Here is a 72,089-nt window from a genome sequence, read left to right as displayed (position 1 = left end):
TTGATATAAGACTTCAGCTGCTCAACAGTCTGTGGTCTCCGTTGTCTGATTCTCCTCTTCATGATGCTTAATACATTTTCAATAGGAGATAGATCTGGATTAACAGCAGGCCAGTCAAGCACACGCACTCTATGTCTACAAAGCCATGCTGTTGTAGCCCGTGCAGAATGTGGTCTGGCATTGTCCTGCTGAAATAAGCATGGACGTCCCGGGAAGAGACATCGCCTTGATGGCAACATATGTCTCTCTAAAATCCTACTATATGCCTCAGAGTCAATGGTACCTTCACATACATGCAACTCACCCATGCCATGGGCACTGATGCACCCACATACCATCACAGATGCTGGCTTTTGCACCTTTCGCTGATAACAATCAGGATGGTCATTTTCATCTTTGGCACGGAGAAATCAATGCCCATTTTTTCCAAAAACTAGCTGAAATGTGGACTCATCTGACCACAGCATATGGTTCCACAGTCTTTCGGTCCATCTGAGATGAGCTCAGGCCCAGAGAACTCGCCGGCATTTCTGCATAGTGTTGATGTATGGCTTCCTCCTTGCGTAATACAGTTTCAAGTTGCATTTCTGGATGCAGCGATGGACTGTGTTAAGTGACAATGGTTTTCCGAAGTACTCCTGAGCCCAGGTGGCTATAATTGTCACAGTAGCATGACGGTTTATCAGGCAGTGCCGTCTGAGGGCTCGAAGATCACAAGCATTCAACAGTGGTTTCCGACCTTGCCCTTTACACACTGAGATGTCCCTGAATTCTCTGAATCTTTTCACAATATTATGTACTGTAGATGTTGAAAGACCTAAATTCTCTGCAATCTTGCGTTGGGAAATGTTCCTTTTGAACTGAATTCTCTCACGAATTTTGGCACAAAGGGGTGAGCCACGACCCATCCTTGCTTGCAAAGACTGAGCCTTTGATGGACGCTACTTTTGTACCCAGTCATGATACCTCACCTGCTACCAATTAGCCTGCTTAATGAGGAGTCTTCCAAACCGGTGTTATTTGAATATTCTGTGCACTTTTCAATCTTACTTTAACTCTGTCCCAACTTTTGTTGAGTGTGTTGCAGCCATCAAATTCTAAATTTGTGTATATTTACAAAATACAATTAAGTTGATCAGTAAAACTATTGAAAATCTTTTCTTTGTACTTTTGTCAGTTAAATAAAGGTTCACGTGAATTAACGTATCACAGATTTTTATTTTTATTGCATTTTAGAAAATATCCCAACTTTTCTGGAAATGGGGTTTGTACAATGATTCAACAGTGGCTGGCCTCACCAGCGACAATGATGCGTCAGCATACAGAGAGGTTCATCAAATGGTGAGTGAACAACAGCCTGTGTCTCAACATGGACAAAAGAGATGATTGTGGACTTCAGGATGGCACAGGTTGACCACTCTCTGTTGCACATCCGTTGAGAGAGTGAGGAGCACAAAGTTCCTTGGTGTGCACATAATGAACCATCTAACTTGGATCCACAACACTTCCTCATTAATCAAGAAGGCACAGCAACATCTACACTTTCTGGAGATTGAGGCATGCATGTCTCCCTGTCCCCATTCTAACAACTTTCTGCAGGACCATCACAGACAGTATCCTGTCTGGCAGCATCATTCTGTGGCAGGGAAGCTGCAAGACCCTACAAAGGGCAGTAAAATTCACCGAGCAGATCCCTGGGGTCTCCCTCCCCATCGTCTGACACTTACCAGGACTGTGTTAGATGAAGGGCCCAAGCATTGTTGACGATTCCCACCACCTATCCTACAATCTCTTTGACCCACTACCATCAGAAAGGAGGTACAGGAGCATCTGCCAACACAGATGCCTTGTGCAGGAAGGCACAGAGTCGACTGTACTTCCTAAGAAGGTTGGCGTCATTCAATGTCTGTAGTGAGATGCTGAAGATGTTCTATAGGTCAGTTGTGGAGAGCGCCCTCTTCTTTGTGGTGGCGTGTTGGGGAGCAAGCATTAAGAAGAGGGACGCCTCACGTCTTAATAAGCTGGTAAGGAAGGCGGGCTCTGTCGTGGGCAAAGTACTGGAGAGTTTAACATCGGTAGCTGAGCGAAGGGCGCTGAGTAGGCTACGGTCAATTATGGAAAACTCTGAACATCCTCTACATAGCACCATCCAGAGACAGAGAAGCAGTTTCAGCGACAGGTTACTATCGATGCAATGCTCCTCAGATAGGATGAAGAGGTCAATACTCCCCAATGCCATTAGGCTTTACAATTCTACCGCCAGGACTTAAGAACTTTTTAAAAGCTATTATTAATGCTTTTTGAGATAGTGATTTAGATGCATATCATATTTTTTTACTGAGTTAAGTATTGTATGTAATTAGTTTTGCTACAACAAGTGTATGGGACATTGGAAAAAAGTTGAATTTCCCCATGGGGATGAATAAAGCATCTATCTATCTATCTATCTATCTATCAAGATAAGGACTGACAGACTAGGTAACAGTTTCTTCCCTCAGGCTGAGACTAATGTATAGGCAGCATTATTTTCCACCGAAGAGTGATAAAAGAGGACAATGGAAGATAAACATCAGGTATCATTTATCTCCTACTGAACATGCAAGGAAATTGGATACAAACTACGATGCAACCTTATAAAAATGAACTCTCAACCACTCTCAACCTGCAGCAGCAGGAGAGAAAGTGAAAAAGGCTGGAGTTAGAAGGATATGCTGGGCTGTGACTCACTCTGCTGGGGAAATGGGCCAAGTTGGTACTTGTCCTCATTGCCAAGATCCAGAGTTCACTACCATCTCCTCTCATGGAACATTGCTTTTCAGCGGGAAGCACCTTCGAGTAAATGTTTCTACACTCGTCTTCTGTGTTTTTTCCACAGAAGTAGCACCATTACTTCTTCAGCCTTGGTGAGAATCAGAACCAGAGTTAAGTTTAATATCACCAGCAGACTGTGTGTTGTGAAGTTGATTAACTTTGCAGCAGCAGTATAATGCTATACATGATAAATACAGAAAAAACTGAAGTACATTAAGTATATATGTGTACATATCCATGGGTTCAATGTCCACTTAGGAATCAGATGGCAGAGGAGAAGAAGCTGTTCCTGAATCGCTGAATATGTGCCTTTGGGGTACTGTGGGGCATGTCTAGGGTAGTGGGGACCCTTGAGGATGGAATCCACTTTTCTGAGGCACTGCTCCTTGAAGATGTCTTGGATACTACGGAGCCTAGTACCCATGATGGAGCTGACTAATTTTATAACCCTCTGCAGCTTCCTTCGATCCTGTTCAGTAGCCCCTCTCCCCCCCCCCCCCCCACTATACCAGATAGTGATGCAGCCAGTCAGAATGCTCTCCATAATATATCTGTAGAAGTTTTCCAGTTTTTTGGGTCCTCTACAATCACTATGCCTCAGGGTTTCTTTCAAGTGGGATCTCTGTTGTTTCATTGGCATTGGCTTCACATGAACAGAGATTCAAATCCAAAGGGATGTTGTTCTCGATACTTTTCACTCATTACCCACACTACCTTATTTCCATAAATTACAGGAGTACATGAATGATTTCATCAGGAGGTAATAGTATCATCAAAGATTCTGCCACCCTGGCCATTTGCTTTTCTCTCTTCTACCTCTAGAGGAAGATACAAGCATTTGAATGCCTGCATATTCAGACTCAAGAACAGCTTCTTTCCCGCTGCCATCAGACTTCCAAACCATCCACTCATTTGCTGTCCTGTTCCTAGTGGTACTGCAATCTCAAACCTTTAATTCTACCTCTTCCATCATTGTCACTTAAGCAATCTTGCGATCTCATTTTGAACTATTATAATTATTTATTTATTGAATAGGCCTTTCTGTCCCTTTGAACTGCACTGCCCAACAATCCCCTATTTAACCCTAGCTCAATCGCGGGAGAATTTACCATGACCAATTACCTACCAACCAGTACGTCTTTGGACTGTGGGAGGAAACCTGAGCACCCGGAGAAAACTCATGCAGTCAAGCTCCTTCCAGACAGTGGCGGAAATCGAACCTGGGTCTCTGGTACTGTAAAACGTTGTGCCAACCGCTACACTACACTGCAGCCCCAATCTGTTATTCTTTGCACCATTCTGTTGATGAGGTGAGGGTTTAGCGTTGGGGGAAAATAAAAGGACCCAGACCATAAACCCTCATTTAAGTTACAGACTGACATCATAAAGTGATCTTGAACAGTTGGTGGAACAAGGTACAGGTAGCAGCACCTTTGCTTGATAGAAGAAGCAATGAATCACTGTGCCCAATAATGGCATATTCATTCCTTAAGTAATTTATTACAAGTGTAATGGCTTTACCAGGAGAGTGGAGTTGGAAGCATGGGCATTGGTGAGCAGGGTGAACAAAAAGTGGAAGTGTTATTGCACCAAACTGGAGACACTGATGAGAGACTGTGGCCATACAAGAGTGGGGAACAAAAACCTAAAAACATCCGAGTAGATGGAGACAGATATGTTATTGAATTAAAATTAAATTATCATGTCTAAATTATTAACTAATTATATTAATACACAATAAAATTTGAAGGGGGCAGAAAATACAATATGTCAAAAATATATTTATCTTTCTCCAAATGTAACAAAATGACACAAGAAATCAACATCTTTCAGATACATAATTACACCTCAAATTAAACATCAAGAGAGAGGGAAGGCGGTAGGGTCATGAGATTTAAGTACTTGTTGCATATTCCATTGGATTTTTCAGTTCTAGAGCATTCACCATATTGTCCTGAATGGTAGCATTGTACCGCAGCCATTATCAAAGTCTATTATCTTTTAGGACTGTCGGCATCTTCCTATTCCTTGTTGAGTGCACTCAACACCTACATGACAACTCCTGCACACAAGAGTGTACAAATGAATGAGAGAAAAAACACAGAAAGAATGATCTGGGAGAGCTCCAAGCTTCTATTTATAGTCAGAGCATGGAAACACATTCTTCCATCCTGTATGTCCACACCAATTATCAAGCTCCTATTCTACACTAATGCTACCTCAACCCATTTTTATTTTCCGTACATCCACATCAATTCCAGCCAAATTCACCCACACACCAACATCTAGAGAACAAATATAGATGCCAAATAACTTTTCCTCCTTTCTCTGTTTCTTTAAGTCCTCATTTTTAATTTTTTTATTGTCACATACTTTTTAAAGATTGGAAGTGCTCATGCTTTCAGACACTTTGCTCTCATGTTCTCACTCTGTATTTTACCATCAGCTGTGCCACGTGTTGAACAAGGTTCTCCACAAATTCATTCGAGACATACTCAAACGGTGGAAGAGTACAAATGTGGCTAACAAGGGAAGTCAAAGCTAATGTAAAAGCAAGGGAGAGGGCATACAACAAAACAAACATTTGTGGGAATTCAGAAGATTAGAAAGCTTTTAAAAACCAACAGAGAGTAACTAAAAGAGTCATTAGAAAGGACAAGATGAAATATGAAAGCAAGCTAGCAAACAATATCAAAATGGATCGTAAAAACTTTTACAAGTACGTAAAAAAATAAAAGAGAGATGAGAGTGGATATAGGACTGCTAGAAAATGAGGACAGAGAAATAATAACAAGGGACTGAGGAGATGGCAGATGAACTAAATGAGTACTTTCCATCAGTCTTCACTGTGGAAGACACTAGCAGTGTGTCAGATATTGAAGGGTGTGAGGGAACAGAAGTGAGTGCAGTTACTATTACAAGGGAGAAAGTACTCTAAAAGCTGAAAAGACCTAAGGGTACATCAGTCAAATGGATCAGATGAACTACACCCTAGGGTTCTGAAAGAGATAGCGGTAGAAATTGTGGAGGCATTAGTAATGATCTTTCAAAAATCAATGGACTCAGACATGGTGCCAGAGGACTGGAAAATTGCAAATATCATTCTGCTCTTTAAGAAAGGAGGAAGGCAGCAGAAAGGAAATTATAGACCTGTAGGCTTGACCTCAGTGGCTGGGAAGATGTTGGAGTCAATTGTTAAGGGTAAGGTTTTGGAGTACTTGGTGACACATACAAGACACGTACAAGATTCTTGCCTGACGAAACTGTTGGAATTCTTTGAGGAGATTGCAAGTAGTAAAGATAAAGTGGATGTTGTACATTTGGAATTTCAGGTGGCCTTTGACAAGTTAAGAACCCATGTTAGTACAGGAAAGTTACTGGCATGGTTAGAGAATTAGCTGATTGGTAGGAGGCAATGAGTGGGAATTAATGGCGTTCCTCAGGAGATGGTGTTGGGACCACTACTTTTTAAGCTATATATCAATGATTTAGATGATGAAATAGCTGGCTGTTTTGCCAAGGTGCAGATGATATGAAGTTTGGTGGAGGGGCAGGTAGTGTTGAGGAAACAGAATGACTGCAGAAGGACTTAGACCAATTAGAAGAATGGGAAATAAAGTGGCAAACGAAATACATTGTTGGAAAATACATGGTCATGCACTTTGGTAGTAGACATAAATGTGCAGACTATTTTATAAATGGGTTGAAAATCTAAAAATCTGAGATACAAAGGGACTTGGGAGTCCTTGTGCAGAACACCCTAAAGTTTAGCTTGCTGGTATTTTCAGTAGTGAGGAAGGCAAATGCAATGTTAGCATTCATTTCAAGATGTCTAGAATACAAGAGCAAGGATGTGATCTGAGGCTTTATAAGGCACTGGTGAGGCCTCACCTTGAGCATTGTGAACAGATTTTGACCCTTCATCCAAGAAAAGATGTGCTGGCATTGGAGAAGGTCCAGAGGAGGTTCACAAGGATGATTCTGGGAATGAAAAGGTTATCATCCAAGGAATGTTTGATGGCTCTGGGTCTGTACTCACTGGAATTTAGAAGAATGAAGGGGAATCTCTTTGAAACCTTTCGAATGTAGAAAAGTGTAGACATGGTAGATGTGGAAAGGATGTTTTCCATGGTGTGGGAGTCTAGGACAAGAGAGCACAGCTTCAGGATAGAGGGGTGTCCATTTAAAACAAAGATGTGGAGAAATTTCTTTAGCCAGAGGGTGGTGAACTTGTGGAATTTAGTACCACAGGCCTGGTTGTTGGGTGTATTTAAGGCAGAGCTTGAAAGGCTCTTGATTGAACACGGCATTAAAAGGTAATGCAGAGAAGGCCAAGGAGTGCGGCTGAGGAGGGGAAGAGAAAGATCAGCCATGGTTGAATGGTGGAGCAGACTCGATGAGCCAAATGGCCTAATTCTGCTCCTATGTCTTATGGTCTTACCAGTGCCTTAAAAAGCCTCAGCATTACATATTTGTTTTTATATTGTAGTCCTTTCAAAATGAATGCTAACACTGTATTTGCTTTCCTTACCACTGACTCACAAGTCCTATTGCACCTCATATTTTAGAATTTCTCCCCTTTAGAAAATCGTCTATGTTTTTATTCCTTCTACCAAAGTGCATTAGTGCAGTACCATACACTTTCTGGCACTGTATTCCGTCTGCCACTTCTTTGCCCATTCTCTATTCTGGCTAAATCCTTCTGCAGCCTCTCTGCTTCCTCAACACTACCTGCCCCTCCACCTATCTTTGTATCATCTGCAAACTTGGCCACAAAGCCATCAATTCCATCTTTCAAATCATGGACATACAACTTAAAAAGAACCGGTCCCCATACTGACCACTGCGGAACACCATTAGTCACCAGCCCCCAATCAGGAAAGGCTCCCTGTATTCTCACTCTTTGCCTCCTGCCAATCAGCCAATTAACCATCATAATAAGGCAAACAAAGGTGATTGGGATATGTTAATATAAAAGGGGACATGGCCGCTCTGGAGAAAAGCATCCACTGAAAGCAAACAGGCAGGAGTCAAGAGAGCAAAAGGGGCATTTACTTTCATTGCAAATGGTTTTGAGTGACGAATATACATTCAATCCATTTTAAATTTTGTTCTTTTTTTGCTCCAATTATACAGAACCTTAGTGAGACCACACCTCAAGTATTGTATGCAATTTTGCTCTCCTTCCACAAGGGACGATTTACTGGTCATGGAGGAATGCAATAAAAGTTCACCAGACAGAGGTATTTCATAGAAGTATAGAAGGATGCATGAGGATCTCAATGAAACATACAAGATTCTGACAGAACTAGGTAGACTGGATGCAGAGAGGAAACTTTTCCTGATCCAGGGTTACAGGAGAATGGTTTAGAAGCAGGGGGTCACATTCAAAAGATTATAGGAAAGTATAAGAAAACGGCTGAGGCAAAGAAACAGCTATGATTGCTTTGAATGGTTTAGGAGGTTCAATTTTCTAATGTTTAATCTTGACAAATTAAGTTGCTCACACTGGTTGTACAACATCCCATAACAGAAACATCCATCAATGTAAACATTCTTTCTCTTATTTTGTAACTCCAAAACACAAAACTAAACAAATCAAAACAAAAACACAGAGCCAGGGGATAACGTGAGTTTTTACTTGAGTGAGGTGCTCACTTATGACGTGATGACATAATCATGTACTTTTATATATAATACACAATGAATTATTTAAATGAACAAAGAATGCTTAATCTAACAATATATTTACAATATTACTCAAATATTACTGAAATTTTAAACACACAGCACTCCGCCCTGCTTAGCTATAACGTCCAACTCAGCATGGAATGCATTTCAACTCAAATATGTAACATATTGCTTTCTAGTCATCGATAAATCTGTTTAGTATATAATGTATAGTCAATAATACCACTACTATATAGACATCTAGAGCATAGTAAATTTTAAATTTGTCCCATTCAGGCCTTAAGAATTAATCACTGTAGGAGGATTCCTTCCTCTTGTGGGATAACATTTTTCCCGATACGTGGGGTGAACCCGCTTGACAGGTGAGACTTGTGGCTTTGGAGCAATCTCAGGTTCTGGGGCCTTTTCCATGGTGGTTGTAGGAGTTGATTCTAGGACTGCAGGAAGTGGTTCTGACAGCTCTGAATACCTTTCCTCTGGATGTTTTGGCATCTTGAAGAGTGCATAGCAAGATGTTCGATCTGCTGATTTGTAGCGGGCCACCAGACAAAGCTTCAAGCCGGCTCTTCCATTATGACCATGCCTAGGTGATTGGCATGTAGCTCCTCAAACACTTTTGCTCTCAGCTTGGATAGTACACAACTCCAAATCCCCACATAAGGCAACCCCCATTAAGAGCAAGTTCATCCTGATGCTAGTAGAAGTGGCAGAGCTGGGATTTCTGTTCTGTATTCCAGACATTTTGGGTTATCAAGTAGACTTGAGACAGTGTGGAGTCTTTTTTTTGGTTTCCCTTTGGATCATCTCTGCCATAACAGGGAGAGTTTCGATTTGCATTAGAGAGATCACATCAAGAGGCTGTTGTAAATTTGTCAGGTACTTCCTTTTCCAAGGGTATCCTCCAAGAAACTCAGCTCATTTCTGTTTTCAATCTGCTGCTGTTAGTGGTACACCATTCTGTGGATTGAAGATGGACACCGATGGTTGATTATCGGTAATGAGGGTAAACTCTCTCCTAGAAAAGTACTGATTGAAACATTTTACACCCCAAAGCGGAATCAAGTCCTCCCTGTCAAGCTCTGCATAACTTTTCCTTGCAGCAGTAAGGGAACGTGATTCAAAGGCTATGGGATGTTCACCTCCGTCACTTATAACATGTGGCATGACTGGACCTATACAATAAGGCGAGACGTCACAGATGAGCTTCACTGGATCATGATGAGTGCCTGGTAACACCATTTCCTTTGCCTTTTGGAAAGCCACCTCACACTGCTCTGCCCATTCCCGATCTGGAGTAATGGGTCAAAGGGGTACAGTACAGTTGCCAGGTTTTGCAGGAACCTGCTGTAGAAATTGACAGATCCTAAAAAGGACAACAACTGTGATACCCACCACAGCTGGAATTTTCTCAGCATGCTCATGTAATGCTTGTACTGCAATAGTTTGCCCACAGTAAGTGATGCTTGGCTGAAAGAATTCACACTTGTTGCATAATCCTCTGAGGCCATAATCTTCTGATATTTTTAACACTGTCTTGAGATTTTCGACATGTTCCTTGTCATCGTTACCAGTAACAATGACATCATCCAGGTAATACTGAGAGCCTGGTCCACTGCTTTCTGCCAGAGTGTAGGTGCAGCTGCTTCTCCAGAAATAAGTCTATGATAGGGATAATAGTTTATGGTGAGACATACTTTGTGGAGTCTTCTTCCATCTTCATCTGTAAGTAGGTCCACTTTGCTGATGTGTTTTCCTCTAGAAAGGATTGCAAAGACATCCTCTATCCTAGGCAGAAGTGTTACGTACCCGTGGGTATCTTGTACCTGTCACATGTCCATGATGTAATTGAGGCTATGCTGGGCATGATGTAATGGTCTTGTGATGTTGGAGTGATGTCATTTTCCTGCCAGTGAGAGGTCATGTGATAGTTTTTTTCAACACGGTATAAAAGGAGAACCCCGCCCTGTGAGGTGGGGCAGTCATGGTTGAATTTGATAGTGACTCCATGTTGCTGCGTATTTGATGTTATGACGCAGTTTTATTTTAAAGTGGAGTTTTACTTTCTACCTTAAGTCAAAGGTTATTGCTGGCAGTTTTGCTACAATACTGCCAGTTAAAATCCAGTCGGAGAGTGAAGATTCGTTGAAGTTCGGGAAGCTGAAAGATAGAGGAAAGTTGATGTCGGCTGTGAAGCCCGTTCAACCTTTATGTAATGTTCGCATGAGGAATTAGTAACTTGTGTCTGTGTTAACTCCTGCTTTGCCAAAAGAGCAGAAAGAGTTGGATGCAGAGTTTCGCCAAGGAAAGGTCAGTGCCTTTAAGCCGTTTTATTTCCTTTATCGTAAATCCCTCAGCAAAGCATACTTCAGCCGGGATCAGCAGTAATGCCACAAAAGAGAATTTATTATCCCAAGGAAAGCCTCTCCTAAGTGACCGTGTAAACATTTGGACTTTCTCATTACTACTTCTAAGAACTGTTTTTGCATTATCGCTTTAAGAACTGTTTTCGCATTATCGCTTTAAGAACTGTTCAAGCTGCCGCATAGCAGCCAACTTCCAGTTGAGTTAATCGTTTGTTTACTTTTGAGTTTTTTTTAGCAGTGTTTAGTAAATGTTTTATTTGTTATTAAAAAACCTGTCTCAATTATATATTCATTCTTGCTGGATCATAACAGAAGATAGTGATCTACTTTCAGTACTGATTGATGGTGACATGAAAATCACTACAGATCTAGAGGAAAATATATTCTTGGCCATTTCCCTCTCCTTGTGAAGAAATGTGCTGCACATTTTTTTGTACTCTGATGTCTTGATGTGCTTCAGGTGGATAGTCATCTCAAGTTCTTTTTAAAACTTACTCATCACTACTATTATGTATTGCAACTCCAAAACAGAAAACTAATTCAAAGAAATACACAGAGCTGGAGGATAACATGTGTACTTTGTTTTTACTTTAGTAAGATGCTCACTTATGACGTGGTTGTGTAATGAACTATGCCATTCACATACTTTTTACATATAACCAGGAATGAATTTTTTAAACGAAGAATGCTTAATCAAACAATATATTTACAATATTACTCAAATATTAAATACACAAGACTTCCAACTGATGCCCCTTCTCTCTATCCAGATTTTCATGATCACTTTCTTGTATTCTTCATCAGAACCGGGAATAATTTCTACCTACAGTCCATAGTACAATGAAAACAACTGTTTAAGCAAGAAAAATTTGTTCCAGATACATTTGTGAGTGGTGGAATCTGTGGGAGTGAATGGAAAGATGGGGAGAATAAAATGGAACGAGTGTAGATGGTAGCTTGATGGTTAAGATGTACCAGGCTCCACAATCGTAAGAGCATTAAGACGCAGGAGCAGACTTAGACCATTTGGCCCGTTGAGTCTGCTCTGATTTATATTCCCTCTCAACCCCATTCTCCTCCCTTCTCCCCACAACATTTGACACTTTTGCTAATTAAGTATGCTTTCAACTTCTGCTTTAAATATACCCAAAAGCTCAGCCTCCACAGCTGTCTATAGCAATGAATTCCACAGATTCATCACCCTCTGGCTTAAGTAAGTCCTCTTCATTTCTGTTCTAAAGGAACATCCTTCTATTCTGAGACTGTGCTGTCTGGTCCTAGACTCTCCCACTATTGAAAACATCCTCTGCACATCTACTCTTTCGAGGCCTTTCAATATTTGGTAAGCTTCAATAAGATCCCCACTCATTCTTCTAAACTCCAGTGAGTACAGACCCAGAGCCATCAAACACTCTTCACATTAACCCCTTCATTTCAGGGATCATTAGATATGGATGACTCATTGCCAACATTTTGATGAACAATTTGAAGCAGTGTATTCACTCTTTCTTCACTGGTATTACTGTGCATTTTAAACATGGCCATTCTTCATGCATATTCTTAGCCATTTCTGAATTCCAGGTGCAGCATTCACAAGATCACAAGACAAAGGAGCAGAAGTAGGCCATTCGGCCCATCAAGTCTGCTTCACCACTCCACCATGAGTTAAACTATTCTCCCATCTACAAACCCCATTTCCAGAAAAGTTGGGATATTTTCCAAAATGCAATAAAAACAAAAATCTGTGATATGTTAATTCACGTGAACCTTTATTTAGCTGACAAAAGTACAAAGAAAAGATCTTCAATATTTTTACTGATCAACTTAATTGTATTTTGTAAATATACACAAATTTAAAATTTGATGGCTGCAACACACTCAACAAAAGTTGGGACAGAGTTAAAATAAGATTGAAAAGTGCACAGAATATTCAAGTAACACCGGTTTGGAAGACTCCTCATTAAGCAGGCTAATTGGTAGCAGGTGAGGTATCATGACTGGGTATAAAAGTAGTGTCCATCAAAGGCTCAGTCTTTGCAAGCAAGGGTCGTGGCTCACCCTTTTGTGCCAAAATTCGTGAGAGAATTGTTAGTCAGTTCAAAAGGAACATTTCCCAACGCAAGATTGCAGAGAATTTAGGTCTTTCAACATCTACAGTACATAATATTGTGAAAAGATTCAGAGAATTCAGAGACCTCTCAGTGCGTAAAGGGCAAGGTCGGAAACCACTGTTGAATGCGTGTGATCTTCGAGCCCTCAGGCGGCACTGCCTAAGAAACCGTCATGCTACTGTGACAATTATAGCCACCTGGGCTCAGGAGTACTTCGGAAAACCATCGTCACTTAACACAGTCCATCGCTGCATCCAGAAATGCAACTTGGAACTGTATTACGCAAGAAGGAAGCCATACATCAACACTATGCAGAAACACCGGCGAGTTCTCTGGACCCGAGCTCATCTCAGGTGGACCGAAAGACTGTGGAACCATGTGCTGTGGTCAGATGAGTCCATATTTCAGCTAGTTTTCCGAAAACACGGGCATCGAGTTCTCCGTGCCAAGGATGAAAACGACCATCCTGATTGTTATCAGCGAAAGGTGCAAAAGCCAGCATTTGTGATGGTATGGGGGTGCATCAGTGCCCACGGCATGGGTGAGTTGCATGTATGTGAAGGTACCATTGACTCTGAGGCATATAGTAGGATTTTAGAGAGACATATGTTGCCATCAAGGCGATGTCTCTTCCCGGGACGTCCATGCTTATTTCAGCAGGACCATACCAGACCACATTCTGCACGGGCTACAACAGCGTGGCTTTGTAGACTCAGAGAGTGTGTGCTTGACTGGCCTGCTGCTAGTCCAGATCTATCTCCTAATGAAAATGTATGGCGCATCATGAAGAGGAGAATCAGACAACGGAGACCACAGACTGCTGAGCAGCTGAAGTCTTATATCAAGCAAGAATGGACAAAATTTCCAGTTGCAAATCTACTACAATTAGTATCCTCAGTTCCAAAACGATTGAAAAGTGTTATTAAAAGGAAAGATGATGTAACACAATGGTAAACATGCCTCTGTCCCAACTTTTGTTGAGTGTGTTGCAGCCATCAAATTCTAAATTTGTGTATATTTACAAAATACAATTAAGTTGGTCAGTAAAACTATTGAAAATCTTTTGTCAGTTAAATAAAGGTTCACGTGAATTAACATATCACAGATTTTTGTTTTTATTGCATTTTGGAAAATATCCCAACTTTCCTGGAAATGGGGTTTGTAGTTCCAATTTCCGGCTTTTTCCCCATATCCCTTCATACCCTGACTAATTAGATACCTATCAATTTCTTCCTTAAACACCCTCAATAATTGGGCCTCCACAGCTATATGTGGCAATGAATTCCATAAAACCACAACCATCTGGCTAAAAAAATTTCTCCTCATCTCTGTTTTAAATGGGTACTGTCTAATTCTAAGACTGTGGCCTCTTGTCGTGGACTCACCCACCAAGGAAAACAGCCTTTCCACATCTACTCTGTCCAACCCTTTCAACATTCCAAATGTTTCTATTAGATCCCCTCTCATTCTTCTATACTCTAATGAATACAATCCAAGAGCTGACAAACGCTCCTCATATGTTAGCCCCTGCATTCCAGGAATCATCCTCGTAAATCTTCTCTGAACTCTCTCCAAACTCTCTCCAACATCAGTACATCCCTTCTCAGATAGGGGGCCCAAAACTGCACACAATTTTCCAAATGAGGTCTCACCAGCACCCCATAGAGCCTCATCAACACCTCCTTACTCTTATACACTATTCAATAGACAATAGGTGCAGGAGTAGGCCATTTGGCCCTTCGAGCCAGCACCACCATTAACTGTAATCATGGCTGATCATCAACAATCAGTACCCCGTTCCTGCCTTCTCCCCATATCCCTTGACTCTGCTATCTTTAAGAGCTCTATCTAACATTCCTCTCAAAATGAATGCCAACATAGCATTCGCTTTCCTTACTGCCGATCCAACCTGGTGGTTAACCTTTAGGGTATCCTGCACGAGGACCCCCAAGTCCCTTTGCACTTCTGATTTTTTAATTTCCCCCATCTAAATAATAATATGCCCAATTATTTCTTCTTCCAAAATGTACAACTGTACATTTCTCAACATTGTATCTCATCTGCCATTTCTTTGCCCACTCTCCTATACTGACCAAGTCTCTCTGCAACCTTCCCGTTTCTTCAACGCTTCCAGATCCTCCACCTATCTTGCTGTCATCCACAAACTATTTAATCAATAATCTAAATCATCGATATACAGTATAAAAAGAAGCAGCCCCAACACTGACCCCTGCGGAACACCACTAGTAACCGGCAACCAACCAGAATAGGATCCCTTTATTCCCACCCTTTGCTTTCTGCCTATCAGGCAATGCTTCACCCATTCCAATATCTTTCCTATAATTCCATGGGCTCTCATTTATTAAGCAGCCTCTTATGTGGCACCTTATCGAAGGCCTTTTGAAAATCCAAATACACAGCATCCACACCTTCTCCCTTGTCAATCTTATTAGTGATTACCTCAAAAGATTCCAATAGGTTGGTGAGGCAGGATTTTCCCTCCATGAAACCATCCTGGCTTGGACCCATCTTGTCATGCACCTCAAGGTATTTCATAACCTCGTCCTTGAGGATCGACTCCAATAACTTCCCAACTACCGATGTCAGACTGATAGGTTTATAATTTTCTTTTTGCTGCCTCCCTCCTTTCTTAAACAGCGGAACTACATTTGCAACCTTCCAGTCCTCCGGAACCATGCCAGAGTCTATTGATTCCTGGAAGATTATTTCCAATGCCTCCACAATCTCCAAAGTCACCTTCTTTAGAACCTGTGGGTGCACCTCATCCGGTCCAGGAGACTTATCTATCCTTAGTCCATTTAGACCAAGCACTTTCTCTCTAGTAATCTTGACTGTACCTAATTCTATTTCCTGAGACCTCTGGCTATCAGCTATGTTGCTGATGTCTTCCACTATGAAGACTGATGCAAAATACTCATTTAGTTCCTCTGCCAGCTTTTTGTTACCCATTATAATTTCTCCAGCATCACTTTCAATCGGTCCTATATCTACCTGTGTCACTCTTTTACTCTTCATATATTTTTTTAAAAACTCTTAGTATCCTCTTTTATGTTAACTGCCAACTTCCTTTCATAATTCATCTTTTCTTTCCTAATGACTTTCTTAGTTTAAAACTGATTGTTTCTCAAATGACACCCTGAATCTGCGGAGGATAACAAGCTGCAAAACATTGGCTGTAAAGTCCTGTAGAAAAAACAGTTAGCGCATGGGATAAAGCTATTATCAGTAACGATAGCTTCTTTTTTTATTTGAAGGTCAATCATATTACAGTACCCTTTTTATTCTGTTTCTTCATTCCCTCTGATCAATGTGGAAGATGCACCTGCCATTAACATTTCAGAGTTTCATACTATATGGAAAATATAACCCCTCACAGTAAAACTCCCTATCGCCTTTTAATCTTTATTTATCGCTCTTCATTCTTAATTCAGTATTTGGTAACAATAGCTGTATCCACAGAACCTTCTTATCACAATGTCACGATGAAGCAACTAACGGTGTTTGGGCCTTGGGACACTGTGCAGAGTATCTTCAGTGGGCCAGATATGAATAAGCACATCCACCTTCCTTTGTGCAATACCAACCACAAGTGTTTTTCCTTTAATTTCCACCAGCTTGGGTCTTAATATCGCCTTCAGTCAAATGGTTCTTTGATATGACTCTCACATCATCCCTGGTCTTGAGACAGGTCACCACGTTCCCCTTGGGCACCAGTGCACAGATGCCTATTCGAAGCAGGAGGAACCTCAGATCACAGAAGCAAGAAGATGAATATGTCTGTAAATACTCCAGCCTGCTGAACAACATAGATCTTTAATAATTAGCCAGGTATGCTGTCTAGACCAGATACCTTTCTTGGGTTCACGCTCTGAGGAATGTGCAGATGTCAGCTTCAGAAATGGATTACAGTGTCACCGAGAGATGTGAGGGTTCATGAGGGTCATAAGTATATCTGCTCATTGAGTTTGGGGTACCATCAACAGCTGTTCCTGGAGTTGATCAGAGGTCTGGAGGTTGATGACTGAGGACTGGAGACCCAGAGACCTGTCCATGTGTGAATGTGGGTGGGTGGGAGGGAGGATAGGGGCTTGCTTTGCCATTGTAATTTCGTTACTTCTTGTGGTTTGTGTTGTTCTGCTAAGCATTGTGGGCATGCTATGCTGGTGCCAGCATGTGAGATGACACTTCTGGGTTATTCCCAGTACATCCTTGGGTGTGTTGGACACATTTCATTGTATGTTTCAATGTGCATGTAATAAATAAATCTGAATCTTTTGAGGTCATAAAATCATCACCAACTTTATAATGCAGAGCCAACTCCTGCTATTTATTTTTGAGCTATTGGGAGGGAAACGATGAATTGGGAGGGAATGTGAGGACTTTTGGAGAAACCTGAAAAGAAAGTTACAAAAATTTTCAGTCCATCAAAATTGTAAAAGTTATATTTTTTAAAAATACTGGTGGTTTGTGGGTGGGGATTTGAATAAAGAATGTCCAATGTATCCAATATCTGGTACAAGGACATTGGTAAGTACTTGTATTTGTTTTGTTTTTCTCCAGCTGGGAGTCACAGGAGAAAGTGCTTCAGATTGCCAACTTGTACTTCGATAGGTATGACCTGGATGGCAAGGATCTGTCATTGATGGATGCCACCTTCTTGAGGCACCACCTCTTAGAGTTGTGGGGAGGTTGTGCCCATGGTGGAGTTGGTAAAGTCTAGAGTCTTCTGCAGCCCCTTGCAAAGTTGTGCATTGGAACCTCCATACGAGGCTGAGATGCAGCCAGTCAGAATGCTCTCTACTGAATATGTATAGAAATTTGCAAGCCTTTGGTAACATTGGGCTGAAAGGGAGACTCCTCTTTTACCCTTATTAGGGACAGAGAGAGCCTGTGGTATGTCAAGTTACCGGGTGAATGAGTAGTCTTTGAGATACTGCAAGTCTGTGCCTTTATTGATGCTTTGCTGCATGCTTCAGAGCTTGGTGCAGTGCGCCGATGATTTTCTCGCTGGTGGGGGGGGGGGGGGATTCATTGCTTTGCCGCTGCTTACGCGTGGGAGGGGTGAGCTGGGGGGGGGGGGCTTTGGGGTTTGAACATTTGACTGCCATTCATTCTTTGGGGCACTCCTCTGTTTTCATGGATGGTTGCGAAGAAAAAGAATTTCAGTATGTGTACTGTATACATTTCTCTGACATTAAATCGTACCGTTGAAAGGGTCTGTTACCATGCTGTAGAGCTGTTAGTGCGCCAATGCATTAAATGAATCTTAACAGAGAGGGCTTGCTGTTATTCTCTTTCATGACAACTGTCTTCTACTGGGCATGGGGTGGAGGATAATAGAGCAAGACTTAAGTTATTTATTCTTTGCCCAGAGGTTTGAGGCATTCCTATTTGTGACACAGCTGGCTATGAACCTGAAAAAGTTGCAGTTTCAGTGGCTTCATTGTGAGAAGCTGGAACAGGATTTTCTGGATGGGCTTCCCCTTTGCCTTGAAATTGGTCAAAATGATGTCAAAAAACTCAGGTTATCTGTGTTATGACTTTGAATGAGACATCAGAGACCAGAGCTGTGGTTATAAAAAAAATGTTATTCACTTTTTTTAATGTCTTTTACATTTACTTTTGGTCTTGAATGTGATTCTGGAAGGGTTGGAGCTTGTGATTTGCAATTTGGACATCAGTTGGGTGTTTCGGGCACTCTGCAGTCTCCGAGAGGATTCCGGGAGGCAGAGGCTGTGCACGCGAGCCTTGAGGTGGGAAGGTTGTGTCCCGCAAGCGGATGTTTGACTCCATTTCGATGATTAAAGCTTCCATTGTTCACCAATTGAAGCGATGACGAAGACGGAAGCATCGAGTTAGATGTGTACGGTGAGCGTTGGCTGCGTGCCTTTTGATTGCTGGTGGGATCGCTCTGCTACAGAGTGGGAAAGACCTGCCCCCGGCCTGGAGAATGTTACCCAGGTTTTCTGTATTATGGACATGGACTTGCTGCTATAGATTTTTTCCCAGTCTTATAGCTTTATATATTTTCTGTTTTGCCCAATCTTTCTTATTATTTTTTGTGTGCAGGGGAACCTTTGAACTGGCATGAGCAGATATGCTGAACTCAACTTGCATCATGATTTCATGTTCTTTATGCAAAAAGTAACAGCAGGTGATTAAGTATTTCCAGTAGTCACCATTACGTGGAGCCAGTGATCATTAATGGAGAATGTGTGGAGCAGGTTAAGACCTACAAGTATCTGGGAGTACAGTTAGACGAGAAGCTAGACTGGACTGCCAACACAGATGCCTTGTGCAGGAAGGCACAGAGTCGACTGTACTTCCTTAGAAGGTTGGCGTCATTCAATGTCTGTAGTGAGATGCTGAAGATGTTCTATAGGTCAGTTGTGGAGAGCGTCCTCTTCTTTGTGGTGGCGTGTTGGGGAGGAAGCATTAAGAAGAGGGACGCCTCACGTCTTAATAAGCTGGTAAGGAAGGCGGGCTCTGTCGTGGGCAAAGTACTGGAGAGTTTAACATCGGTAGCTGAGCGAAGGGCGCTGAGTAGGCTACGGTCAATTATGGAAAACTCTGAACATCCTCTACATAGCACCATCCAGAGACAGAGAAGCAGTTTCAGCGACAGGTTACTATCGATGCAATGCTCCTCAGACATGATGAAGAGGTCAATACTCCCCAATGCCATTAGGCTTTACAATTCAACCGCCAGGACTTAAGAACTTTTTAAAAGCTATTATTAATGCTTTTTGAGATAGTGATTTAGATGCATATCATATTTTTTACTGAGTTAAGTATTGTATGTAATTAGTTTTGCTACAACAAGTGTATGGGACATTGGAAAAAAAGTTGAATTTCCCCATGGGGATGAATAAAGTATCTATCTATCTATCTATCTATCTATTTACTTCAAGCACAGATCCTCCACTAACTTCCTGTGGTTTAATCAGTTGCACTGGTACTTTACATTTGAAGACAGCTTGAAACTGGTTCTTATCTGTATTACAGACTGTTACCCCCATAGCTTGTGAATTCAAATTACTTTCTAACAACTTGCCCATTCTCACATTGCTGCTCATGGAATAAAACACTCCAGTGTTTTTACTTTTCAAAGGTGATTGCTTTTCAAGTACATTATTAACAATGCCGAGCAGGAACTGGCAGGGTCTGGAGGGGTGTGTACAGGTGAGAGTAAGGCTGCTGAAACCGATATAAAGCAAAATCGTGGCAATTACAGAGGACTGCTTATGGCTGTTTGCTCTACTGTGTCTGAAATTGTTGGTTGCTATTGTGTTGCAGTTACGGTATGGTCCTGCATTTAGTGCTTGGCACCGAACCACAATCAATCCTGGCAATAAAGTGATTCTAATTCTGAACACAAATTGGTGCCGGAGAGAGGTGACACTTTCCTGGCAGCTAACAGCAACATAGTTGCATACTCAATGTGAGCTTTAAAACCTAAAAACTACATTGGAACCTACTGCAGTAAATAACTTGCTCTTAAACCACTAAAATGAATTGATGATTGTTTAAATCATGACAGGACCTGACAGGCTCAGCAGAACAAGCCACTCTGAAAATGAGTACAGCACCTGGAAACATCAGGAAGACCTTCTTGAGCCAGAAAATATGGTCATTGGGGATGACTTCTGGTGAAACTGAAGCATAGGGGATTAAAAACCTACTCCCTCCCTGCATCCTTTTGGCCAATGGGCAATCACTGGAGAACAAGATAGAAGATCTGAGAGCAAGATGGCTCCATTAGAGGGACATAAGGGACTGTTGTGTACATTGTTACACTTCCAACTGCCCTGATGACACTGCAGCCTGAGGATTTCTGATCCACTGCATGGACTGGGCAGCAGCTACAGTTCAGACAAAATGTGGCAGCATCTGCTTTATGATATACTCACTGTGGTTCATGGATAGCGAGTTCCCATCCCATTCATGTTTCCCCAACCTGGAACATCTGGCAGTGAAGTGCTGACCATCCTTTGTTCAACAGGCGATCACCACTGTATCCTGACTGTAGTAAACATCTCAATTTCGGTAGATATCAAGCTAGCACCTGAGGTACTAGGTGCCAAGATCATTAAGAACAGCAACTCTCACATTGTCACTGGAGTGTTTAATCAAGCTAGCTTGAAGAAGTTTCTGCCTAACCACTAATGACACATCAACTACAATACTAGAGGACCTAGCACATTTGTCCATAGCTCTACATCCATCAGGAATGCCTACTACTTCACCCCTCTCCTGCACTTTTGGTAAATCCAACCAGTTGGCTGTTCTTCACGCATACAGATAGAGATTAAAGAGCATAGCACTACAAGGAGCTGGATGAGAGAGGTAGAGGAATCAATTTGAGATTGCTTCAAACTGGTGGACAGTACCATGTTCACAGATTTGTCAGTGGACCTAAATGAATAGTAGACCAAAGTCATTTCAAGCTTCATAAAAGCATGCATGTGTAAGTGCGTACTCATAAAAACTTTCCGAGTCTTCTCCAACCAGTAGCCGTGGGTGAATCAGAAGATCTGTAATCTACTGAAGGCTAAAACTCTTGGTGTTTAGGACTGGTGACTCAGAGTTATGTAAGAAAGCAGGGTGTGACCTCTGGAAGTCTATTTTGAGCACAAAGTGGCAATTTCAGATGAAACTGGAATTAAGGATGGGTGCCTGACAACTATGGCTGGACTTCCTACAAGGTGATATTGGGTAACATACGTGTCAACGACTCTGGATGAGCTCAATGTCTTCACCCGCAGAGCTTCAGTCACCACCCCAATACTACTCTCCCGGCCTTGCTCACCCGTTGATCTGCCCAGAGCCAGTGGCAGCCTTCAGCAACCAGGCCAGGAGTGGCTGGCCTTCCAGTATCCCTTTGTTCTTCAGTCAGATGCCAAAGCTACCCTCCCTCCAGGGCCAGCAGCAGAACAGCATAGTGTCACTTCCCATCTGACGCCAGTGGGTTGACCACTGAGGCAGCAGCCTGGCCCACAAGCACAGACCTATCACTGGCCGCAGACCTACTGCCCACCTCTTGAGGGGCTGCAAACGTCTTGGTTGTTTCTCCCAGCCCTGGTGCAGTCGCCATTGCTGCGCTGCCTCCTGCAGACACTCTGAGCTCACTCCCGAGCCGAGAATTCCTCCTCCCGCCCGCACAGGCGGAGCAGAGCCCGTACAAGCCAGCAAAGGGCAGAGCTCCATCAATATTCCCTCTCGCCGCCTCCCTCAATGGGGCGGGGTGGGTAGAAACACCCGATGGAAACGGCAAGAAGGGCCGAGTGTCCAGAGAAACACTGCTCGCTCCTCAGACCAAACGAACAGAAGTAAGCGACCTCCGCCCGCCATACAAACCAAACTGTAGAAAGGGCAATCCTAGCCTTCCTCCAGCACTCATTGATTGCGACTCTAGAAGCTGCAGTACACCACAACCTGTGAGTAATGGTACAAACAGTGAGGCCTTGGTAGATACTATCAGCAGGTGGAATATGAAGCTTTAAGATAAAACCTATTGTCAAGGGGGCAACCTTTGGACAGGAACAAGATTCTGCAAATATTGTAAATCCAGAGCAACACACACACACAAAATGCTGGAGGAACTCAGCAGGCCCGGCAGTGTTTCTGGCGGGGAATAAACTGTTGACATTTTAAACTGAGACTCATCATTGGGGCTGGAGAGGAAGGGGAAAGAAGCCAAAGTAAGGGGGTGAGGGGAGGGCAAGAATTCTATAGATGCTGAAAATCTTGAGCAACAAGTAAAATACTGGAGGAAATCAACAAGTCAGAAAGCATCTATGGAGAAGAATAAACATACAACATTTTGGGCTGGAAACATCGACTGTTTATTCTCCTCCATAGATTGTGCCTAAATTGCTCAGTTCCTCCAGCTTTGAAATTAAGAGTTAGGACAGTGAGGTGTACTAAAGGTGATGAGGCTGTGCTGAATATACTTGTGACAGGCAAGAGTAAACAGATTGGTGTAGGTACAGGGAGATCAAATGCTGCAAAATAGATTCGCATTACAGGAAAACCAAGATGAATCACTTATGAATGAGCCAACAATAATGTGCCAGAGCAGTAGAAGGCGGAGGAAATTTGACTGGGGTGTTGCAGAAAAACAAATCTACAGTTGAAAAACCACAGTACAATGAAGGACAGACAAGGACGGGCAACGAGTGGAAGTATGGAGCTTTTCGTAGAGAAACCAATTTCAATGTCGGCAGCACATGAAGGAGACAGCCAAATGTTAAGGAACTTGGCGACAGAAAGCGTTATAAAGGATGGTACAGAATGATGAAAAGCTTAGTGTGGTGGAAACTGTGGGCCAAGGGCCTAATTCCTTACATTTCAAGTTACAGACTTGCATATAAAGTGATCTTGAACACATAGGTATAGGTTTGCAGTATGGACGGTAACACTATTTAAAAGAGAAGATCAGATGTGTCCCAGATCTCTGTTCTTCAGGTATTTGATGTCATGGACAGCGACTGTTTCAGGAGATGTTTACAAACTTGGCAGAGGATGGGCTCTGGAGATATTGTGGGTCAGCAGCAGTGGGAATATGATGACGGAGACTAGGACCATGGGAGATACATTTGTAGTGAAATTAAATATATGATCATTCCCTAAGTATGAAATGATGACATCACCAAATTGAAACAAGTCAGACATTTATCCAACTTCAGATGATACAAAAAATCTACATACTTCTGGCAATTCTCATATGAAATTAATTTTGTTTGATCAATGATGTATTCCATATTAATAGTGAGGGGAAGAGGGTGGCAAGATCTGAGTATGTTTAGTCAAGTTATTTTCTTCACATTCTCAGTTTTAAGGAATCTTCATAAATTGTAGCATTGGACGGCAGTCAGAATTCTGGAAAACCTTGTGGAAGCATCAGCTATTTCCACATTTTACTCTGCATGTCAAGCTCACTGAAGCCACACATCAAAGGAGACCTGCTTTGGGAGTACCAGGCATTTGCTTTTATTATAGGTAGACAATGGAAACAGGTCTTTCAGGCACCCAGTCCATACCAACTCTCAAGCACCAATTTTTAACCTCACCTCAACCCATTTTATCCTCTCCACATGCCCAATAATTCCACCACACACCCATGCACCAGGAACGATTTATATAACCAACCTTTTGGCAAAATACATTCAAATGCATTTAGTATAAAAATACTCATCCACACCTTTTAACAGTTATTGTAAATGGAAAACATTTTTTCAGAAAGATTAAAAAACATCGTTGAGATAAAAGCCTCAGCGAATTCAGGGAGCATAACTAGTCATCAGAAAAAGGCCTATGCCAGCTCCCAAGACTTACCACATCCTCTCACTTATATTCCTGTACATAAAAACATTTTATAAGATTCAGTTAAGGCAAATTTAGTGGTCAATAACTGACCAGCACATTTTTGTGATGTGGGAGGGAATCAAAAGACACAATAGAGAAGCAGAAAGCACCAGAAACCAGGTCCTGGATGGCAAGGCAGCAGTACTGACTATGGCATCACCTTGCTATGTCCAGTCCTGCATTCATGAACAGTTTTGCATGCTTCTACACATGCACATAAAAGATCCTGGTCACAACTTGAATCCATCTTGAATGCCAACAGCATCTGCTAAATGGTTGAGCCTAGGTCATTAAAAACATTATGTGGAACTACATAGATTCTACAGATGCTAGAAATTCAAAGCAGCACACACTAAATGCTGTAGGAACTCTGGCATCGATAGAGAGGAACAAACTGCTGGTCTTTGGCTGAGGCCCTTCATCGGGACTGGCATGGAAGGGAGGAAGAAGCCAGAGTAAAAAGGTGTGGGGAGGGGAAGGAGACAAGCTGATAGGTGATAGGTGAAACCAGATGAGGGGAAGGTGAGGGAGTGGGGGAGGTGGGGATGAAATATGAAGCTGGCAGGTGATAGGTGAAACCAGATGAGGGGAAGGTGAGGGAGTGGGGGAGGTGGGGATGAAATATGAAGCTGGGAGGTGATAGGTGAAACCAGATGAGGGGAGAGTGGGGGAGGTGGGGATGAAATATGAAACTGGCAGGTGATAGGTTGCAATGGTAAAGGGCAGAAAAACTAATCTGGTGAGAGAAAAGTGGATGTGGGAGAAAAAGGAAGGAGGGCACCAGAGGGAGGCGATGGGCAGGTGAGTAGGAGGAGGAAAGGGGGAGCAGAATGAGAATTGAAGAAGAGAAGTGGAAGGGGAGAAATTTCTAAGGGACCTGGATTTCCACTATTCTAAATGCCTAATCTCTTGACCTGTCTTGATGAAAATGATTGAAGTCTGGGAGGGGGGAAGTAAACTAGGGATAAGAGAAGAAACCCAACATATGCAAGGGTGAGAGAAGAGGTAACAAATTTAAATGGACACGAAATGCTGTCACAGAGGTATGTATAATAAAAAGATGGGATTAATTGGACAAGTACATCATGGCCAGTATGGACACTGAGTTAATTTGCTAGATAATGCATCTAGAATGATGGCCATAGATCTATCCCACCCTGCCTCTGCTATTGTCTCAGCATCTCCCCTTCTACACCCTTCTCCTCTTCCTCTGATTCTTATTGTTCACATTTTTAAATTTTTTGGCTTTCAGATGTTCTTCAGTACGTTGAATGTCAGTGTTTTTAGATGCTGTGCTCTCTTCCTGGATCTCGGCTCTGTATTTTTCCATCAACACTGTCACGTAGTCAACAAATTCCTCCACATCACGGATTCCATCCGAGCTGCTGCAGATGTAGTCTGCCACTTCCCGAACTTGCGATGCTGCATTATTTGAAACACCTCCAGCGAAGGCTTTCTTCAGGCACACGTGATCAGAGACATCATTTCCTTTTGTGGGAAACCAAAGATTTGTCAGTGTTTGTAACTGTATCGAGTTGTCCTGTGAATTGAACATTTTAATCATGGCATAGTCTTCTTTGAGAGGAAACATTCTCAGCATGGATCATCTTTCTCATTACATGTTTCTAGCCTCTGGATACATTTCTCTGGGAGCTGAGGAACATACTATATGTCTATGCAACACACACAAAATGCTGGAGGAACTCAGAAAGCCAGGCAGCATCTATAGAAAAAAGTACAGTCGATGTTTCGGGCCAAAACCCTTCTCCAGTCCTGCAAAGTTCCTCCAGCATTTTGTGTCTGTTGCTCGGATTTCCAGCATCTGCAGATGTTCTTGTTACCATATGTCTATTTTTGGTTGAGATTCCACCAACATGAGCTTTCTTTCCTCCTCCCATATCCTCTGCACCCCATGCCCCAACTTCAAGGTCACTGGGTATATTGGCAATGCCTTCTAATGGGGTATGTGATGCAGACACCGGTAATTTATTTTACATAGGCCCATCCAGCCACAACGCCCCAGCAACCCCTGACAAACCCAACTAAACCCAACAAATCTAATCGTGGAACGATTTACAATGACCAATTAACTTACCAGGTACGTCTTTAGACTGTGGGAGGAAACTGGAAGACCCAAAGAAAACTCACGCATTCCACAGGGAGGATGTACAGAGATTCCTTATTCCAGAATTGAAATCCAAACTCCAGAATGCCCCAAGCTGTCATAGTGTCATGCTAACTGCTACTCTACCATGGCACCCAGCTCGTCAATGCTAATGCTCTACTCAATCCCTCTCCTACCCTTCCTCAATTTCCATCAACATTCCTCCTGCACCTTCTTGCCCAGCCTCCCATGAAATATATTGCACTCTTTGATAAACCAATACCTGTGGCAGAGCGTTCCGCTTTACCCACGCTTCACTTTGGGTAAAGGAATTTCTACATGCTCAGTATAAATATGCTATCAAAATTCTTTGTGATTTCCAAAGCTTCAGTCTGGTCACCAACACCCTCTCCCCACACCATCTCCTGTAGTTAAAGTCAGTTTGGAAATTGTGCAAGGTTCTCTCCCCACTTCCAAACTTATTAACTATTGGGGCTTCATTGCTGTCTCCCCAGGAAGGATCAAGCTTCTGACTAATACAAATACAACATGGCTTTGCAGTACTTCAAGTGTGAACGTGGTTCATCCAAATTCCCAATAGGTATTACTCAAGCACAATTTCCAGTGACAATCTAGCACACTTACACAACTGTTACTAAAGACAGTGAGCTCAGTCATGTGGTAAAATCTGCTCTGTTCAAACATGCCCCAAATAACCTCAGTAGACTTTTAATACATCAATAGCTTGGAAAATGTTAGAGCCTGTAATATAACCTGTGATACTAGGACATTGATAAACCAATTGGTATTTATACGAAGACAAAAACCTTTCAACAAACCCATTAGCTTTTCTTTTGAGGATAAAACTTCATAAGATAAATAAGAGAACAAGTGAAGGTGGTATATTTGTAGAAAAAAACTAGTGTGACATTTTATTGACTGCTAAGAGACTACAAAATGTTAATTAAGCGGCCTTTATGGACAACATCTACTAAAAGCAGACACACAGGAGCGACATAGTACATTTGGTTGAGCAGGGCCATAGTAAACTGCCACTCAACATTAGTAAAACTAAAGAATGGATTGTTGGTTGCAGGAAGGAAGAGGAAGGTCTGCCTGCACCAGTTTTCATTGGTAGATCAGTAGCTTTAAATTCCTGGGCACTAACAAAGTTGGATGACCTGTCCTGGGTCCAGCACATTGATACAATCACAGGGAAGGACTGCTGATCTTTTCTTTCTAGGATTAAGTAAGTTAGGCACATCACCAAAAAGCCCAAATTTCATTAGATATAGAGTTGAAAGTATTCTGACTGGCTCCATCATGGCCTTTTACGGCAATATGAATATGCAGTGATGCAGAAAGCTGCAGAGGGCAGTGGACTCAGCCCCAATCACAGGCATATCACTACTCACCAATCTAAGCAGCACTGCCTCAAACAGACAGCATCTATCAGAGAATCCCATGATCTGGGCAAATCCATCTTTTAGCAGCTCCCCTCGAGCCAGAGGTTCAGCAACCTGAAATTCCACACCACCAAGTTCAAGAATTCCCTTCAATCATTTGGCTCTTGAACCAACTGGCACATCCTTATCACAACACGACCTCTGTATATTAACACCATTGCACCATTATGGATTTTTGTTCTGAATGTGATTGCTTTGCATAATTTATAGAATAACTTATGTTCAACTTGAGGTCTTTCTTCTGAATGTTGTGTATCTCGTGCTACGTGCCCATGGTGCTGTTGCAAGCAAGTTCCTCTATGCATCTGTGCATTCATGTACTTGGGCATATGATAATAAACTCAATTTGACTTAATCAAGCACTTAGGAAAGCAAATGGTTTTGAGCAGACTAACAGGGATGTTTTACCCCAATTATAAAGTGGCTTTGTGAGTCTTGATCTCTTTACCCAAGAAAGGATTAACCTGCCAGGGAAGAAATGCACTAAAGATTCACTGCACTGATTCCAGGAAAGGCAGTAGAATTTTATGAGAGAGATCATGTCTATTTGACTTGTAATCCCTGGAGTTCAGAAGAAAGAGAGAGGAACTCAATGAAAGATGCTCTAACTGGCTGGGGGTTACAGTAGGGTGGTCTGAAAAACTGGGGGCCACAGTCCTAAGAAACAGAGAAAGAAGTTTAGAACCAAGATGGAACAGAAATTTCTTCATTCTGATGCTGAATCGAATGAATTCACGTTACAGAAGACAGTGAAGACTAAGGTACTAAACATATTTACAAAAGTAGGTGGAACAGTTTCTGAACAGAAAAAGGAAAGGACTGAATATGTATCATCGAGACTGTGAAACAGCTCTAATCACACTGAATGGCAGAGCAGGCTCTAGGTGCTAAATGACAATCTCCTGCTATTTTGTAACATTTAATCAAGATATACAAACCATTTACACTGGCTTTACAATAGTTTAGGAAAGAAACACTTACCGAAGTAAGCCACATTCTCCCAACCAATGCCCATTTTCTTTATCCATTCTGCCACTGTCTTTTCCTTCAATTGTTTAGAATCAGCGATCAATTCTACCTGTCGTCCACAGAACAAAGAACTACATCACATCTCATGAAACAAGGTAAATTGCTCCTAATGTGTAGGGAAGTGGTGAATATGTGGGGGCATTAAAGGAAATGTGGGGAAAATAAAACAAAACTAGTATAAATGGTTGTCACCCTGGACCAAAGAATCTGTTTTCAATGAGGAAAACTAACCAACAGTTCGATGAGCACTGCAACTTGAAGCAGTGCGTCCATTTGTTAGTGTAGCCAAACATTTTGAACATGGCCAGTTTTCTTGCATTATCTCACCTAATTCCAGGCGAACATTAAAACTGATCGTGTTTTGAATTGACACCCTGAATTTGCATAGGTTTACAAATTGGGGAAAGTGAACTTTAAAGACCTGTAGAACACACAAATACAAAGTTGTCATTGTCATTGGGAGACCACAGTCAGTGCAGGTAGGAATTAACATCGCCTCACTGACAATCAACACAGGTACACCGTGAGGACGTGTACTTAGCCCACTGCACTACCCTCTCTACACTCATGGCTGTGTGGCTAGACACAGCTCAAATGCCATTATAAATTTCCTAATGACACAACTGTTGTTGGCAGAATCACAGATGATGAGGAGACATACAGGAGAGAGATAGATCAGCTGGTTGAGTTGTGTCACAACAACAACCTTGTACTCAATATCAGTAAGACCAAGGAATTGATTATGGATTTGAGAAAGGGGAAATTGGGAGAACACATAGCAGTCTTCACTGAGGGATCAGCAATGGAAAGGGTGAGCAGATTCAAGCTCCTGTCAACATCTATCCTGGACCCAACATATTGATGTAATTACAAAGGCATGCCAGCTGCTATGCTCCTTCAGAAGTTTGGGGATTTTGGAGATGTCACCAAGGACTCCAGCAGATTTATACAGATGTATTGTGGAGAGCATTGTGACTGGCTGCATCACCACCTCGTATGGAGGCACCAGTGCACAGGGTCAGAAAAAGATGCAAAGGATTGGAAACTCTGCCAGCTCCAACATGAGCACTAGCCTCACCACCACGGAGGACATCTTGGAAAGGCAATGCCTTATGGCAGCATCCATCATGAAGCACACTTACAATTTGGGACATATCCTCCTTCTCATTACTACCATCAGAAAGGAGGGAGAGGAGCCAGAGGACCTTACACTATCAAAATTCTGGACACTATATTGCTCTCATTTTGCACTGTTCAGTTTTTTATATATTATTGCAACTTATAGTAATTTTTTAATAGATTGCACTGTACTGTTTCCACAAAACAACAAATTTCACTACATGCAGTGAAAATAAACCCAATTTTGATTCAGCATTACTGCTTTTTGTTCATGTGGGAACCAATCTTTACCAAACCCCTTTATCCTTTTTCTTTCATTCTACTGGATTACATCTTTAGTCCATACTCAAAATTTTAATTTATCAAATGTACAAAGTAAAAAGATCCCCCAAGTATTCTTAACTCTTCCACTCAATTGGTTACAACTGCTTTATCCACAGATTCCTCTTATCACAAAATAAATACTTCAGATTGTGTACATGTTTCTATTTGTGGTCAAATGTCGTCTGGAATCTTATCCATTAAGCATCTGAGTTTTTCATAGAACAGTCCAATAAAAAAAAACTTACACATATGCCGCTTTGCTTTATTTTTTTGATTTGTGGCATATTTTTCAACTCATATCCACGACCTTGGCATTCACGCTTGAGCTGTGAGTCCAGAGAACAAACTACAAGTTTTATTTCATTCACTTTGCCAAAGTAACCATACCTATCCAGAAAAGAAAAATAACATTCAGTTTACTAATGAAAACTTGGGTAGACAACCAGCAGAAATATTAAATATTATTAAGAGAACACCATTCCTAATTCATAAGACATAGGAGCAGAATTAGGGCATCTGGTCCATCAAGTCTGCTCTGCCATTCAGTCATGGTTGATGCTTTTTCCCCTCTTTAGCCCCACTCCCCTGCCTTCTCCCCACAACCTTTCATACTGTGTCCCATCAAGAACCTATCAAGCTCTGCTTTATATGCATCAAATGACCTGACTTCCACAGGTGCCTGTGGAAACAAATTCCACAAACACACCACCCTCCAGCTAAAGAAATTTCTCCACACCTCTGTTTTAAATAGACACCCCTCTATCTTAAGGCTGTGCCCTCTTGTACTAGATTCCCCCACCATGGGAAACATCCTTTCCACATCTACTCCGTCCAGGCCTTTCAACAGTCAAAAGGTTTCAATGAGATCCCCCCTTGTCCTTCTAAATTTGAGTGTGTGCAGACCCAGAGCCATCAAACATTCCTCAAATGACAACCCTTTCATTCCGGAATCATCCTTGTGAACCTCATCTGAACCCTCTCCAATGCCAGCACATCTTTTCTTAGATGAGGATCCCAAAATTGTTCACAATACTTAAGATGACACCTCACCAGTGCCTTTCAAAGCCTCAGCATCACATCGCTGCTCTAGACCTCTTGAACTGAATGCTAACATTGCATTTGCCTTCCTCACCACCAGCTCCACTGGCAAGTTAACCTTTAGTGTGTCTGCATAAGGACTCCCAAGTCCCTTTGCATCTCAGATTGCTGGACTTTCTTTCCATTCAGAAAATAGTCTGCACACTTATTTCTATTAACAAAGTGCATGACCAGCATTTCCCAACATTGTATTTCATTTACCACTTTCTTGCCCATTTTCCTAATCTGTCTAAGTCCTTCTGTATCCTACCTGTTTCCTCAACACTACCTGCCCCTCCACCAAGCTTCACATCATCTGCACCTTGGGAACAAAGCCACCTATTTCATCAGCTAAGTCAGTGATATACAGCACAAGTAAAAATAAGTGGTCCCAACACTGACCCCTGAGGAACACCACTAGTCACTGGCAGCTAATCAGAAAAGGATCTTTTTATTCCCACTTGCTGCCTCCTACCAATCAGTCAATTATCTTACCATGCCAGTATTTTCCTGTAATACCATGGGCTCTTAACTTGGTAAGCAGCCTCGTGTGTGGCACCTTGTCAAAGGCCTTCTTAAGTCCAAATATACAACACCTACCACATCCCTTTTATCTATCCTATATGTAATCTCTTCAAAGAATTCCAACAGGTTCATCAGGCAAGATTTTCCCTTGAGGAAACCCTGCTGACTTTGTCCCATCTTGTCCTGTGTCACCAAGTACTCCATCACCTCATCCTTAATAATTGACTCCAATATTTTCCCAATCACTGAGGCCAGGCTAACTGGTCTATAATTTCCTTTCTATTATCTTCCTCCTTTCTTAAAGAGTGCAATGATGTTTGCAATTTTCCAGTCCTCTGGCACCATGCCCGAGTCCAATGCTTTTTGAAATATCATTACTAATGCCTAAACAATCTCTAATGCTACCTCTTTCAGAATCCTAGGGTGCAGTTCATCTGATCCGGGTGACTTACGTACGCATAGGTTTTCCAGTTTTTTGAGCAGCTTCTCCCTTGTAATAGTAACTGCACTCACTTTTCTTCCCTCACACCCTTCAACATATGGCACACTGCTAGTGTCTTCTATAGTGAAAACTGATGTAAGATATTCATTCAGTTCATCTGCCATCTCCTTGTCCCCCGCTATTACTTCTCCGGCCTCATTTTCTAGCGGTCCTACATCCACTCTCAGCTCTCTTTCATTTACATACTTGTAAAAGCTTTTACTTTCCACTTCAATATTGTTTGCTAGCTTGCTTTAATATTTCATATATTCCCTCCTACTGATTCTTTTAGTTGCTCTCTATAGGTTTTTAAAAAGCTTCCCAATCCTCTATCTTCCTACTATTTTTTTCTTTGTTGTATGCCATCTCTTTTGCTTTTCCATTAGCTTTGAATTTATTTGCCAGTCATGGTTGTACTATTTCACCATTTGAGTATTTCTTCATTTTTGGAATACATCTGTCCTGCATCTCCCTCATTTTTCCAGAAAATCACACCATTGCTGCTCTGCTGTCATCCCTGCCAACATCTTCTTCCAATTTACTTTAGCCAACTCCTCTCTCATACCACTGTAATCTCCTTTACTCCACTGAAATACTGCTACATCAGACTTTACTTTATCCCTATCAAATTTCAAGTTGAGCTCTAATATTATGATCACTGCCTCCTAAGGGTTCTTTTACCTTAAGCTCCCTAATTACCCTGGTTCATTTCATAACACCCAGTCCAGTATACAGTAGCTGATCCCCTAGTAGGCTCAATGACAAACTGCTCGAGAAAGCTATCACGTAAGTATTCAACACACTCTCTTGAAATCTGATACCAACCTGCATGTTTAAATCTCCCACAATAATCATAATTTTGCCCTTTTGACATGCTTTTTCTATTTTCTGTTGTAATCTGTGGTCCACATCTCAGCTACTGTTGGGAGACCTGTATATAACTGCCATCAGGGTCCTTTTACCCCTACACTTTCTTAATTCAACCCACAAGGATTCAACACCTTCCAATCCTATGTCACATCTTTCTACTGATTTATCAACAGAGCCACGCCACGCCCCGCCTAACTTCTTATCAATCCGATACAATGTTGAACTTCTCTATCTATAATCAGAATTTTGCTCCTTTCCCGAATGCATCTCAAAGCAGTTCAGTAACATCAATGACAGGAATTACGTACTTCACTTAGCTACTTTAAATATTCACACAGATGCAGTTTACTGCTGCTGTATGTGTTAAATTTACCTTCTCATTCTTTGCTCAGCAACGGGCCAGTCAATGTCTACATCAATATCCACACAGTGCTCTGGCTTCATCACATAGTAAGTCATTTTACCACCCTGGGTGGAAAAAAGAGAGAAACGTTCAAAAACTTAATCACAAAATCAATGTTGTAAAGCCTTTTCCTAAAGTAACAATCTTTTACTTGTTACACTTAGCCAGCCAGCGGTCTAGTGGCATCAGCACTGGACCTTAAGCAAATCGTCCAGAGTTTGAATCCAGCCGGCTCCTTGCACGCTTTCTATCTGTGCTGGGTTGAGCATCAAGCGGTCTAGTAAAAAAGACAATTGCTACGGGAACGGCAAAAATGCCGCCTGGTAAGCCACAACGCACAAAAAGGAACAACAACTTGTTGCACTAAAACAACATTCACAGCAAACACGAGGAAATCTGCAGATGCTGAAATTCAAGCAACACACACAAAAAATGCTGGTGAACGCAGCAGGCCAGGCAGCATCTATAGCAAGAAGTACAGTCGATGTGTCAGGCCGAGACCATCCTGACAAAGAGTCTCGGCCCGAAGCGTCAACTGTACTTCTTCCTATAGATGCTGCCTGGCCTGCTACGTTCACCAGCATTTTTTGTGTGTGTTTCTTCACAGCAAATTCCCTTAAAAAGAAAATCCCTTCAAAATCCATCTTGGGAAGTAAATATCCTTTGATTAGTGAAAGGGACTTTTAGTGATCTTGTGCCCTTCATTCAGCTTTCTGCACTTTCTGCAACCTAGTTTTATGCTGCTTTCCAATGGTCTTTGTCTCAGCTATCCACATCCCTCCAGACCGAGGGTTCCCAACCTGGCGTTCACAGATCCCTTGCTTAACGGCATTGGTCCATGGCATAAGAAAGGCTGGGAACCACTGCTCCAGACCCTGCACGACTCAGAACTTTGAACAATTAATCCTGTAGCGGGGATGAAATTTTCCTTTGCAAAGGAAAAATGTAGCAGCTCATTTCTACACATCAAGCTTCCACAAGTTGAAATGTGAAAGTGACCAATCTGTTGGAGGGAAAGCAACTTTAAGATCAGAGATTACAGAAGTAGCAGCCAGTAATATTAAGAATCACTTTCAAATAATCTTTAGCAGTAAGGAACACACAATACTCCACTTTGAAATTACAAGAAAAGTTGAGTAAACCACACAATTCTCTCCAAATAGCAGGCTGGAGCTGGAGCCTGATCTGCAATCTGTAATTTTTGAGACTTTTGTTGGCATTTCGATAAAGGTACTGGGTTAAATAATATGAAACCAACAATACTGTAATCAGCCAATAGCCCTAGAACATCCCTGACTTTTGCGTCATTATAAACCACACCGAGAAACAGACAAATATCTTTTAACTAGGCTACATTGAAAGCCCCAGCACATGTTCAGGAGAGGGTCATCACCCTCCATCTTGCCATTTAACAGACTGTTGTAGGCATACTTGTTTTGTCAATCAATGCCTGTCACCTACAGAGCCATCCATCTACAATATAGTAAAGGAAAGCTCTATTCGGTATCTGAATTCTCAACTGAAATATTTCAGAGACAGTCAATTGAGATATGCTCCTCATGTAAATACACAGTACAAGAGAAACACCTCCAAAAATATTGAAATAAAGTATGTTATTGGTGTGTTTAATGAGCATAAAACATTATGCCCATTGAGTTTAAAGCTTTACCATATCTCAGCGTATCTGCAGGTTGTGCCGAATAACACTCTTTTATATTTACATAGCTCACTCGAAGTCTTGTACACAAGCTGTTTTTTCCCTTAACATCTTCACTTCCAGTTTTAAGGAAAAGAAGAGGAGAGTCCAGACTGCACCTTACACCGGAGCTGCACTTTTTCAAGTGCACATCCAACTATATCACAAACAGGAAGCACTCAAACCTTTGAGCAATGGAGGATAACAAAGCTATACTTCAAAATCCTTTGTCTTGTGCCAAATGAAAAGCAGTTACCATGAAATAGTTCAAAGGTCAAAATGTTCCTGTTAAGGTTCATTCATGGATATTTTATACATGCCACAAACCTGGTGCAATCCTTTCCCAAGTAATTCTGTAGTAGTAAAATAAAACGATCCATTTTCAAGGAGCTCTCCAAGCCAGTCTCTTCTTTGTGGTTTCTTATTTGGATCAAAGTTCAAAGGACTTGTCATCTCATTTCCTGCAAGATAACCAAGTTAGCAATTTGAAGGAATTTTTCCTTTGACTGTATTTCATTAGAAAAAAAAAACAAAACAAAGTAATTACTACAGGCATACATGCACACATCCTTACACTATTTAACTACTAGTGTGAAACACAAGACATTCTCTCTTCTAATACTGTTCAGGAGACACACAACTCCCTGGTACTTTTACATCTATAAAGATGAACTCTTGGTGAACGATAAAAAGAAACTCAATCTCTCAATCTTTTTTGCTCACCTGCACTGCCCTTCCTCTAATTGCACCATTCTTTGCATTATTGCTTCTATAGTCTAATAATAGTGGGATGAAGTCTAGTGGAATGTGATTTCAGGCTTTTCTTTGTATCTTCTGTCTGATAGAAGAGGAGACAAAGGAGAATGTCTGGGGTGGGAGAGGTCCTACATTATTTTGGAATGGTCTATCTGGATGGCATGCAAAACAAAGGTTTGCCACTGTATCTCAGTACATCTGACAATGATAAATCAATTGTTCTTGACTGAAATCTTCCATCAATTTTCTTCATGCATTCCTCCACGAGTACTTTGCTTCCCAAATTCATCATTTTCCTACTAATATCCTGAAGACAAATACATGCAGGGGTTAGCTCTGCAGCTCCTGGAGTTGCAACTACCTTAGTTCAACATTCTTCCTTTCAGTTCTCAGAAAAGATTCAATTTCACTTCCTCAACGTCACCACCTTCTCCACAATAACTGTTTCCACACCGGTGCTCCTGTTGTTTTCCATTATTCTTCACCAAGGATTCCGTACCCCTGAAGCCGGATGGATCTTTAACTGACACCATATCATTTCATTCACGTCTGCTCTCACTTTCAGAAATCTTCAAATAGACATTAAGATGAAGTCCTAGAAGTGAAATGGCATCTCCAGTGGGAATGTGTTCAAGCAAGCAAGGTACAAATGTCACAGACAAGTTGAGGATAATAAATGAGAAACCAGAGAAAAAGAAGATTCACCCCAGCTCTACCTATTGACTCTTACGTTTGGACACAAGGGGCATGAGTGCAGCTCCAGTAAACTGCAGGAGACCAGACTCTACCTTGGATGTAGCAGTTCATTTAAGTGGTATCCCACTCATCAATGCCCCTTTCTACCACTGATGGTCTATGGTTTTCAAGCATAATCTTCTTGAAAGTGCACTGCAAGTAATTGCCTATTCTACTCAGGTGATGTAAAGAAAAAAATAAAAACTTGATTCCTCCTTCATACGTGCAAAAATGTGTAACACAAAATAGAAGTTCGTAAGACAAAATGGTGTGAGGGAATGTGGGAATGTTTTGTAAAGTAAAAGACCACAGCAAATGCTTTGAGAACAAACATAAGTACCTAGTCTAGAGCTCAGAGTTAATGATGATAAAAAAAATGTTTGTCTGGGAAGGAAAAATTATTGTGCAGTACTACCAGTTATCGCTCCATGGGGAAGTATGAGGAGAAGGGGTTTTTGAAGGGTATTAAAAAAAAGGGACAATTTCTTTGTGCAAGGGAGAACCTTCTCTTAAGCTGAGTCAAGACAGTTGCTAAGGGACAGATAAAAAGAGATCAAGAAGGGAGGGTGTATAGCTTGGCCCAGTGACTGATTTATAAGTATTACTTTGTTTCTTTTACTACCTCATTAAGCATTTTTCTTTCTGTATTTTATTCTTTATGTTACTCTAATAGGGTCATTGCTTATAACTTTGCTTGTGGTCACCTCTTGCTGCTGAATCAGAAAGAAGAACAAAGGATGAATTTTAGAATATTTTCATTACAGATAGCACACCCAAATCTGTAAACACCGTCAGCAAGGTAAAATTTAGGCCAATAAAAAACATCCTGAGGTACATTTTTGGTTTAACACCACCCCACCCCCGGGAAAACAACATTTTAATGTATTTGAACAGTTTTATTGTTTTAGTTCAAAAATTGCAGTGATTTTGTGATTTCTGTTCAACACGTAACACTTAATTACCCAATTCACTTCTGACAAAAACATATTTATGCACCCAGTTGCTTACAGAACTTCATCCGCTAATTTGCCCTTCCATTCTACAAGTACACTGTAGCAAGATGACAAGGTGTTTAAATGTTCCTCAAGACAGCCCACTTAGAGATTACTAAAATTGTAACTTTGCCAGTGATATTTGTGTCCCATGAAGCACTAAGGATAAAGTTACCCATTAAGCCTGTGGACGAGGGTGACCATGTTATCAAATTGCTACCTGGCTTGATCAGCTAGGTAAGAGGGCAAATGGCATTCCATTCAGACTAGTGTGAGGTGTTTCATTTTGGGCAGGCAATCCAGGGTAGGACTTTCACAGTGGACAATAGGACTCTGGGGAATTCGAAAATAATGGCACCCAGGTGTACAAGTACAAAATCCCCTGGAAGTGGCATCATGGGTGGACAGTGGTGAAGTGAGCTATTACACGCTGGACTTAATCAGTGAGGGCAGAGAACAAGAGGTGGGATGTTACGTTCCAGTTACTCAAGACATTGGTGAGGCTGCACCTTACATATACTGTACCATTTTCATTACCTCGTTATAGAAAAGACATTATAAAGCTGGAAAAAAAGGCAAAGGTTTACAAGTGTTGTCAGGCCTGAGTTATAGCGAGAGTTATTGAGAAATATACCTGATATAATCATTATATATACCTGAACTATAATCACTATGTATTAGCTATTTACTACACTATGTAATCACTTCTAGGTACCGAATATTAATATGTATTATTTTACTAGGCACATTTTGTTACGTGTTGTTTTCACTAGATACTTTGTACTCTCTTAGCTGCATATTATGGCACTTACAGAACACCTGCTTATTTTGCAACACTATTAGCTGCGATGTATCCCATGTATTACACTCAGCCTTTGTTTAGCACGAGATAACGGTGGCGGACAGGATGCTGCGAGCAGGAATGTACTGTGAGGGAGGTTGTCTGAAAAACATAATCTTGGCCACGAATAAGGCCCCAATGCAAACGGGTGAAAAACAATGGTGACGTACCGCGGGCTAGGCAAGAGCGATTGATTAGTTAATGTATAGATGATATGCAACTAAAAATTGATTGGGTATGCTGATAAAACCAAAATGTAACTGAGATAAGGAATGACTATAAAGAATGCTGTACACCGGAGCTCGGTGGGCTTTCGGTGACAAGTTCATTGATTGCCTCAGCCTTTGTTTGCAAATAAAGGTTTAATTTTCTTGAAGAATTGTCTGAGTCTCCAAGTCATTTCAAGTAACCACGACAGAGTTTGGACACTCACAGACTTTATTCCCTAAAGTGTAAGGGACTGAGTGGCACTTTCTAGAGGGACATTTTTTTTTATCCACCCACCACCCAAAATGTTAAAGAAGCAATTAACCTCCACTTTTCTATCTGTAACCATAAGCACGAACATACCAATCAAGAGGAAGCACAACCTGTTTGGCAGGACCCTGCTAGCTGGTAGGGATGGTCATGTCATGTGAGTGAATGATCAAGAATAACAACTCTCAGGTCTCCTCCTCCCAGTCTCTTAAATTTACATACAGAGAACAAAGAAATTTACAGCACATTACAGGTCCTTTGGCCCACAATGTTGTGCCGACCATGTATCCTATCTAGAAACTGCCTAGAATTTCCCTAGTGCATAGCCCTTTATTATTCTAAGCTCCATGTATCTATCTAAGAGTCTCTTAAGAGTCCCTATTGTATCCACTTCCATCACTGCCACCGGCAGTGCATTCCACGCACCCATCATTCTCCGTGTGAAAAACACCTAACATCCCCTCAGTACCTATTTCCAAGCACTTTAAAACTGTGACCCCTTGTGTTAGCCATTTCAGCCCTGGGAAAAAGCCTCTGACTATTCACACGATCAATGCCCCTCATCATCTTACACACCTCTATCAGGTCACTTCTCATCCTCCATCGCTCCAAGGAGAAAAGGTCAAGTACATTCAATCTATTCTCTTAATGTATGCCCTCCAATCCAGGCAACATCCTTGTAAATCTCCTCTGCACTCTCTCTTTGGTATCCACATCCTGTAGTGAGGTGACCAGAAATGAACACAGTACTCCATGTGGGATCTGACCAAGGTCTTATATAGCTGTAACATTACCTCTCGGCTCTTGAACTCAATCCTACGGTTGATGAATGCCAACACACCAGCACAGCAGCTTTGAGTGTCCTATTGACACGGACCCAAAGATCTCTCAGATACTCCACGCTTTCTTACCACTTATATTATATTCTACTCTCAAGTTGGACCTACCAAAATGAACCACTTCACACTTACCTAGATAGAATTCCATCTGCCAGTTCTCAGCCCAGTTCTTCATCCTATCGATGTCCCGCTGTAACCTCATAATAGCCCTCCACACTATCCACAACACCCACAACCCCCAAAATTTAAACAAACCTCCTCAAAAGGTATTGGCAGTCAGCTTTTTTGAGTAATGCTCCTAAACTGTGGAACTCAATATCTGAAACTACAAGGAATGCAGACTCAGTTGACACTTTTAAATACCAGCTCAAAGCCAACTTAACCTTGCTTTTAACTAAAACTATTTTATCTTTTATTTTCATGTTTGTACTTTAGCCCACTGTAAAGCACTTTGAACTAGAGTGTTCATATGAAAAGTACTCTAGAAATAAGTTACCATTATTATGAAACAGCTGAGACAGGACCCAGCAGATTCCAAAGTCGTACTGGTTTGAGTTGCAACTCTGGAAACCTTACAGAGTTCAGCCACACAACACAGCAGGGCCACTGCTGAGATAGGCAGAAAATACTGGCCATCCATTTTCACACAGGAGACCGAAATCTGCTGGTACCATTGGTGAAAAATGCCAGAGGGTCCACCGAGTATGTTTCAGTGCATTCCAACCCAATGCCAAATACTCAGCATTTCTTGACCACATTTACCTAATTTAGAATTAATTAATATTGGCAAGTTCAGTTTATACTAACTAATGCATTTTGGCAGAAAATTAATTGAAAGCTCACTCTGTAGAATAAGGGTTAAAAATATGCCTGCAGGTAAAATGGAGTTGTCAGTTGTCAAAAAAGTAATGAAATCAAGAGGTCCTGAAGCATACAACTGCAAGGACATCATCGGTCCTCAAACCATGGAGCTGTGGGCACATGCAGTGTGGAAATAGTACATGCAGTACTTGTTTTTTCCCCACAGAGAAACTAACTTTATCATCCCATTGTAATGAAACTGATCATTTGATATGCAGTTTAAAATGCAGCTGATAATTATAGTTAAGTGTTTGTTCATTGACTACTGTATATAAGGACAAGCTTATAAATGAGCTCATTGGACTTTTCCCTGGACTGGGATCACCAATATCTAAGATCTCTGAGTCAGCCATTGGAATCACCAGCAGGCAAAATGGTGTCAGACTTACTACTTAGTTAACATTCCATGTTCAAGTTGAATTATCATTTAACCATACATGAATATAGCCAACAACAGGGGCCAGGCCCCGACCCAGCACGAGGCCTCTGCTCTCTCTCCCCTGGAGGTCTGTGACAGACTGATGCATTCAAAGCAACCCCTTGGTCGAGACCAAGTCCTTTCCATTGCGAGGAAACGCAGCTCCCTCATCATCAGTCTCACCAATGAATGGACTTGAAATATTCTACGTTACCAATGTCTAACAGGGTCTTGCAATCCCAATAAAAACATCCAAGATAATCACTAGGTGGAAAGTCACTCCAGTGACTTGTTACTTTAATACGTTGCAACTATTTTAATATTTGTCATGTCCATCATTGAGCTGAATCCTTGAAATACTGAGAATACAGCAAGATGTAAGGGCAGTATTCTGCAGATTCCAAAGCCAAGATTCACCAACTGCATGTGTACCCTTTTTGCAAAAACAGTACCTGTTAGGACAGGCAGCTAGAAGAGGTAGAAGGAGAATAGGTTAAAGCTAAAGTAGCTACAATAAATCCCTGACAAAGCAAGACCAAAGCGAAGGAAAGAACTTGAATACAAATAAAATTACCATGAGAAAATGTTTCATGCTCTGTTGAAAGCCAGGAGTTGACAAAAATTTGAAGGCATTCTGACTGAGACCATGTATGCTCGTTGGAAACAACTTGGCAATGCCTCACAGGCAGAGGCCAATAAAGGACAGGCTCAACCGGATACAGGGAAGGGCATTAGGAAAGGAGTGGACCTCGATAACTAATAAAATCAAGCTTGCCACTGGCTTTCTTTACCACCCTATCAACCTGTGCAGCCACTTTCAAAGAGCTATGGGCCTGGGCCCCCAAGATTCTTCTGTACATCAATATTATTAAGGATCCTAACATTAACTATACACCGCCCTTTTAGATGTGATCTCCCAAAATGCAATACCTCACACATGGCTGGACAATTCATCTCTGTCCATATCTACCACTGATCTATATCCTCCTGTGTTCTTTGGCAATCTTCCACACTATCCACAATGCCAATCTTTGTATCATCTGCAAAACTTTGTTGATAATGTTCCTGTTTGTTCTATTCCAGCAAATGTATCAAATGATTGAACCAAAAAAAAAGACCCAACTAAATGCGGCAGAAAATATATAACAAATTTAAGTATTTGTAACCTCATACCGTTAGTGCTGTTTCTCCAGCTAAATCCTTGAAACCTGCTTAGATACATCCCGTTAAGTTGTGCGGTCAGAAGGATTTGGTAAAAGAGTTGGGAAAGACTAAAGGGCCAGAATCCAAGACCCTTTTGGTCCCGGGGTGGACAGGCAACTCAGCAGAATTGGCATGTTGCTAGATGAGGACCACCTCAGTGTTGGGATTGAGAGATGAAAGCTTAGGCAGAAAGGTTACCATACTCAATTATTAATTACTTGGAGACAACAAGCTTCCCCAAAAAAAGAGGCTCCTATAATTGGGATCTCCCACATAGTGCCACTGCACTAAGACAGCAGTGTGCTTAAAACAGAAAATCAGCTTTATTAATTACCCTAGGATGACAGAGCTAGCCCTGGTGACAATTTTCTTATCCCACTATTATATGTTCCTGGTTTGAGGCCACACTGTGTCCTTGCAGTTGCATGCTTCAAAGCCTTTACAAGAGAATCTGCAGATGCTGGAAATCCGAGCAACACACACACAAGATGCTGGAATTCAGCAGGCCAGGCAGCACCTATAGAATTAAGTACAGTCAACATTTTGGGCCGAAACCCTTCGGCAGGAGTGGAGAAAAAAAGCTGAAGAGTAGATTTGAAAGGTAGGGGAGGGGAGAGAGAAACGTCAGGCGATAGTTGAAACTTGGAGTGGGGGCAATGAAGCAAAAAGCTAGGAAGTTGATTGGTGAGACACAGAAGGCCATGGAAGAAAGAAGAAAGTGGGGGAGGAGCACCAGAGGGAGGCGATGGGCGGGCAAGGAGATAACATGAGAAAGGGACTAGGGGATGGGAAATGGTAGGTGGGGTGGAGGCATTACTGGAAGTTTGAGAAATTGACATTCATGCCATCAGGTTGGAGGCTGCCCAAAGGGAATATAAGGTGTTGTTCCTCCAATCTAAGTGCGGCTTTATCCTGACAGTGGAGGAGGCCATGGACGGACATATTGGAATGGGAAGTGGAATCAAAATGGGTGGCCACTGGGAGATCCCGCTTGTTCTGGCGGACTGATTGTAGACGCTTGGTGAAGTGGTCTCCCAATGTACTTTGGGTCTCACCGATATATAAGAGGCCACACCGGGAGCACTAAACACAGTATATGACCCCAACAGATTCCGTCCGCCAGTGGGATCTCCCAGTGGCCATCCATTTTAATTCCACTTCCCATTCCCATTCCGATATGTCCATCCATGGCCTCCTCCACTGTCAGGATAAGGCCACTCTTAGGTCGGAGGAACAACACCTTATATTCCATTTGGGTAGCCTCTAACCTAATGGCATGAACCATATAATCATATAACAATTACAGCACGGAAACAGGCCATCTCTGCCCTTCTAGTCCGTGCCAAACACGTACTCTCACCTAGTCCCAGTGGCCCGCACTCAGCCCATAACCCTCCATTCCTTTCCTGTCCATATACCTATCCAATTTTACTTTAAATGACAATACCGAGCCTGCCTCTACCACTTCTACCGGAAGCCCGTTCCACAACATGAACATCGATTTCTCAAACTTCCAGTAATGCCTCTAGCCACCCCCCTTCCACGTCCCATCCCCCTGTTCCCCCCCCCCCCCCTCATGTTATCTCCTTCCCCGCCTGTTGCCTCCCTCTGGCGCTTCTCCTTCCCACCCTTCTGGTACTTTTTTCCATCGATGCTTCCTGGCCTGCTGAGTTCCTCCAGCATTTTGTGTGTGTGTTGCTTGAAAGCCACATGATTTACTCTTTTTTTTAAATGAGCTTGCTTGTTCAGCCTAGATGTTCTTTGCTGACAATTCCATTTTAACTGCAAACATGTTTTTAAACCCTTACATTATATCCATTACAACTTTCTGAAATGAGAGAATACAGGCTACAGTTGTGAAAAGAATGTTTGGTAACAATGAAAGAATGATCACAGGGCCAGGGACATGTTGCCTGACTTTGTAGTACTAGTTTTCAAAAGTTCTACAAATAAGCAGGAATGCTCGATCTGCTAGCATTTTGAGATTACAAATGAGGCAGGGCAGCAATGAATGGATTGACGAATGCTTCCTCTGTGAGTTTAGGGCAAAGAGGGAACACAGAAGTTACTCAACTGAGGTGCTGGGCTTCTTCCACAGAATCAGGAAAACACGCTGAATCATGGAATCAAATTTCTCAGCATACATAATCATCATAATTATCAGGAAGTTCATTTGCAATTTTAATTAGCAAACTCAAACTTAATTTTTTTTGTTTTAATGTCACTTTAAGAAAGTACAGCCTTAAATACTTTTAAACAGATTTAAACAAACTCTAGATTACAAAATCCATATTTTACTGTTGAACTAATAATAAACTATTCTACCTTCTGGTTCCTCCTGCCACAGAAAAAGAGAACGTCTCATAACAGAAAACACCGAATCGTATCCCTCTTCCTTCATCATCTTTATCACTTCCATTAGATGGCGTGGATGGAGACAGGGAGAAGTGCACTGTATATGAGCGACCACATCAACCTCTGTCATAAAAATTAAGACAAGAATGGTTATTCTTTGTAAAGTGCAAGGAGCAATAAGGACTGCAAGCTGATCATCAGTATAGCACGTGAAACTTGCAGGTCACATTGCACTGGAGCTTTCAGTGAACAGTATTGCTGAATGAGTAACACAGTAAATCAGCAAACAGGGCACAACTTACCAATTGCACCAAGAGAAATACAGAGAGCGATTTTGTGCTGTGCAGAAATCAAACCTAAGACCCATACATAATACAAACAACAAATCCAACAGGAAGGTCACTCAAGCCATCTTTACAATACAGAAACTTCAAATGTGGAACTGCCAAGTATTATTAGTGTACAATGTACTGTGTATGTAATCAAAATGGCTTCTTTGGTTTGCTAGAGTAGGAATGCTTTTATGTCTAATAAGTGTTTTTTTCTTGCAGTTGTTTAGCTTTGGACTTGCTGTTATGGGGATTGTATTCATTTGTTAACCAATGGGGAATGTTATTTTGTCTTGTGGGGCTGGGAGCTTGGGGGGTATTTTGCAGTCTTTTCAGGGGAGGCGGGAAGGAGACGCCGAGGAAGGTGGACGTGCGCTGCACTGCTCGGTTGACCACCGGGGTGGTCCCAGGTGCGAGGACGTGGAGGTCGGAGGAAAGTGACGAGGGGTCGAATGGTTCGATGGTTGAGCTCCAACGATGTGCACTAAACTGACTGAACTTTGATAAGTTGGCGCCTTTTGCTTTATTTTCTTTTCTTTCATATATACTGTATTGCATAGTACTCTTTTAGTTTTAGTAAAATCTTTAAAGTGTTTTCTGTAACAGTATCTGGTGTGAGTTTGATACTGTGTGGTACGCGCGGCATAAACTTGATTCTCACAGCACATGCGTGTAAGGGAGGTGGGGTTGGTGAGTGGCTGGATCTCCTTTTCCCCTAGACATGTACCAGCCTGTTGGGTAAGTGTTACATTTGTGGGGGCTCGTCCGGGATTGGATTGTCAGGGGCTGTGGGGTCGCGCAGGCAGTAGTGTGGAGATGGACAGAGATAAGATTGTTAGCTGGTGTGAGTTGGAAGATGTACCGGTGCAGTATGCCTGTGTAGTGAGCGGGGTGGATTTTCGAGTTTCGGGAGACGCGTTAGTGCGGGGGTTAAGTTTGGTGAAGGGTATTGGGCAGGTAGAATTGGTAGCTAGACGGTGTGGTAAAGAGGTGGAGTCTAGCTGAGTGTTGGTTCGAACGAGTGCTGACATCATGACGTTGGAACTGCCGGCGACAGTCAGTGTTCCAGGGGAGGCGGGGCCGTGGGGGCTCCACACTCTCTCCGAGGGTGAGGATGACGAGATACCAGAGGAGGAGCTAGAGCTAGAGACGGCCCCCAGAGAGGCCCGTCATTAGTAAAGGGGGGTCGGAGGGGGAAGGCATGACTAGGCCCCACCCCCCAGGTAGGGGAGAAGCCTCGGAGCTGGCGGCCGCACTTAACTCCCTGGTGGGAGTGGCCGAGAGGCCACGGCTGAAGCTGGGGGTGTTCTCTGGAGCCAAGCCTACTCCGGACGGGGAGGTGGACTATGAGACCCGCATCGAGCATACGTCTTTGATGTTAGAGGAGTGGCCAGGCTCAGAGGAGGAGAAGAGGCAGCGATTGGTGGGAAGTTTGAGGGGTTTAGCAGCCAAAACAGTCCGGGAGTTGAAAGCTGAGAAGCCTGGGGTTTCAGTGGAGGAATGCATAGAGGTTTTGGAGGGAGCGTTTGGGTTGTCAGGGGAGCCCTGGCTGCTTTTAGCAGAGTTTCAACGTCTGGAACAACGGAGAGGGGAAAAACTCTCCGAGTACATATTTCAGATGGAGGAGATGCTTACAGGGTTGCGGCGCCAGGGGGTAGTGAAGGCGCCTGACGTGGCTAGCGTGAGGATGTCAGATATTCAGTGGCTCTCTGGAGGAGGACAAGGTGGCGTGGACTATCCAGCAGGCTTATAGGAAGGGCCCCCTTCATCCTTCGGGCAACTAATCAGAGAGGTGCGGGAGGAAGAGAGAGCGTTGGGGCGGAAAAGGGGCTCAGGCCACCAGGAGCGATCCTCAGTGATACAGGAAGTGGTGGCTGAGTGGAGGACTAAAAACCCCCAGGGGAGTAGGGACCCCCCCCCCCCCTCTGGAGGGGAAGAACAGGGAAGTTACTCATTCCCGGGGGCGGCCCGTGCAGTGGGTTGGGAGCGGGGGCCATCCTGGAGGAGGAGGGGTGGCGGGCAACGTGTGCTTTAACTGTGGGAAAGAGGGGCATTTCAGGCAGGACTGTGGGTGGCCAAGGGTGTGCTATAGCTGTGGAGAAGAGGGACACTTTTGGTGGGATTGTGAGAGACAAGGAGCCCTGCGGAGGGCAAGCCCCCCTGTGACTAAGAAGGGAGAGGTGTTGGGAAGCTTAGGAGAGGCTCAGTGAGGGAACAGACTGGAGCCTCTGGAGGAACACATTCCCAGAGATCAGCCAGGGGACCACCGGGTGTCCACGCCTCTATTCCAGATGGGCTGGTAGGACCCCGTGCCAGTGTGTGTCTACGGATAGAGGGAGTTTACGCGAAAGCCATTCTGGATACGGGATCACAGGTGACCTTATTGTACCGGTCGTTCTACAACCAATATCTAAAGCATTTGCCCGTAACCCCATTTGACGCCCTGCAGATTTGGGGTGTGAGTGAAGGTGACTACCCATACGATGGGTACCTATCGGTGAGATTGGAGTTCTCGGAGGGCGATGTGGGAGTGTCCGAAGCTATTGAGACATTGGTGTTGGTGTGTCTGGACCTGGTGGAAACCGGTGGTGCTGCCCTCCTGGTGGGGACTAACTTCCCCCATTGTGCGACGGCTCCTGGGAGCTTGTAAGAAGAAAGGGGGGGAACACTTTCTGGAGACCCTCTCGGTGCATCCAGTGTTTCAAGCGGTATTCGAAGAAGGGGTTGCCCCCCAAGGGCTGGACCCGGAGTGTAAATGAGGGATGGTGTGGTGTAGGCAGGCGAGGCCCAAGGTGATCCGACCCGGGGAGGTAGCACTCGTGATGGGGACCCCCAGATTCCTTGGAGTGCCAACGGGCGAAGCCCTGTTAGTGGACACCCTGGACGATCTTGAAAGGGAGACACGATTTCTGGCGGGGCCGCTGGTGAGGCCCGAAGTGCAGAGACCAGGGGTGCTACATGCAAAAGGCGTATAGCCGTAAGTGTCAGGAACACTACGGCAAGAGAAATCACCTTTAAGAGGGGAATGCTGCTAGTGCATCTGTTCCCGGTGACGGTAATGTCTAGCACACCAGTGAGGACCCCTAACGGTGGGGGATTGGAGCATCAAAGGGAGCTAACCGCTGAAGCCTTTAACTTCGGGGATTCTCCTGTGTCGCCGGAGTGGAAACGCAGGCTGGTGGAGAAGATGCTGAAGATGGAAGCTGTTTTTTCTCGGGGCGAGTTTGATGTGGGCTGCTCCAAAAGCACTCGCCACACCATCCGGGTAACGGAGGACACCCCGTTCCGAGAGAGATCCCGGCGGCTGGCTCCGGCAGATGTTGAGGATGTGCGGCAGCACTTGTGCAAGTTGAAGGAAGCCGGAATCATAGCTGAGTCTCGAAGTCCTTATGCGTCCCTAATAGTGGTGGCACAGAAGAAGAATGGGAGGGTGCGCATGTGTGTTGACTACAGGACTTTGAATCGGCGAACTGTCCCTGATCAATATACTGTCCCGAGGGTCGAGGACGCATTGGCCTGCCTGAGCGGTGCGAAGTGGTTCAGTATGCTGGACTTAAGGAGTGGGTTTTACCAGATCCCGATGAGTGAAGAGAAGATAGCCTATATCTGCCCGCTGGGGTTCTTCCAGTTCGAACGAATGCCCCAGGGCATATCGGGGTCCCCAGCCACCTTCCAGAGGCTCATGAAGAGGACTGTGGGGGATATGAATCTGTTGGAGGTGCTGGTGTACCTGGACGATTTGATACTGTTTGGATCGACTTTGGAGGAACATGAAGAGCGGCTGTTAAAGGTATTAGGCCGGCTTAAGGAGGAAGGGCTGAAGCTTTCCCTGGAAAAATGCCAGTTCTGCAAGTCGTCGGTCAGCTACGTTGGTCATATCATTTCACGAGAGGGAGTGGCTACTGACCCAACTAAGATAGAGGCCATGACCACCTGGCCGAGACCCCAGAAAGTGAGCGTTCTGCGCTCATTCTTGGTGCTCTGTGGGTACTACCGCCGATTCGTGAAAGGATATGCCAGAATGTGTCACCCATTGACTCAGCTGTTGTGTGGCTATCCCCCGGTGGGGAAAGAAAAGGAAGGGGGACCGGAGGCAAGACGCTGGAGGATACTGGAACCCGGCGGAACCTTTTGGTTCGAGATGGGATGATCGATGTGAAGAGGCATTCCAATCTTTGAAAAGGGCACTGACCCAGGCGGTGTTGGCTTTTGCCGATCCCCAGAAGCCATATGTGCTGCACATGGATGCCAGCCAAGAGGGTCTAGGGGCTGTTCTGTACCAGGAGCATGGCAAAGCATTGAGACCGGTAGCCTTTGTCAGCCGAAGCTTGTCGCCATCTGAGAGAAACTATCCCACTCACAAGTTGGAGTTCCTGGCACTGAAGTGGGCGGTGGTGGACAAGTTGAGTGATTATCTGTACGGAGCCAAGTTTGAGGTGCGAACGGATAACAATCCTCTCACTTACATCCTGACTTCAGCTAAGCTGGACGCCACAGGACATCGGTGGCTGGCGGCCTTGTCGGTATATGATTTCAGCCTGAAGTACCACCCAGGAAGCAGGAATGTCGATGCGGATGTTTTGTCATGTCGGGAGCTGGGGGAACCGGAGAAGGACGAGGAGTGGGAGAGTGTCCCTGCCCCTGGAGTGAAGGCCATGTGTCAGTTTGCTATCACCGTGAAGGCCGAGGGAAGAGGAAGGCTGGAGCGAGCCGTGGACCATTTGGGGGTTTTTGACGACGCCATGCCCCTAGCTTACTGTGACCTGACCGCATTGTGGACTAAACAGTTGCCAGAACTGAGTCTGGGGGAAGTGGCAGCTGCTCAGCAAAACGACCCGTGTCTTGGCACTGTGTGGAGAGCAGTAGAGAAGGGGGATGTGGCATTGGCCGAGAAGGCGAAACACCCGTCCGTGCCTCTGTTATTGAAGGAGTGGCCTCGGTTAAAATTAAAGAACCAAGTCTTGTACCGGGTCACGGCGCCTCCGGACCAACCCCGCTGTTGGCAACTGGTCCTGCCGGAGGAGTATCGGCAGGCTGTACTCCAGGCCTTGCATGATGATTCCGGACACTTGGGGGTGGAAAAGACCTATGGATTACTCAAAGACCGATTCTACTGGCCCCGGATGAGGGGGGAAGTCGAAGAATACTGTAGGGGATGCAGTCGTTGCATCCGGAGGAAGTTCCTGCCCGCGTTGGCGGCTCCACTGTCGCACTTGCAGAGTGCGGGACCTCTGGACCTGGTATGTATGGATTTTCTGTCGATTGAGCCTGACACCAGCAACACCGCGAATGTCTTAGTCATCACTGATCATTACACTCGCTATTCTCAGGCATTTCCCACTAAGGATCAGAAGGCGACGACAGTGGCGAAGGTGTTATGGGAGAAGTACTTTGTTCATTACGGCCTTCCCAGACGGATCCATAGTGATCAGGGGCGGGACTTTGAGAGCCGCCTTATCCATGAATTACTGACTATGCTTGGGGTTGAGAAATCGAGGACTACCCCTTATCACCCCCAGGGTGATCCTCAGCCAGAGAGGTTCAACTGGACCCTGTTGGATATGCTCGGGACGCTGGAGATTGGGCAGAAAAACAAGTGGAGTCGTCATATTGGACATTTGGTCCACTGTTAAAATTGTACTCTCAATGATGCTACAGGGTACTCGCCTTATTATCTGGTGTTCGGGCGGGAAGCGAGGTTGCCCATTGACTTGTGTTTTGGGGCTGAAGTGGGTGAATTACCCGGGAAGCCCTATCTAAAGTATGTGTCCGATATGAAGAGGGAGTTACAGCGGGCGTACGAGGTGGCCGAGGCGGCGGCTACCAAACAAAATCAGAGGAATAAGATGAGATATGATCAAAAGGTGAAGTTTGCCCAATTATTGCCGGGCGACCGGGTCCTTTTACAGAATTTGGGACTCCCTGGTAAGCACAAGTTGGCAGATCGATGGGCGGCCAGCCCCTATGTAATAGAGAGCCAGATGCTGAACCTGCCAGTTTACCGGGTGAAACCTGAGGATGGGAAAGGGCCTATCAAGGTACTCCATCGGAATCACCTGCTGCCCCTGGGTCAAGCGGTGCGGGTGGACAAGGAGCCAGAGAGGGAGATTGTGCCTAGTACAAGGACTCTGCGAGGGTGCGGAGCGAGGGAAGAACCTGCTGCTGAAGAGCCGAGACGGGTTCTTAACCCGGGAATGGATACCAATTCAGAAGATGACGACTCAGATGAGTGGCCCCTGTTCCCATTCGCTGGCGTTTCAGTACCAGAAGAGGAGGCTCCTGGCCCTTCCCCTACTGAGTTGGGCGAGAGGAGGGAAGGTGTTGATGGTCAGATGAAGAGGCAGCCAGCGTTGGGGGGAGAGAGGGTGGAACCCAAACATGAGCCAGAGGGTTCTCAGGTGAGGGGGGAACCCCGAGAGGGAGGGAGTGAGGATCTGACAGGTAGACCTGGGGTGTCCGAGGCAGAGGGTTCGCAGGTGAAGAGGGAGCCCAGTGAGGCAGAAGGGTCGGCAGAAGGGGTACGGAGATCTCAGAGAAGTAGGCGCCCCCCAGAGCGGTTGACATATGTGGTGCCAGGAGAACCGAGTGTGATTTCTACTGCTCTGGGTAGTTATGTCGCTGCTTTCTGCACCTGGGTTGGGTTTTGTGTGTTGCAAAGACGCCTTGGGGAACTCTGGTAATGTCATGAGGGCATGACATTTGCTGGTGGGGGGAGAATGTACATTGTACTGTGTATGTAATCAAAATGGCTTCTTTGGTTTGCTAGAGTAGGAATGCTTTTATGTCTAATAAGTGTTTTTTTCTTGCAGTTGTTTAGCTTTGGAGTTGCTGTTATGGGGATTGTATTCATTTGTTAACCAATGGGGAATGTTATTTTGTCTTGTGGGGCTGGGAGCTTGGGGGGTTTCGCAGTCTTTTCAGGGGAGGCGGGAAGGAGACGCCGAGGAAGGTGGACGTGCGCTGCACTGCTCGGTCGACCACCGGGGTGGTCCCAGGTGCGAGGATGTGGAGGTCGGAGGCAAGCGACGAGGGGTCGAATGTTTCGATGGTTGAGCTCCAACGATGTGCACTAAACTGACTGAACTTTAATAAGTTGGCGCCTTTTGCTTTATTTTCTTTTCCTTCATATATACTGTATTGCATAGTACTCTTTTAGTTTTAGTAAAACCTTTAAAGTGTATTCTGTAATGGTATCTGGTGTGAGTTTGATACTGTGTGGTACGCGCAGCATAAACTTGATTCTCACAGCACATGCGTGTATGGGAGGTGGGGTTAGTGAGTGGCTGGATCTCCTTTTCCCCTAGACATATACCAGCCTATTGGGTAAGTGTTACATTAGCTAAATATTATAATAGGCAATATTATCAATTACCTTACCTTTGTGGTATTGAAGGAATTCACAGATAGTGTCTAAAGAACTTGCAGTATCAGTTGATACTTTTGCACTTCTACGGTGCACTTGAGCTCCGTACTTCTTTGCTACTTTTTCAATCTCATCATGGTCTGTGGAAACCCATACACTATTTAGCAAAAAGAAACAAGAGGTTAGTTTAAGAACATTTCATTATCAATTACCATGATGCTACAGATTCAGAGATTTGTACTGCATCTCAGGTCCATGCAAAACTACCCAAAATTAAGTAGAGCACACAAAAAAAAATTGCACCCCTACCCCCAGTCACCCCTAAACCTTAGACACTGATTCTTAAAACTCCCCTTGGGACACTTGTAATTCATTATCTAAGGATGTAGGGTGTGTAATGGAACTAGGACATAATATGAAAACAGTATCAGAGGTAGATAGGTTGGTGAGAAAAATGTAGTACACCGATCAGGGCACTGAGTAGAGAAGTTGGAACATTACGTTGCCATTGTACAAGTCATTGGTGAGGCTAAATTTGGTGCACTCTGTACGGTTTTGGTTACCCTGTTATACAAAGGACATGGTTATCCTGAAAGATTGCAGAAACGTATTTTAAGGATGCTGCCATGACTAAAGGGCCTGAGTTATGGAGAGAAGCTGGCTAGGTTAGGTCTTTATACCTTGGAACATAGGACAATGAGGGGATATCTTATAAAAGTGTTGGAAATTATGGTAGGCATTGATAAAGTGGATGGCAAGTCTTTTCCCCAGGGTAAGCACATTCAAAACTAAGGGACACAGTATCATGGTCCGGTCCATGGATTCTGCATTCCGGTTGTTTCTGTTTTCCTGTATTCTATTGAATGCCTTAATTGAGTCACCTGATTCTCATTTCGGACCTGCAACATAAATAGCTCCGGGGTTCATCTATTCCATCGCTGGACCGTCCCGTCAGAAACTCATTCCAAGAAGCTCGGCATCCGAAACCCACACCAAGAAGCTCGTTACCATAAACACATGCTCTCAGCCAGTGCGGGAAGTCTGGACCACTATCGGTGCTGCCGAGAATTGTGGACTCTAGGTTGCTTCAGTGCCTGTGGCTGCTTAGCAAATTCAGTCGTTTTCGTGTCCAGCTGAGTAGCCGGCTGTTTGCCACTGCTCTGAGTAAGGTACGAATTCTGTCATTTTCGTGGCCAGCTGAGAATTGCTGGCGGTCTGAGTCCCGGCTCCGTGTCCAAGTTGGAGTCCTGGCTCTGTGCCTGTGTCCGAGTTCCAAGTCATGTCCAAGTCTAGTCTGAGCCCAAGTCCAAGTCAAGCCAAGTTCTACGTCAAGAGCCAAGCCAAGACCCAGGTACCGAGTCCCTGCCAAGACACGAGTTCTGAGTCACGATCTGAGTTCCCAGTCAAGTACAACTCCCAAGACCGAGTTCAGGTTTTTCCGGTTTGCTAGCCTACGTTCATGTCCAGGTTGGCATTTTGTCATCGTTCCTTGGCTTCCCTAGCATGATCAATAAATACTGTTCTGTTTATACTACTTCAGTGTCTGTGTCCCCAATGCCCCCTTGTAACACATAGATTTACAATAAAAGGAAAAAGTTTTGGAAAGGATGTAATGGGGCAATTTCTTCATGCAGCAGGCAGTGAGTGTATGAAATGAGCTACCAGAAGTGAAAATTGAGAGTGATACGATAGTATCATTTATTTTAATAGGTACACAGAGGGATGGACCTGAGAATAATATGAGCAGAATGCAGGAAACTGGGGACTAGCTGGTTGAGCACAGGGGTTAGTATGGACAGGATGGGCCAAAGGACCTGTATCCTGCTGTATTAGCCCATAAGATAGAGAAACAGAATTAGCCCATTTGGCCCATCGAGTCTGCTCTGCCATTTCATCATGACTGATCCAATTTTCCCCTCAGCCCCAACTTCCTCCCTTCTCCCTGGATCCATTCACACCCGGACCAACCAAGAATATATCCACCTCTGCCTTAAATATATCCAATGACTTGGCCTCCACAGCTGCTTGTGGCAAAGGATTCCACAGATTCACCACTCTTTGGTTAGAAAAATTCCTCCTTAACTCTGTTCTAAAAAACACCCCTCTATTCTTAGACTGTGTCCTCTGGTCTTAGACTCTCCCACCATAGGAAACATCCTCTCCATGTCCATTGCATCAAAGCCTTTCACCATTCAATCGGTTTCAATGAGGTCACCCCTTATTCTTCTGAATTCCAGTGAGTACAGGCCAGTACCATCAAACACTCTTCATATGACAAGCCATTCAATCCTTTGAACCCTCCCTGGTTTCAGCACATCCTTTCGAAGATAAAGGGCCCAAATCTGCTGACAAGTGAAGCCTTGCCAATGCTTTATAAAATATCAACATTACATCTTGCTTTTATGTTCTAGTCCTCTTGCAATGAATGCTAACATCGCATTTGTCTTCCTCACCACAGACTCAAATTGCAAATTAACCTTTAGCGAATCCTGCAAAAGGACTCCCAAATCCCTTTGCACCTCATTTTTCTGTAATTTCTTTCCATTTAGAAAATAGTCCTCCCTTTCATTTCTTCTACCAAAGTGCATGACTGTACATTTCCCAACACTGGTTCTCCTAACCTGTCTCAGTCCTTCTGTAGCCTCACTACTTCCTCAAAAGTACTTCCTCCTACACCTATCTCCACATCGTCTGCAAACTTGGCAACAAAGCCTTCAATTCCATCATCGAAATCATGACATATAACGTAAAAAGAATCAGTCCCAACACCGACCCCTGTGGAACACTAGTCACCGTCAGCCAACCAGGAGAGGATTAGTAATGATCTTTCAAGAATCACTAGATTCTGGAATGGTTCCGGCAGACTAGTGCAAGCTACGAGCCCATGGTATTCCAGGAAAGATTCCAGCATGGATAAAGCAGTGGTTGATTGTCAGGAAGCAACAAGTGGTAATAAAAGGAACTGTGCTGGAACCAATTCTTTCTGCGATCCCTGCTGGGCACGATATCCAGAGGTCTGATATCCACTCTTGCCTCGCTTTTACACCTTGTGTACTTGAAGAAACTTTTGGTATCCTCTTTAGTGTTATTGGCTAGCTTACTTTCTTATGGTCTTCCCGGCTTTGCTCACCTGTCGAAATGCCCGCAATCCACAGCGGCCTTCAGCACCCAAGCCAGGAGCGGCCGGCCGAGAAGCAACTTGATGTTCTTCAGCCGGATCCCCTTGCTCCCTCCCCGGGCCAGCACCAGGGCGGCGAAATGTCGCTTCCCAGCCGGTGTCACCGGACCGACCCGCTCCGGCAGTCTCCTGCGGGGCCGTAACTGTCTCGGCTGCAAGATACGCCAGTCCGGACCCTGGCGGGGCTGCCACGGCCGTGCTTCCTCCTGCAGACTCTCTGAGCTCATCCTCGGGACGAGGTTTTACTCCTCTCGCCAGTACAAGAGGCAATCGTCAGCCAGGAAAGGCCGGAGCTCCACGGCCAGCGACGATCACTCTGCCACCTCCCTCGGCACTTGCCCAGCGGGGAGAAACGCCCGCCGGAAGCAGCAGGAGCACATAACAGGATAGGACATAGGTGTCAAACTCAAGGCCCGCGAGATCATTTTAGATAGATCTATTATTTTAATTATTAATGGCCCGGCGATATGAAGCCTATGATTGTAAGTTAATACCAATCATAAAAATAATGCTTGCTCAGCAGTCTTCTTCATAAGAAACGGAATTTGTGAAGTGAAACACTTTGTAGTTATAGCAGAGACTGAGACACATGAGAACAGGCTGAAAAAACAGAGGCAATGAAAGCTGCGTTCGCACGCGTCCGACTGATCCGGCCCGCATGAAGCTGCATTTTGCTCAATCCGGCCCGTGACCTAAAATGAGTTTGACACCCCTGGGATAGGATAAGCCGAGTGTCCGCAGGCACACATTCCCCTTCAGAATTGACGGAAGGAGGAGGCAACACGCTGTCCCGGCCAGTCCGAGCCTCCTCCACTGCCCATTAGCTGAATGGCCAATTAACTGACTCGTACTTAGTCCAATCCCGGCCTCAGCCCTGTCCCAGTCCCTCCCTCCCCGCTCCTACGTCACCGGTCTCCTCCTTGAATACGGTCAATGAATCCGCCCTCTCAGCTGTCCCAAGTTTTCATTCAGCAGAATCGGCTTTCATTTCCTTATACGTGGTAAAATGAATTGTTTTTTTTATGTGACAGCAGTACAATGCACTAATATAGAAAGATGTACATCACATGAAATTCCTTATAAGAATCAGGATCAAGTCAGGTTTAATTTCACTGACATCTGTCGAGAAAATATTATTTTGCGGCAGAAGTGCATTGCAATACATAATATAACACTGTAAATTATAATAAGAAATATATTGCAGTGTTTTATTGTGTGTGTATATATATATAAATTCGAAAAGAGAGGAAAAATGAAACTGAGGTAGTGAACATGGGTCTGTTGTCCATACAGAAATATCGTGGAGAGGAAGAAGCCGTTCCTGAAATTTTGAGTGCCTGACTCCCCCCTTCCCCCTGAAGGTAGCAATGAGAAGGGTTGTCCTGGGTGATGGATGCCGCCCTTTTGAGGCATCGCCTTTACAAGGCGTGTGTCTAAGATGCTGGGGAGGCTAGTGCCCAAGATGGAGCTGGCTGAATTTATATCTTGTTACAGCTTTTTCCGATCCTGTGCAGCGGCCTCCCCATACCTGAGCCAGTTTGAATGCACTCCACATCTGTAGACATTTGCAAATTTTGCGATCTTACAATGTATGATCTGGTAAAAGGAGCATGAGATGACAGAGAAACAGGACGCTTGCTCCACTGTTTTCTTGTCTGTTATCTTACTCACCTTTGCGGCTATGGAAGTCTAATGAAACTACCACCTGTTTATTAAGCTTACTAGTTTCATTAAGTTCTTGCAATAAACAGGGGCTCACGTAAAGTTGTCTTATCCCGACTACCATCTCTCAAAAGTATTCACAAACTTACTAGTTTTAGCTAAATCAGATTGTGTTGCCTTTAAGGCATTTGTTTAGTTTATTATATTTTCACTTTAATAATTTGTTTGTTATCGTTTTCTAGTTAAAGTTAAGGTTGTTTAAAGTAAATTCGTTGTCTGTGATATATCGCGGCATGCAATGATGTCACACCCGGTTTCGCCGCATCTTGTGGGAAAATACCGGTTTGGAGAAACAGGAAGGAGGGGTCTTGTGTGTGTGCAGGATCAGCGCGAGAAAAGTTTTCTTTCTAAGCACTAGAAACATTAGAGAAGCAATGCCGTAAGTTCATGAGATAATCAATATGTTGAATTAAAAATGTTAATGCTGATTCTGTTAAAGGTAATGATGGTTGATAAAGTTTATGTTTTTTCGTTATTTAAAGAGTTGCGGATAGTTTGTGTTGAAGTGTATTTAAAGCCAGTCGATGGCGTAGGTAGATTCTGACTGTATGTTGCACTTTAATATAATATAGTTGTTGTAGTTTTACTTTTGCAAGTATTTATGATGTAAATGTGATGTCAAGAAGGAAACAAATACTGTATATATTTTGTATTGTTTTATCAACAGTTTTCACCATACGTTAATGTGGAAGAGTGAACAGTAAACAGTTAATCTTACTGGGACCGCCTCATTGATTGGTTTATGCTTGGTGTTTAGTTCAGAGTTCTTTTACACCTGTGCGAGAACGCTACACAGATATAACCACGAAATGCTATCTACTCAAGCTGCCATTTCCTCTAAATGTTTACAGAAGCTATTAGGGCCAAATCTTGACCTTCTAAAGCCCATGTGAGATGTTTAGGTACTGAATTAATTATAATCAAATATGATTACCAATGTTTCCAAAAATCAGTTCCATTATTTTCCAAAAATTCTGAGCAGCAATGCAGTTAAATAGGCTGTTTGATTCTCGTCCTTGAAATTCAGGACTTCCTTGACTGTTAGTTTGTAATCCTGTTGAAGAGACTCTCTCCTGATCTTGGTGGTTTTTATGTATTTATTTAGTTTTGCAGTTTTCACAGTTCTGCAGTTGATGGATCTTCAGATGAGTGGAGACGTACCTGGAGAAGCATGTGAAGCATCCAGTTGCAATGGCCACATACCCAATCACACAGGTAGCACAGACACAGCAGCCTCCCCGGCTTTAATCAACAGTGAGATTTCTTCTCCCGTTTATCTTTTCTATGATCCGAAAATCACTGCTGATCACTAAGACCACTAAAATCTGCAGGTCTATCTCAATAGTGATCGGGATAATGACGCTATTCTGCAGTTATGACCGAACGTGCGATGCAGACCCTCGCTCCTCGCCGCAGGACACTACAGATACTCGAAGAAGCAGACTTTGAAAGTGTTATGCGAGGATGCAGAAGCGCAGTAGGCATGCCGGTAAAAAAATTGAATTGATTTATTTCTTACATCCTTCACATACATGAGGAGTAAACATATTTACGTTTCGTCTCCGTCTGAATGTGCAATTTATAGTAATTTGCAATAAATAGTGTGCACAACAGAACAGTCAGTATAGCTTAGAAATACTATTGTGTCAGCGTGAATTAATCCGTCTGATGGCCTGGTGGAAGCAGCTGTCCCGGAGCCTGCTTGTCCTGGCTTTATTGCTGCGGTACCGTTTCCCGGAGTGAGCCTTAAAACAGATGCCTGCACGACCGCGCTCCCAACATTTCTACTCGCTAATGTCTGATCGCTAAAAAAAAAATTTGATGGATTTCTTGCATCCGCGTTTGAAGCAACAAGAAATGGGGGACTGCTACACACTCGTCTTTTCAGAAACATGGCTCCAGGACTCCACTACAGATTCGGCCATGCGGTCTTTCGAGTGGACAGATAGCCCAGGGAAGTGATGAATGTCAACATGCTGAGAGTGACTTCTCTTCATCCATGCGATTGTATGACAATGAAAAGAAACCTCGGCACTGTCAGAAGTATTATTTTACGTATGTTCATAAACCTACAAACAAGAAACATGCAAGGAATTGGTTATGCTATTCAGAAAGCAAAGGAAGCCTATTCTGTTTCCCATTCAAGGTTATGACTTCAAGATGTTCATCAAAGTTTAGTGAAGAGGGTTTAATGACTGGAAGAATGCAAGCAATCTATTACGTCAACATGAAGAAAGTTCCTTACGTAGACAAGCTTTGATTTCACTGTCGATGTGCAAAAACAAAGCTAAACGTGTCAGTTCCCACCCTGTGAAAGAAAAGGAGACTGAACAAAAGTATTGGTACTCACTTCTAGAGCAAATAATTGAAGTTGTAAAGTTTTTAGCAGAACGAGGCCTTTCATTTCATGGTAGTGATGAAACTGTTGGCTCTCCTCATAATGGAAATTACTTAGGGTTGTTAGAATTACTGGCCAAGTTTGACCCTTTTCTGGCAGAGCATATAAATGCTCATGCAAACCAAGGAAGGGAACATAAATCATACCTATCTGAAACAACCTGAGGAATTCATCAATCTGATTGGATCCAGCATACTGGATCATATTATCAGCGAAGTGAAGAAATACAAGTATTATTCTGTTTCATTGTATTCTACTCCAAATATATCTAATGTGGACCAGCTGACTTTGACTGTGTGCTATGTTTTGCCGTCTAGACCAGTTGAAAGATCTGTGAAGCTTTTGAATATGGAAGGTCATAGTTCTGAACAGCTTGCTCAAAGTTTACTTGAGTTTTTAAAGGAAAATGACATTGATATAAAAGACTGCTGTGGTCAAGGTTATGACAATGCCAGCAACATGAGTAGCAAGTATAGTGGCTTACAAGCACGAATTAAAGAGTTGAATGAGTTTGCGGATTACATTCCACGTTTTGCACATTCACTAAGTTTGGTTGGAAAATGTGCTGCTGAATGTTGTCAAGAAGCATTAATTTTCTTTCAATTTGTAGAAAGCCTGTACACATTTTTTTTCTGCTTCTATTTATCAGTGGGATCTCCTTTCTGCTGCATTATCTGATGGTGGTGCTCATTTGCCCATTGTGAAAAGAATGTCAGATACCAGGTGGTCAGCTCGTGCAGATGCAACAAAAGCACTTTTACACAGCCTTTCTGCAATAAAACCAGTCCTGGATGACATTTCAAATAACAATGATCAGAAGGAAGATTGTCGACAACAGACTCGTGGACTACTTTCAACCATGACAAAGTTGGAAACAGGAATAATGGTCATATTGTGGGATCAAGTATTACAGCGTCTTCAAATGACCAGTGCTTCTTTGCAATCTTCTGGCCAAGACTTGAACACAGCTTGTGCACTCTAGGAATCCTTGCATGGATATATTCAAGCTATGCAGTCTACTTCAAGCAAAATTGCGCGTATAATGATTTCAGTAGTTCCAGCACTCTTGAGCCACTTGTTGAATCTCAAACGCCTTCTCATAAGTTTAAAAGCTGAACATTTCTTGCCATTATTGACAGCTTGTTTTCTGCCCTGTCAAAAAGGCAGAAAGCTTATCTAAAGGTGAATGGTGTTTTTGGATTCCTTCATCAGTTACAGTTGTTTGCACCTGAAGAGATCGTAAAGAGGTCATCAAATCATATCCAGAAGATCTGGAAGAAAGTCTTGATGAAGAATTTGTGCAGCTTACTGAACTGTTGAAAACTGATCTTGCTTCTCATATTGGTGCCAAACAAGACCTTGTAGAGTTACAGTTGTACCGTTTGATAGCTGACAATTCTTTGGAGTCATGTTTTCCAAATGTAGAAAATGCCTTGCGCGTCTATTTGTCACTCATGGTTACCAACTGCAGTGGAGAACGCTCATTTTCAAAACTGAAAAGGATTAAAAATGAACTAAGGAGCACCATGGGTCAAAACAGATTGAACAATCTCACTCTAATGAGCATTGAGCATGAACTCCAAAAAAGCTGGATGAACTCAGCAGGTCGGGCAGCATCCGTTGAAAGAAGCAGTCAATGTTTCGGGTCGAGACAAAGGGTTCCTGATGAATTCCTGACGAAGGGTCTCGACCCGAAACATTGACTGCTTCTTTCCACGGATGCTGCCCGACCTGCTGAGTTCATCCAGCTTTTTTGTACGTCTTGATTGGACCACAGCATCTACAGTGTACTTTGTGTTTACTATTAAGCATGAACTTCTGCGTGAAATAGACATTTCCAGTATCATCAACAAATTTGCTCATGCTAAATCTAGAAAATCTAACTTTTAAATTGTAGTTTTGTTACTTTTGACATTTGAATTTGGTACCTACATGTAAGTAATACTATTACTGAAGTGTCAGAAATTTGTCGTATTATCTGGCTGTATAGCAAATGAAAAAATTCAATTACTTTACTATGCAAGTAAATAATTTATGTTTTAATACTTATGTGTATTTTTTAAATCCAGGGCCCCTTTATGACATATGCTACAGGCCCCGCACTAGCTTAATCCGGCTCTGATTATGATTGTTGCTGTTTAAATCCCTCCCTGTGCTAGTGCTGGGAGAAACACTGCAGGAGCTCTATGGCAATCTGTAACATCAAAGCCACTCACCCTGATAGTTTCTTCATTGCTGTTGGTGACTTGAATCGTGCCAACTTAAAAAACAGGTCTGCCAAAGCTCTACCAGCATGTCAAATTCACAACCAGAATAGAGAATGTATTAGACCTGGTTTATACCAACATTTGTGGAGCCTACAAGACTGCTCTCCCCAAATTCTCATTATATACTCAGACCACATACCCTGCATAGAGACCACAGGTTAAATGAATCAAACCAGTTTACAGGGGGATCTGGACTTGTCCAGAAAGTGCCACATCAGCACTGAAGGACTGTGTTGAAAGTATGGACTGGCGTGTACAGAGGGAGGCAGCTACCTACGATCGTCGACAACAGGCTTGTGAGTTGTGGTTTGTGTTTGTTTGATATGTAAATTACAAAACAAAACATTTAAAGTGCTGCAGTTTTCAGGCTGTGTAAAAATTTCCTGCTCGGAGCAATGATTGGTCCATACAGCTGTAAAATAAAATTAGAAAGAATGTTGGTCAGGTGACAGATACAAGAGTGTCAGGACTCGGACTGCCAGACTGGGTATCAGCTTCTTCCCGCAGGCTGTGAGACTAATCAATACCCTATCTCCACCCAGATCTCTTCACTAGGACATCAAGTTCTTTAATGTATATTATTTCCCTGTGCTGCACACTGCATGCACTTTGAATTATTTCACGAAGGAGAAGTTGAGAGAAGAGACACCAATCCTCATTGAGGGATCAGTGATAGAAAGGGAGAGCAGCTTCAAGTTTCTGGATGTCAACATCTTAGAAGATCTAACTTGGGACCAACAACATTCGTGAAGTTTGTATCAATCTTCAGTGCTCTACCAATGGCACGTCAGCAGCTCTACTTTGTTTGGAATTTGCATCCATCGTCAAGGACTCCTTTGAACAATGAATTTTGAGGAGTTTGAGGAGATCTGGTATGTCACTGAAGACTGGCAAATTTCTACAGATATACGGTAGAGGGCTTTCTGACTGGTTGCATCAGAGGCTGGAATGGAACCTCCAATGCACAAGATCACAACAGGGTTGTAAACTCAGCCAGCTCCATCACGGCCATAATCTTTCCCATCATCAAGGACATCTTTAAGACGAGGTGCTTCAGGAAAGTGGCATCCATCGCTAAGGACCCTCACTATCCAGGGCATACCCTCATCGCGTTACTGCCATTCGGGAGGAGGTACAGGAGTCTGTAAACTCACACGCAATGATTCAGAAACAGCTTCTTCCCCACCAGCATTAGGTTTCTGAACAGTCCATGAACTGTTGAACACCGCCTCATTATTCCTTTGCTTTACATTATTTATTTATTTTCATGATTTATAGTAATCTTATGTCTTTGTACTGTGCTGCTGCTGCAAAACGAGAAAACTCATTTCATAGAAATTAATGAAAATAAGTCTGATTTTGATTCTACATGTGACAATAATAAATCAATTACTAATTGCCTCCGTCAGATCACCATACTCCATCTGACTGTTCCCCCTGCTGGTTCACCAGAACCATTGCATGAGCAACCACAACAAGAAGGTGAGAGAGAGAACTCTTTTTGTAGGCCCTTTGTTGACTGGGGTCAACCATGGATCTCGCCAGCCTGGGAAGTAAGATATGGAGAGAACGATGCTGACTGTGCAGCAGGCTCCCCTCTCCACAAGGCTGATGAATCTAGAGGAACAGCAGGGACTGATACAGTTTGGCAGCATCAGCATCACTGGAGTTGCCAGTCAGAGTTAAACTCCAGGTAACCTTAGGGACTCCAGCTCCGGATATTTCCTTAGGGTTTACCCCTGAAACATTCCCCATGAGAGGGTACAAACGCAGGGCAGTGGAGGTTTGAGATCAGAGCTTTCCTTCTCCTAAGTGAGCTGCCCACTATGGCTGATGAGCCCCATCAGCCCAAAGTAACTGGTTTTAAGAGAGAACCCTGAGCCACTTAAAGATGATTTGAAAGGCTTGGACTTTAATTCCATCTTCCTTATAAGTCTCAAACTCCTATCCAACATATTGTACAAAGGGCAAAGTAGCTTTGTAGCACTGTGAATATGATTAGATATTATGTGATTAATAATACTTAAGGAGAATCTCATTTCAGTGAGGTGAACATGCATTGTGCAATCACTTACTGTGTGCACTGGGACACATACTGAGTGAAGTCCCAGGGACAAGCTAGTGTCCTGTAGAACTATGATCTTAATATGCTTGCACAGGTATGGGCGGAAAGGCATTGAAAAGAAAGACTTTAGCAAGGATTTTGTCAAGGTCCTCATGGCAGGCTAGTCTGGAATTTTTGATTGTATGAAATCTGGGAGGGGAAATTGTGGGTTGGATTCATAATTGGCTCAGTGACAGGAATCAGAGGGTGATGGTCAAGGGTTATTTCTCAAACTAGAGACCTGTGTCTAGTGGTTTGCCACAGGAATCACTATAGGACTTTCATTGTTTGTAATTCCCATAAACAATTTTGAAGTGAAGGTACAAAGCGTGGTTAGTAAGTTTGTGGATGATACTAACATAGGAAGTGCTGCAGACCATGTAGGACGTTATGAAAAGTTACAGGTGGTCTTTGATCAACTAGGGATTGGCAAATGGCTTTCAGTCCTGTTAAGTGTGAGGTATTGCATTTTAGAGATCAAACTATGCTAGGTTTGTCATACTAAGGCAATCCAGTTCAGTGAAGAAAATAGCTGTGCTTAACTTATGTAGCCCCTTTGTGTCTTTAGAGACACAGCAATGTGATTGATTCTGAAGTAGCCTCATGAGCTATTCCACTGAGGAGTAATTAGGACGGGGTAACAAATAGTGGTCTGGCCAGCAATGCCTGCATCCCAAAACAACAAGTAAAATTAAAAAGACATGTTCAATTTATCACACAATGAGTTTCCAATTTCAGGGTGACTCATAAACCCTGTGTTCCCCCACACACACTCGCCTCTTCACTGAGCGTTTTTCTCTTTTTGTCCACATTTCCCTCCTCCACTTTGCATCACGGTGGGCTTTGTCCTTTGTTTTGTTCTGAGTGTGTTTTCTTGTAAAGATTATGGATAATTTATGTTTGATGAACACAGAAAAATACAGCACCGTACAGGCCCATTAGCCCATAATGTTGTGCAGAGCTTTTCATCTACTGTAAGATCAACCTAACCCTTCCCTCTTCCATAGCTTATCATTCTCTAAGAGTTTGTAAAATGCCCCTAACTTATTTCTGTTTAAATGTTACATTTAATTTTACGTTTGATTTATGTTTATTTTTACCCCAATTGCTTAAATGCTACTATGTGCCTGTAATGCTGCTGCAAGCAAGCTTTCCATTTTACCTGTGCACACATGTAACTAGTTTCCATGATATCATGTGAAAAAGCCACGCTGCTGCAGCAGAAGTTTAACTCTGTTTCTCTAGGCTCTTGCCTAGAAATGATCAATCTGCACCGCTTCCACGCCTGTCGAGCATTCTATTTGTAGAGCTGCTCAAGATCCAGCCTTCAAACCCGTCTCATGCTTCCTCCAGTGCAAGTCAGTAGCTCAGAATCAGGTTTATTATCATCGACATATGTCATGAAACGTGCTGCTTTGTGGTAGCAGTACAGTACAATGCATCAAAATTCACTGTAAGTTACAAGAAGAAATATATAAAGATAAATTAGAGCAAAATGGTGAGGTAGTGTTCATGGTTCCATGGACTGTTCTGAAATCTGATGGCAGAGGGGAAGAAGCTGTTGCCAAAATGTTCAAGGTGTGTCCTCAGGTTCCTGTACCTCCTCCCTGATAGTAGCACCACCTTCCATTAGAACGATTACTGTATTTAAGAGGCATTTGCTTAGACATTTAAATAGGCAAGGAACTGAAAGATATGGTCCTAATGTGGGTAAATGGGATTAGTGTAGATGGGGCAAAAGGTTGCCATGGTCATTGTGGGCTGAAGGGCCACTTCTGTGCTCTATGACTCTTTGATTCTATTATGGGCCAGTTAGTTGAGCATGTATTATTGAAATCAGACAATAATCAAATAAAAGATAATAAAATTAAGTCATAGAGAGGTGCTGCCCAGCACTGCAATGACCGTCAGGTTCCCTTTTACACCAATCCTACATTAATCCACTTTTTCTTCCACTTCCTCACTGACACCCACACCGCTCCCCGGGTTCTGCCACTGAGCTACACACTCGGGGTAATATACAGTGGCCAATTAATCTACCAATCTGCACAGCTTTGGGGTGTTGGCAGAAATCAGAGCAACCAGTTTCAGGGCAAACCTGCAAGTTCCACTTTGGTCATCAAAGTTTTAAGAAACGTAATAGAATTCCTTGAATTCTTCAATAATGTGACAATAGAGAGCAATCTGTAAATATGGTCTGTTTGGAATTCCAAAAAGGTATGCCACATAAAAGGCTGTAGCTCATGATAAAAACTTACGGTATTCACTAATGAGCTGCTCTCTCTCTCTCTCTCTCTCTCTCTCTCTCTCCCCTTCAAACTCTCTCGACATCCTTTACCCATCTCAAACTCCTAGCACTAGCACTAGAACTGACCTGGCCCAAGAGAAGTTTCCCCTCTTGCACAAAGAAATTCCCCCCTTTTATGCACTTTAAGACACCCTGGCATAAATTACTTATTATTATTTAATTATTTATGGTTTTATATTGCTATATTTCTACACTATTCCTGGTTGGTGCGACTGTAACAAAACCCAATTTCCCTCGGGATCAATAAAGTATGTCTGTCTGTCTGTCTGTTAACTTTGGCAACCTTTGGCCTAGGCACACATAAATAGAGACAACAGGTGTGTAAGGCCGAAAACATTCTTCACCAGTATCTAATCTTAATGATGTGTGTTCAAAATAGAGACAAAATGTTGGTCAATAAGGGAAATAACAAGCCATTACCACATTCCAAACTGACACCATTTTGTCTTTCGAACTTCCATTTTATTTGAGCACATATGGAGGAGAGTCACATTTAACTCTTCCCTTACACGAGTAACACTAGGAATCAGTTCTTGACCTTCAAGAATTTATGATTTATATTAATGTCCTTGAGAAGTGGACAAGGGAATGTATCCCAGTTTGCCAATGATGAATATAGGTGGGAGGTCATGTTGAAATAGGGATATCATGACTCTGCAGTGGGACATAAAAAGATTAGGCTGTGGAGTTTAACGTGGAATCAAAAGGCAGGGTATTATATAAATGAGAAGAAATTGCAATTGAGCGAAGTAGAGAGGGATTTAGGTGTTACTGTGCATAAAAGGTTATTAGTAGTGAGGAAGACAGGCAGTTTATCAGCTTTTATTACAAAGGGACTCTTGTTTAGAAATAGGGGAGTACAGCTACAATTACACAGGGTGTTGGTAACACCAGGTCTGGAGCACAATGCACAATTGTGGGTTCCTTATTTAAGAAAGGATTAAAGGCAATCTACAAGTGATTCTCTATGCTACTTTCTGGGTTGAGAGGGTTGTCCTATCATGAGACGCTAAAGATGGAGTTTAGCAGACTGAGGTGGTCATCTTATTGAAACAAATAAAATCCAGAGGGGTCATGACAGGTACATATGGAAGTGTTTCTACTAGTAGGAGAATCTCAAACAGGGTCAAGGAAGTGGTTATTTAACTATGAGCAGCGGATGGTGAATCTCGATAATTTTCTGCCCCAGAGGGCTATGGAGGCAAATCATTGTAGGTCTTTAAAGTGGAGGTGGATACTACATTTTTGAAAGATTGCGGAATTAATGGTTGTGGGGAACTAGCACTCAAGAATAGTCTGGGGCAAACCAGCCACAATCATAATAAACATCTTATTTCTCCACTTATTTTCTTCTGTTCTTGTGCTGTTTTTCTCACTGTGTACTGAACTGAATTGTACAATTCTGGTGCATGGGGCAAGAATGAATAACAGACAGTTATAGACATTGCTACTGGTGTACACCCCCATAAAAGCCGATATCTCGCTTCCTAAGTCTCAGCGTGAGTTATTGATGGTGCATCAATTTTATTGACTGGAAGAATAAACAGCACTACATCCTGGGGAAAATGAGGGAGAGCAGCAGCCCACAGTCGCCTTTATACAGGGGTCTGTGGGAGGAGCCACAGGAGCAGTCAGACAGGTATATCTAGTTCACCACAACCCCCTTAATATTTCTTCTACAAAACAGAGTTGTGTAAATGTGACAACCTCAAGATGTGAACGATGCACAAGATACATCTCTGAGAAACAATGACAAAATCCTTAATCCACATTGGAATGGAATTAGCTTGTTATCATCACGTGTACCAAGATACGGAGAAAGCTTGTCTCACATACTGTTTATACAGATCAAATCATTTCTCAATGCATCGAGGTCGAACATGGTAAAACTACAACAATGCAGAATAAAGTGTAACAGCTAGCCAACTGGACACATCTTTGGTTTGCTAAATTGAATTGCTAAAGTAGGCCAAGGAATGGCAGGTAGAATTTAACTCAAACAAGTGCAAGGTGTAAAATTTTGGTAAGTTAAACCAAGGCAGTATTTATAGAGTAAATTGAAGGGCCTGGGGAATATTGTAGAACAGAGTGGCCTAGAGAACAGGTACATGGTTCCCTGAAGTAGTTATGCAGATAGACAGGGTGGTGAAAATGTCTGATATACTTGCCTGCTCAGACAGGGCACTGAGTAATTGAGACATCACGTGACAGTTGCACAAGTTATTTGAGAGACTGGACTTGGGAGTATTGTGTGCAGTTCTGGTGGCTCAGTTATAGGAAGTTTGGCCTATGATTGCAACATTTAGCTAGGTACAGTGGAAAACTTGGTTCAGCATGGCAAACATACAACATTGAGGTAGTACAAGGGAAAACACCAACAGAATGCAGAATTTGAAGTGTTACAGATACAGAGAAGTTTCAGTGCAGGGAGACAATAAGGTGTAAGCTCATAACAAGGTATGCCCACTGGTGCTGGCATGGCATCTGCACCAGACTTTGAGGCGAGTGGTCCAGAGTTCGAATCTGAACTGTCCCTTGCACATTTTCCATCTGTGCTGGGTTGAGCATCAAACTAGCAACTTCTCCTCGTAAAAAACAAATGCTAAAGAAAGAGCCACAAGGCGTGGAAAGGAACAACACAACATACCGAGGTAGATTGTGAGGTCAAGACTTCATCTTTTTGTACTGGGGACTGTTCAATAGTCTTATAATGACAGGATAAAAGCTGTCCTTCAACTTCCTTTTATGTGCTTTCAGGATTTTGTGTCTTTTTCCTGATGGGAGAGGAAATATCCAGGGTGGATATCTTAGATTACAGTATACTGGCTACTTTACTAAGGCAGTGAGAAGTGTTGGTAGGCTCCCTTAAAGGGGTAGCTGATTTTTGCGATGGACTTAGCTCTATCCAGAAAACACTGCAGTTTCTGATGGTGTTGGACAAAGCAATTGCTATACCAAGCTTTGCTGCATCCGGAGAGGATGCTTTCTATGGGACATTGATAAAAAATAATGAGGGTCAAAGGGGGTGTACCAAATTCCCTGAGGAAGTAGATGTGTTGGTGTGCTCTATCGGTTGTGCTGTCTATGTAGCTGAACCAGGATAATTTACTTATTATTATTTAATTATTTATGGTTTTATATTGCTATATTTCTACATTATTCCTGGTTGGTGCGACTGTAACAAAACCCAATTTCCCTCGGGATCAATAAAGTATGCCTGTCTGTCTGTCTGTCTGTTAACTTTGGCAACCTTTGGCCTAGGCACACATAAATAGAGACAACAGGTGTGTAAGGCCGAAAACATTCTTCACCAGTATCTAATCTTAATGATGTGTGTTCAAAATAGAGACAAAATGTTGGTCAATGAGGGAAATAACAAGCCATTACCACATTCCAAACTGACACCATTTTGTCTTTCGAACTTCCATTTTATTTGAGCACATATGGAGGAGAGTCACATTTAACTCTTCCCTTACACGAGTAACACTAGGAATCAGTTCTTGACCTTCAAGAATTTATGATTTATATTAATGTCCTTGAGAAGTGGACAAGGGAATGTATCCCAGTTTGCCAATGATGAATATAGGTGGGAGGTCATGTTGAAATAGGGATATCATGACTCTGCAGTGGGACATAAAAAGATTAGGCTGTGGAGTTTAACGTGGAATCAAAAGGCAGGGTATTATATAAATGAGAAGAAATTGCAATTGAGCAAAGTAGAGAGGGATTTAGGTGTTACTGTGCATAAAAGGTTATTAGTAGTGAGGAAGACAGGCAGTTTATCAGCTTTTATTACAAAGGGACTCTTGTTTAGAAATAGGGGAGTACAGCTACAATTACACAGGGTGTTGGTAACACCAGGTCTGGAGCACAATGCACAATTGTGGGTTCCTTATTTAAGAAAGGATTAAAGGCAACCTACAAGTGATTCTCTATGCTACTTTCTGGGTTGAGAGGGTTGTCCTATCATGAGACGCTAAAGATGGAGTTTAGCAGACTGAGGTGGTCATCTTATTGAAACAAATAAAATCCAAAGGGGTCATGACAGGTACATATGGAAGTGTTTCTACTAGTAGGAGAATCTCAAACAGGGTCAAGGAAGTGGTTATTTAAATATGAGCAGCGGATGGTGAATCTCGATAATTTTCTGCCCCAGAGGGCTATGGAGGCAAATCATTGTAGGTCTTTAAAGTGGAGGTGGATACTACATTTTTGAAAGTTTGGGGAATTAAGGGTTGTGGGGAACTAGCACTCAAGAATAGTCTGGGGCAAACCAGTCACAATCATAATAAACATCTTATTTCTCCACTTATTTTCTTCTGTTCTTGTGCTGTTTTTCTCACTGTGTACTGAACTGAATTGTACAATTCTGGTGCATGGGGCAAGAATGAATAACAGACAGTTATAGACATTGCTACTGGTGTACACCCCCTTAATATTTCTTCTACAAAACAGAGTTGTGTAAATGCGACAACCTCAAGATGTGAACGATGCACAAGATACATCTCTGGGAAACAATGACAAAGTCCTTAATCCACATTGGAATGGAATTAGCTTGTTATCGTCACGTGTACCAAGATTCGGAGAAAGCTTGTCTCACATACTGTTTATACAGATCAAATCATTTCTCAATGCATCGAGGTCGAACATGGTAAAACTACAACAATGTAGAATAAAGTGTAACAGCTAGCCAACTGGACACATCTTTGGTTTGGTGGAAGATGTCAGAAAGGGGATTGTGGAAGGCTGTTCTACAGATTGGCGGACTGTGGCTAGTGTGTGCCACAGAGATCTACTTAGTGTACAGTTTGTCATCTATATGAATGACTTGAACGGCAAAGTTTATGGATGGCAACAAAATTGTGTCCGTTGTCACCGATGTGGCTCGGTTCGATGGCGGGACAACACAAGGGTTTGGCAAGCAGGTTTGCCACTGTTAACCCAGCACTCTTGGCATTTCATTGCATTATTCACAGATCAGTGTTGTGCGCTAAACTGTGTGGGGAAATGAAAGAGGTGATGGATACTGTGATGAGACTGGTAAATTACACTCGTGAGAGTTCTAGTCTGCAACATCACCTTTTCAGAAATTGCTGGAGGAAATGTCAGTGGAACACAAAGATCTTTTGCTGCATAATGATGTTCGCTGGCTGAGCAAAGGAGAGAGTGCGTTGGAGAGAGTGCGCGATGAGCTTGTGTCATTTTTATCCAGTCTGCAGAGCCAAAAAGCTCAGTTCTCTGCAAGGTGCTGGACTCCTCCTTGCTCCTTGACAATGAGATGCACCACGCTGAAGGCAATGTCTGCAAAGGTGTCCATTTCTGAGTTTGTGTGCAGCCTTAACCTCAGGGGAGATGCCTTCTATATTATCTTACAGGCTACTTGCCCTCAGTGCTACACCAGGTGTGGGTCCTGCCTCTATCTCCTAAATAATGAGCAGTGCTGGTAACTGTGCTTACGCCTGTAAGTTTGAAATGAAGTGATAGT

General features: G+C 43.0%; 1 protein-coding gene across 1 annotated transcript; it reads right to left on the bottom strand.

Moving 5' to 3' along the window:
• Nucleotides 1-23,968: 23,968 nt before the first annotated feature.
• On the bottom strand, nucleotides 23,969-56,540 carry LOC140738595 (N-acylneuraminate cytidylyltransferase-like). The gene is made up of 8 exons (XM_073066112.1): nucleotides 55,758-56,540; nucleotides 52,642-52,784; nucleotides 44,906-45,058; nucleotides 35,786-35,919; nucleotides 33,733-33,827; nucleotides 30,652-30,793; nucleotides 28,916-29,012; nucleotides 23,969-25,852 (listed from the first exon to the last, which is right to left on the bottom strand). The coding sequence occupies exons 1-8, from the start codon at nucleotides 56,030-56,032 to the stop codon at nucleotides 25,554-25,556; spliced, it is 1,338 nt and encodes a 445-aa protein (XP_072922213.1). The 5' UTR covers nucleotides 56,033-56,540; the 3' UTR covers nucleotides 23,969-25,553.
• Between the last annotated feature and the right edge of the window lie 15,549 nt (nucleotides 56,541-72,089).

Source organism: Hemitrygon akajei, chromosome 14 (genome assembly GCF_048418815.1).
Source record: "Hemitrygon akajei chromosome 14, sHemAka1.3, whole genome shotgun sequence".
Taxonomy (NCBI): Eukaryota; Metazoa; Chordata; class Chondrichthyes; order Myliobatiformes; family Dasyatidae; genus Hemitrygon; species Hemitrygon akajei.
Note: the sequence above shows the minus strand (reverse complement) of the source record. Positions and strands in the feature narration are given on the sequence as shown.

Excerpts from the sequence above, each read along its gene's own strand:
- LOC140738595 (XM_073066112.1), bottom strand. The coding sequence starts at position 56,032 with ATGAGCTCAGAGAGTCTGCAGGAGGAAGCACGGCCGTGGCAGCCCCGC. Across the intron at positions 30,794-33,732 it reads GCTGAGCAAAGAATGAGAAG|GTATGGTTACTTTGGCAAAG; the intron begins GTAAATTTAACA and ends TTTTCTGGATAG. Across the intron at positions 29,013-30,651 it reads TAAAGCAAAGCGGCATATGT|GTAGAATTGATCGCTGATTC; the intron begins GTAAGTTTTTTT and ends TGTGGACGACAG.